The following is a 72,089-nucleotide window of genomic DNA, read 5'->3' as shown; positions in this document are numbered from 1 at the left end:
TTTATTCCTTCCCCTCCTCTGGCCAGTCCCATTTTTCTAACCTGATTGGAAGCTTACTAAGGGAAATAAAGCCCACTACCTTTACACACCCACACCATGCTTAGTTTCCAAGGACTGCTCCAAGAGTATAGTGCTAAGAGCACAGCTTCCGGAGTTATGCAGACACACTTTCACACCCTGGCTCTGCTGCTCTCGAGCTATTTAATCTGGGCGTAACCTGGCTTCACTATGCCTTGCTTTCTTCATCTATAAACCCTATTTTACAGGATGGTTGAGAGGATTAACTAAGTAAATACATGTCTAGTGCTTATGGTCCTAGCTAAGAAAAAAACCCTCGAGACTTTCAGATAATCTGAATACACACTTGTTGTCTTGAGTCTGATCTAAAGGGAAGCCTTCAGTGGTGGTGCAAGAGGATACTGTAAATTAAATCTTCCATTCTAAAAAGAGATATGGTAGCTGAACACACACCTATACCCTCAGGGCTAATCTGGCCATTGTCCTTTTTACTTGAAGAGGTTGTTGTCATAGATCCTATTTTCTGAGGCTCATTTCAGACCAACTGGAAAAAAAATAAATGATGTTAGGATTTAACCCAGGCTTAAACAGGAAGGCTGGCCAGACCCGGGGCCACCTGGTAAGTCGAGGGGGTGGGAGATCTGGCTCAGTCAACAGCTGTTCTAGGCACTCAGATGCTAGAACATCCTGGGTGCTCTCTGCTGCAGGCCTGGACTCGAGTCCTGTAGTTGTTTTTTGCAGTTGTTTCAGCCATTCCCCTGGGCTCCTTGCCCTCAAGGTTGTGGGTAGAGAAAAATCCAGGCCAGATTTTACCAGAGCCTTTTTCTCTCCTGGGTCAGAACAGGATTTTCTCGCAGTTTGATCCATTTTTCATTTAAAAATTGATATTCAACTTAACACAACGAAATCTCACTCCCCAGAGAATTAGAAAAATAAGCCACCCAAATCCTATTCAATAGGGTAAATATTGGGATAAGATAAACATCTGAGCTGCCTTAAAAAGACCATTGTATTCAAGCAAACTGCCATTTCCTTACCTTAAGGAAGGCTCTGAATTCAGAAAGCCTGAAGCTCTGAGGAGAGGACACAGCTATGGTAAAAGAAGGTTATTATTATAGTCACCTTTAGCCAGAGCGAACTAGTGACAGGTTCCAATTGGTTTACTCATCTATTTAGGAACCCTGCAGGGTTCAAATCTTTATCCCTATTTCACAAAGGCCCATCTCTCACTCCCTTTTCACCAAGACTTTGTGGCTGCCTCCTGCCCATGCCCAGTGGATGGACCAGGTCAAAGGAGCTGACACCATCTTCATTCAATTGCCTTGACTTGTGTTAGGGCAAAGAAAATGATATCCTAAAGTATGGCACTTGGGCATGCTAAGTACTTTGAACTGAAGGAAATAGGAAAGCTTCAGAAGCAAGGACTCTCTGACCTTCTCCTGCCCTCCTATCTCTTACCCCTCTTTGTTTTCCCTGCCAAAGTGAGTCATAGAAATCAGAATCCCTCTTCCCTAAAGTGGCTCATAGAAACTAGAACCACTTTCTCCAAAAGCAAGCCATAAAAACCTAGAAAGGCCACCCTCTCTCTCCTCCCTTGAAGACCCTCATTTCAGAGGTTCCTGACTTATACGCCAGGGGAGGGACTGTTACAGAGAAAATCCAAGAAGAATCTGGACAGGCCCTGCTGGGTCACCGGCTTCATGACCATTAGATCGCACCCTTTTGTTCAATCACATTTCTATATGACTGTCCATTTTTCATGAAACCTAAACATAAAAACAGAGTTTTCCCTAGATTTTGGGGTCTGCATTTCTGAAGGTTCCCATGTCACATAACGTGTGATTAAATACATTTGTTATGCTTTTCTTTGTCAGCCTATCTTTTGTTATGGTGGTGACCCTTAAGATGAGTGAGAAATCACACCTTTCTCCCCTACGCTTTGCAGCATGACCTTAGGCTCACAGTTCCTCCTTTAGCTTCATTCTCTGCATCTCTGTCTTTGTATTTGCTACCTTCTTTCTGGGATGATAAACTGGTCAACGGTAACAGTGCTGGCTGCATTTCACTGAGTAACTTCCAACATGGTTCTAAACCTTTTATATATATATATATATATATATATATATATATATATTTTGAGATGGAGTCTTGCTCTGTCGCCCAGGCTGGAGTACAGTGGCGCGATCTTGGCTCACTGCAACCTCCGCCTCCCGGGTTCAAGCGATCTCCTGCCTCAGCCTCCTGAGCAGCTGGGAGTACAGGTGTGTGCCACCACACCCAGCTAATTTTTGTACTTTTAGTAGAGAGGGCATTTTACCATATTGGCCAGGCTAGTCTCGAACTCCTGACCTCGTGATCCACCTGCCTCGGCCTCCCAAAGTGCTGGGATTACAAGCGTGAGTCACCACACCCGGCCTATATATAGTTTAATCCTATAAATTTGTTACTATTAGGTTGGTGCAAGAGTAATTGCAGTTTTTCATATTTAAAATAATAGCAAAGACCACAACTAATTTTGCACCAACCTAATACTGTTAACTACATTTTTACAGAGGCATAAGAAGTCCAGTAACTTACGTAACATACCAACTTTAAATCCAGTGTTTTTCATCAAAATCGAAGGCAGATAACAGACAGAAAGGGCTGGAGAGCAGTCTTGACTTTTTTAAGCCAAGGACTATATCCATGAACCCTCCTGCTGATGTTTTCCCAAAGGGCCTGTCCAGCTGGTGTTGATCAGTCCTTTGCTCCAGGCTGAAGGGTGAAAGTCTGGAACAAAGGACTTTGAAAGACTTGAGATGTTAAAAAAGGCCATTTGATCTCAGAAAGTCACTAGAATTCCAGAAATTTTCTTAGGGTGCAAAGAGTTGTCAAAAGAGAAAGAGGAAAGGGAAAGGGGGGGGAGGGTAGAGGAAAGGAAAGGGGAAAATGGAAAGGGGAAAGGAAAAAGGAAAGGAGAAAGGGAGGGAGGTAAGGAGAGAGGAAGGGAGGAAGGAAGGAAAGAAAAAGTCTTCTATTGGTTCTGGATAACATGAAGGTACTTCATGGAACCACCTGGGTGTTCAGAAACGCCAGCCAAAGGCATGGTCCCAAAGGGGCCATTGGGAAGAGGGCGCTTCTCTATGGAAAGTGAACTAAAGTACAGGGTAAGGAGGTGGAGAGAGAGGTCACAGTTTGATATTCTTGTTTTGGGGGTTGGGTGGTGGACTTTGTTTGCACTAGCTGTTGTGTTTTTTAAAGTGTCTCCTGAAGCTTGTGTTTTCAGATGACTATCTCCTGAGCAGTCAAGCAAATGGACAAACACATTAAGGCAAAAACAAACATTTACATAGGCAGGGAAGTCGTTTCTCCCAAGTACCCTAGTTCACAGGACCATATCCATTTAGGAATTAAAACAAGCCGACTTTTTTTTTTCTGAGGAGAGTGGATTCTTTCCAGAATTCCCATACTCTAGAAAGCAGGAGAGGAACAAACTTTAATGACAGTGTCCTTTCCTCCCTCCCCACAAATGACCCAATTCTCATGGGTAATGCACTTTTTACTGTTTGCAGCCTCATCATGATCCAGCAAATGAACCCCAACAATTAGCCTCTTCATTTCCATTAGACCATGTCCTTGAACTCCAGAAAGCTGCTATGGGAGCCAACCATATATATATATATTTTTTTTTTTTAATTAATCTAGCTGGACTCTGACCCATCATTAAAACTAGAAGATTAATCATTCCTTCCTTCTTCTTTTAAACCCATGCAACCCATGTAGACTGAAAATGACAGAAAGTTCAAGCTGATAGGCTTCTTAGGGATCACCCAGTACAGTGTTTTTGAAATGAACCATTAGGGGGTCAGAAAGTCAATATAATGAGTTATAACCAGCATTTTTTAAAAATAAGACAACACAGAGAATTTCATGTAGTACAAGTAAGTGTGGCTTCAGGAAACTTATGTTTCAATTATGTATATGGTTCTGAGAGTGGCAATGTAAAATTGTGGGCACTTCTTACTATGGGTCCTGGTCTAAAAAGTTTGAAAATGCTAGCTCCCTGGTCTTCCAGATGGGAAAAGTGAAGCCCCAAGAGAGGCAGTGACTTACCCAAGGTTCTGTTACAAATCAGCCCTTCTCCCCCCACTTCCTGGCATGCCAACACCCCTGGTTCCCTCCCATCGGTTAGTACACAAATCAGCATGCATCCAGTCCTGCCTGGTGTTGGGTCCATCAGCATTTAGCTCCTTTCAGACAGCAGACCCACTAGAAGGCCCAATGATACCCCACCATTTTGTCACCCCACAGCACGGAGCACAGTGCAATGCACCTGGCAGATGTTGAATGTCCACCTGGTGAATCACTGAGGTGAGCAGAAGTGGTCTCAGGAAGAAGAAAAGCTAAAAAAAAAAAAAAAAAAAAAAAAAGAAGAAAGAAAAAGAAAAGAAAAGAAAAAGAAAGAAAAAAAAAATGCCCAGAGTGAGAAAAGCTTTATAGAAAGGGCTGCCATGTTTTTGAGCTCCCAAATGCTAATGGCAATGACAACAATGGTTCCAAAGATGGCCGTCTACCAGCTTTTTATGTTCCCCCAGAAGCTGGGCTGAGTTCTATGTATGCAATGCTTCTTTCAGTCTGCACAACAAGCTGGTGGAACGCTACTGTCCCACGGCCTACTGAAGTTTAGAAACAAGGTCATTTAGCTAACCAGGATTCAATACCAAGTGCTATGGTTTGGTTGTGGTTTGCCCCCAGCAAAGCTCATGTTGAAATATATTTGCCAATGTGACAGTGTTGAGAAGTGGCGGACCTTTCAAAGGCATTTGGGTCATGAGGGATCTGCCCTAATGAAGGAATTAATGCAGTCTCAAGGAGTCGGGGAATGAGTGAGTTCTTGCTCTCTTGGGAATAGACTTGTTACCACACAAGTGGGTTGATATAAAGCAAGGCTACCTCTCCTGTTTCATCTCTTTGCCTGTACCCATTTTCCTTTCCACTTTTTACCTATGAGGAACACAAGACCTTCACCAAATGGACTGCCCAGTCTTGAACATCCCAGCCTCTAGAATCATGAGCCAAATACACTTCTTTTCTTTATGAATTACCAGTCTCGGGTATTCTGTGGCAACACAAAATGGACTAAGACGGGAAATCCCAAGCAATCAGGCATCAGACTCAATGCTTTTAACCATTCCAACCCACACCTCCTCCTGACGAACCCCTCACAGAATGTTAACTGTTGCAACAATGATTAAGCACCTAATGAATCTGTTGAAAGACTGAATGAGCAGATGAAGGCAGAAGGGACGCACTCTGCCTTGCTAAGAAGCTGAAGGCTGAACAGAGAACTGCTATGGGAGAGCAGGTCTAGCCTGGAAGAACAAGCTAGCACATGATAAACATTCTTCAAAAGCAGGGCAGACGCTCCTGAAACAGACAGAATCCAAAGGATTCCCATCCTTCCTTCCATCCTCCTATTGTCACCCTTTGGGCCTCCAGTGCTGACAAAACCAAAGGCTACAGCCACGTCCTCAGTCTAGTGGCCTGGAGTGTGGGTTTGTAACCCAGTAAAGAAGTCTCATGAGGCTGTTCCCTAAGCCAAAACCTTTCCAAAATTCCATTTAGAAAAATGACTTTATATGAGGTTGAGCTGGGGAAGAGAAAGCTAACTCAGCTTTTCATCAGCTAAGACTCCTGGGGCTGTCAAAGGCGGAGTGTCAAATTAAAACATACTGCAAAAATAAAGAAGAAACAGAAAGCCTGTCTCTGAGAGAGAGAACGTTTTCTTCTTATTCTTCACTGTCAAGGAGGCAAAGCTGGTTTGGTTATTCTTTTTTACTCCCCTTGAGAAATTCTCAATATGATTGGCAAGAAATCAGGAATAACAAGATAAAGTGGTGATGTAAATGCCAGTGGAAACAGTAGATCCTTTGTGATGACCTTGTCTAAGAAGTCTCAAAGTGGGAAGAAAAGCTGGGATCCGGGCTTTGATGCAGAGCCCTTGCATGTAAAATTTACAGTATCCTTCCTATCGGAAATGCTTAAATACTTTCCCTACAGGTATTTACAATCTGTCTCAACATTTGGCTGACTCCTGGCAATTTTCTGCTTTCATTCACATTAACTCCTTAAAGGAAAACTCCAGGGAAGCATTTTGAGTAGCACATTGAATTAAAACAAAGGATAAATTACCAAAGAAACATTGAAGGGTCTAGAATGCAATCATCATCTAAAAAAAAATCATTATTCTTCACAAATACAAAACAATGGCAAGACATTGACAGGGACCTAGAAAGCTGAGAAAACTAGTCCAGGCAAAACTGCATTTGAAACCACAATACTCCTCTCTTTAAAACTTCCAAAGCTCTGACATTCCATTGTCCTGTCTCCATTCCAATTTAGAACCTCTTTAATAATCACAATAGACACAATCCTTCCTGTGTCTGGCTTAATCTCTCCAATTGCAGTTTGAGTTTCCCGTGTCTGTGCTCAATAGAAAGAGAAACACTATTTACTTGCATCATAAAATTTCCCAAGGTTCTGGGATGCTTGCCTGGAAGCAATCTCAAGACTCCTGTTTTATATTGTGAATTTTATTCCCTATACCAATATCCCATGTCTGTTTTCACAGGAAAGCATAGTTTTCAGCTATCATCGAGTTAAATGGACACACTAAGAAAATACACTGTGTTTATGTAGTCACTGAATGTATCCCCCAGCACACTGGCCCATGTCCCCCATGAAGAAGCCCAGCTCTGGATGAAGTCTCCATCCATTTGAATGCTTTCAGCTGCAAGTAACAGAATATCTCATTTACACTAATCTAAACAGTGAAGAAAATGTGTTGCTGCACATCAAAAATTCTGGAGATGAGTGGTGCAGGGTTTTTCAGTGCATCAAAAATGATGCCAAGGACCAGGCACTTGGCAGCTTTCCATTCTGCCAACTTCCTTGTGCCACGCATCCTCCCACAGGAACAAGATGGTCACTGTGGTTTAGGCATTCTGTATCAATGCAATAACATCTGGTTGAAGAAATTGGATGCTTCCTTTCATGAACCACACTTCAAAGGGGGAAGAAAACCTTTCCCAAAGTCCTCAAGGAAACTTTCCTTTAAAGTCCACTGGCCAGAATTAGAACACATACCATGCCTTAGTTGCAAGGGAGGCTAGAAAAATGGAAAATCTGATACTTTTAACTTCTAAAGAGGTGAACTCTGCCACCAAGAAGTGGATGGGATAGGGACCTCACAGCCTGCTGCTAGGCAGGCGACCGGAAGGATCTTCCACAAAGCCCCTCCGTCCCACAGGCTCAGTCCTTGTGACAGGGAGGAGGGAGAGCTAGATACAACCACTTTGAACGAGCAAGACTCTCGAGGGACCCAAGCAAGTAGCCCTAGGGACAGTGGCTTATTTGTGTAAAATTCTTTCACCTTCTTTTTCCGTCTCTTCTCTTTTTCGTTGTTTTAAATAAAAGTTATTGTGTATATTTGAGGTTATAGCACGATGTTATGGGACACATATTGACAGTAAAATGGGTACTACAATGAAGACATTTTACTTGTTACTTTTTTATGACAAGAGCAGCCCAAACCTACCTGTTTAATAAAAATTCCTAACACAGGCCGGGCACAGTGAGTCACGCCTGAAATCCCAGCATTTTGGGAGGCTGAGGCAGGTGGATCACCTGAGGTCAGGAGCTCAAGACCAGCCTGGCCAACACGGTGAAACCCCGTCTCTCCTAAAAATAAAAAATTAGCCGAGCCCCAGCTACTTGGGAGGCTGAGACAGGAGAATCACTTGAACCCGGGAGGAGGAGGTTTCAGTGAGCCGAGATCAACGCGCCACTGCACTCCAGCCTGGGCAACAGAGCAAGACTCAGTCTCGGGAAAAAAAAAAAGAAAATCCTAACACAATACAATTTTATTAACATTAGTTCTCTACTATCTCTACTATGCATCTGCTATTTTACATCCTTTGACTCGCACCTCCTCATTTCCTGTCTCCCTCTTTCAGTCCTTTCCTGCACACTACTTCTGTCTCCCCGTGTCTCTTCTCTACCTGGCACTAGGACCATGAGGTACTCCTGGAACAACTAGGATCCCCTCTTCTGCCATTGGATCGGGGCCCAGCTTCAATGGCACAGCCCTTGCTTCACATCAAGGTCACCAACTCAAATGCCTCCAGGTGCATATTTCTGTGCACACTTAAAAATGTTTTCCTACTATGGAGAAACAAAACACGATCCAAAAATACACAACAAATGACTCTTAACCTCAGTGATGGGGACTGACAGGGAATGTAGCTAACTGAAAAGTCACTATCCCTTCTAATAGGGACAGTGAAGTTGCTCTCTAGAAATTCAGACACAGGAATGCCAGATAATCCTACTTTTCTTTTTTCTCTTTTTTTTTTTTTTTTTTTGAGATGGAGTTTCGCTCTCATCGCCCAGGCTGGAGTGTCATGGTGCAATCTCTGCTCATTGCAACCTCCGCCTCCCGGGTTCAAGTGATTCTCCTGCCTCAGCCTCCCAAGTAGCTGGAATTACAGGAATGTGCCATCAGGCCTGACTAATTTTTGTATTTTTAGTACAGACGGGGTTTCACCATGTTGGCCAGGCTGGTCTCAAACTCCTAACCTCAGGTGATCCACCCATTTCGGCCTCCCAAAGTGCTGGGATTACAGGTGTGAGCCACCGAGCCTTGCCGGATAATCCTATTTTTCTACAGAAGTTATAATTCTTGATTTTTTTTTCCAAAAAAAAAGTTTAAATGTTGGCTCAGTTTTTTTTAATGTGTAAGTCAAACACAATGTGCACCGCTCTGCTTCAAAGTATCCCCCACCATGTCCCCGTCAAAGCGTATGCCTCTCCCTAGTGGACTTGCTAGGTCTAGCAGGGCCATCTCTTCACGTCATGGCTTTTCTTGACAACTCTCCCTCATCGTGACCTAGTTCTTCATCCTGGGATAATTTTAGTCCATATTATTATTTCTGGCCACCTGAGGCCTCTCAAAACTTTGACATCCTTATTGACATCACATCAGGCCTCTTGACCCTATAGTCCCTGGATCATGGCCTCATTTCACATTAGTATTTCTGGTCTGTTTTCCTGCTAAGCAGCCACCCAACCTCTCTTTCCTAATAGCATCTTTCCACTTTGTCACCATGGTGACAGCTCTTCACCGTCACCAAGACGTCTCTAGACTTGACCCCTCTGCCTTCCGTGTGTGCAGCTATTGGCAATGCAGATAGCAGGAGCACTCTCTTCTCTGTACTCCTGTAACCATCCTCCTGGTTTAAAGACCAGGCCCTAGTCCTGGACCCCCTTGCCTGGCTCTATGCTGTCTGGTCCTGATCCTGGGCTGGAGACATTGTTGGACGTCACTGACACTGTGGACTTGGCCCACTCTTAATTCATGGCTTCTCACTTCCACTGAGCCCTTGCCACCTCTTGCTAGTACTACCATCCCACAGTGGCTCCTCCAAATATTGGACCCTCTCCTAATCCCCAGGCCACCCAGAGTCTGCCACCGTCAGTGAACAATGAGGCTGAAGATGCAAGTGATGTGCAGAGGATTGTCTACTCACAGCCTGCATGTACACTCTGCAGTGTCCTATTTAATCGGCTCTTCAAATAAGACGTTATCATCCCCATGTATAGATATGGAAACTGACAGTCATTGGAAATACACTAATTGCTCACAATCAAATGGAAGTGTCTGAAGCAAGGAGTACATCAATGGTGACTGGTGCCAAAGCCTCACCTTTTCCTTCTTACCTGCTGAACTGGCTTGGCCAATGTCCTTCTCCCCTTTCTAGACTCTCTCTCTCTGTCCCCCACCCACATTCTTTCTCCCTTCCCCTGAATCTCAGAGGAAAATTGATTTCTCCTTTCTGGGGCTAACAGCCATACTATGCCCATCATTGCTTCATCTGTGTTCCCCTCCCATGTTCTCTTGGTTCTTGATTCTTCCATTTCTACCTCTCTACTCAACACTTCCCTGAGCCTCTTCCCACTGACTGCTTTCGCTCCACCCACGGTCAAGAACCGAGATCCCTGTGCTGGAAAACCTTCACATTCTCCTCTCTACTACCCATTTATGTTTCCTCTGCTTTCATCATCATCTACCAGGTAGTCCCTAAACCGATTCAAGCTAAGGTGTGAATGGATGATATCCCTTCTAAAAACTACATTTGTTCTATGAAAGCCTTTGGAACTTTACCTACAGAAAGAACAAGTTTAGGAGAAGAAAAGTTCAGGAACGTGAATTTAAGTTGGTTGATAACAGATTAAATGGATGGGGCCCTCACGTCTCTCGTATTATGGAGAGAGCGGGGGATCCCCGGCTGGATCTCACACACGAAGGACTCGTTCCAGTTTCTTTCCAGACATGCTGCAGACAATGATCCTCACAACCCATTTGAGGCAGGTATTATGGGCCCTGCCTTGCAGTTTAGGAAACTAAGGTCCAGAGAGATTAAGAATCTTGCCCAGAGTCACAAAGCGAAGTAGTAACAGAAACTGCGATTTAAACCAAGCCGCCTGATTCCACAGGCCCAATCTTTTCATAAAGCGACACAATGTCATTGGGAAGGTCAAGGTCCTAGGACTGTAAGTGCTAAACCAGACCCACAAGACAAAGCACTAAAACCCACACCCACCGCTTCTGAGTTCTACAAGTCACCGCTAGCCCCCTGCCTCCCCACACTACCCTCAGGACACAAATGGCTGACGTTAAAGGGCATAGTGGAGCTCGTGGTCTCCTTGGATTTCCATCTCATTCCCAGATGCAAACCCTTCCAGGTAGTACCTCAATCTTTAATTACCAGAAGCTGGAAAGACCCAGGAGGCAGTGGCCCGAGAAGGCCATGGCTAGTGTGATTCAATCTGGGAGAAGACAGAGGCCTTACAGGTTGTGCAGGCCATAGAGACCCAGGTGAAATGTTTGTTCTGAGGTATTAGTAGGACATATTTTAACACGGGCCTAGCTTCTTAAAAATCCTACCTGTCCAAGGGCTGACAAGTGACCCCAGGGTTCATTTAGCCCCTGTGCTGATTAGGATTATCTGGCATTGGTCCAAAATGCACTGAGGGACCATTTTTTTAATGACCAGGTAGCAATTTAGCAGAACCAGCTTTTGCAGAACCTGAAAAACACAGAAAGTCAAAAATGTTCTTAGCATCAGTACTTATGTTTTCATACTAAAAGCAGAAGCAGATCAGACAAGATGTTAGAGCAAGGTTCCTATTGCGAGTCTCTACAGATAACATCTTCGGATAAGACTAAGAAACCCAGGACGCAATCACTGAAATAATTGTTGCTACAAAGCCCCGGGGCTGTTAAGAAAAGAAGAAGGAAGAAAAGACTCTCGGCTGTACCAGCAAACTTTCAAGGCTCGCCTGCTGCAGGGTCTTCCAGCCGCAGATTCAGAGCTCCTTGCACAATGAGCTTTGTGTGAAGCTCATTGTTAAACAGGGCAGCTACTCCAGCAAGGGAACCACTGTCGGAATTCCAGCTTCCAGTGAAAGGGTTATCAGCAGCTATTGTTTTAATATTTCTCAATTTGCGCTGTTTAGGGGAGGAAACGGTCCTCTCCTTTATGGCACCAATTCATTAAAACATATTGTCCTCCTTCCCCGGGATCCGGAATAATTTGCCATTTATGAAATGTCCTCTCTTCCTCCAATCTGTGCAAATACTAAGTTATACATTTGAAGTTCGTGACCCCTTTTTCCTCTTTATGTTCCCAGCTCTCCCTCTCCCACAATTTGCTGAGTTGTAGGGCAGGAAAAACCCCTGTGAAGCACCGTCTGGGAGGATCCAGGCATGCCTATCTTCCCCTCCCAAACAAACGGAGTCTCACTGTTAGAATAAAGAACAGCCCATCCTGCACCACCCCCTTCCCCCGCTTCCACAATCCTGCTCTTCTCTATCGCCTTATTAAGGAAACAATGAGGCGAACACACCAGGATATTCTGGCGCGGACAGTGATCTCTAGCAATAAATTACTTCCTCACTTACTGGCTTTTATGGGTCAGGGAAACCATATGGCCCATGCAGCTAACTGTAGGTCAAACCCAGCAAATACGATGTTCATACATCTCACCCCGATCATATTAAAAGACTGTGGGGGAGTGCCCAATACTAAAGTTTTTCAGCCCCCCACACCCCAAATGCATGCAATTGACTCTCAGTGACCAAGCTTCTTCCCTTCCTCGCTTAGTTGTCATCCCTATTGTCCCCACTTCTCAGCGCTTGGCTTGTCCTATCTGGTTCTCCCTCTACCAGCATCTTTCAGGCACAGCCTGCTGCAGGGAATATTCCTTATGGATTTGTTGCCCTGACTGAGGTACTTCTCCACATCTTTATCTTGCCTTCTCCTCATCTTGGTGACAGGAATGGCACAGCATATGTTTCCTCTTGCACAAACTTACCAAATTAGGCAGGGAGAGCCTGGCCCAGTTTACTTAGCCCCCACTCCCGCTCTTTCACTGTGGGGGCCTCAGGGCCACCCCTTTGTGACACAACATTGACTAGGACGTTGCTTCTCAGACCACTGCTACTTTGAGGGTTCTGAAGCTGTGCTTCTCAAACTGGGGTTACAGATCCTCAGTCAGCAGCAGCAAGAGGCAGGAGGGATCGGGAGGTGCATGAAGCCGCAGGATAAATCAGCCATTTCTAAGGAAGTGTCAGTTGGAAGAAGAGGAATAGAAGAAATGTAACCAGTAGGTAAATTAAAACATCTTTGGCCAGGCATGGTGGCTCAAGCCTGTAATCCCAGCACTTTGGGAAGCCGAGGTGGGCGGATCACTGAGGTCAGGAGTTCGAGACCAGCCTGACCAACATGGTGAAACCACATCTCTACTAAAAATACAAAATTAGCAGGACGTGGTGGCACATGCCTGTAATCCCAGCTACTTGGGAGGCTGAGGCAGGAGAATAGCTTGAACTCAGGAGGCTGAGGTTGCAATGAGCGAAGATCACCCCATTGCACTCCAGCCTGGGCAACAAGAGCAAAACTCTGTCTCAAAGGAAAAAAAAAAAAAAATCTTCACGGTCAGGTGCAGTGGCTCACACCTGTGATTCCCAGCACTTTGGGAGGCCAAAGCAGGAGGATCCTTTGAGCCCAGGGATTTGAGAATAGCCTGGGCAACATAGTGAGACTTCATCTCTACTAAAAATAAAAAGTAAAAATTGAAAATATTAACCAGGCATGGTGGTGCACACCTGTCGTCCCAGCTACTGGGGTGGCTGGGGTGGGGGGATCGCTTAAGCCTGGGAGACGGAGGTTGCAGTGAGCCGTGCACTCCAGCCTGTGTGACAGAGCAAGACCCTGTCTCAAAAAATAAATAAAATAAAAACATCTTTGTGTTAAAATAGGTCTGAATTTACCATAGACTGGAATGCAAAAATTTGTGTAAGTTTACACAAACCAATTTTTCATTTGTAGAAGGCCACAGTAGGTCATTACTCTCCCCCAACTCCCACCTTCGAGATGAGTTTCCCTCTTCTGTTCCCAGAAGTACGTTGATGGAAAGTGTGAGTACTGGGCTAGGCGGTGATTCTCCATGCTATTTACAAAGATAATAACAGTTATTACTATTTCCTCTGAGGTGATTTTTCTCAAGCAATGTTATTATCACATTTTAGGGGATAAATTAATAATAATAATTAAGAACACGCTATGTGCCTTTTCAAGGAAGGGATTATTACTCCATTTTACATTTTACAGATGAGTAAATTGAGACTCAAGAAAAGTTAAGTAATTTCCCTAAAGTCTTTAGTCAGTAAGTGGAAGAAGCAGAATATGAACTATTTCTATCTGATCCCCAAGACTACTTTTTGTTGCAGTAGGGAAAACACACACACACACATACACACACACACACAGAGTCAAAAATAAAAAATAAAAATAAATAAAAGGAGTCTTGGATATCCGGAAAGTAAACTGCAATCTAGGTTGGGCATGGTGGCTCACACCTATAATCCCAGCACTTTGGGAAGCTGATATAGAGGACTGCTTGAGCCTAAGACGTCGAGGTTGCAGTGAACTATGATCACACCACTGCACTCCAGCCTGACAGAAAGAGTCTCTCTAAAAAATATAAAAACTATAATCTACTACTTATTGGGCACCTACCACGCCCATTATTATTATGAATTATTGTAAACTCTTGGTAGATCGCATTTAATCACAACCACCTTGGGAAGAATGTACTCATATTATAGCCACTTTACTGATAAGAAAACTAAGTCAGAGTTACATTTCACAAGGAAAGGAACCATATCGGTCTTGTTCACTGTTTTATTGTTGCCTTGCCCTAGCATGCAGTAGGCAATAATTCAGCAAATCATTTGTATGTTATAATCACATAATATCTAATTTAATATCAATAAGGCCAATGTGGGACAGGTCCACCATAATGAATCTTGTTGATAATTTCACCCCTAGTATCTAACATAGTTTTGGCACATAGTATACATTAGTTGAATAAACTAATCTTATATTTGCATAGTATTTAATTCACTATTAATACATTTACTATGTGGTGTTAACCTGCTTAGTATTAGGCATATGTATAAGTTGATATATTACTCAGGACTCTTTGGGTTGCAAATTACAGAAATTAAGCTTAAACTAGCTCAAGATAAAAGAAAAAAAGGATGAAGGAAGGAAAGAAGGAAGAAATTGGCGCACATGACTAGAAAGTCCAGAGGTAGACTGCCAGTAGGGCTGTATCCCAGGGCTCCACCAATAACATCAAGACCATTTAAATGCAGTTTTAAGTTCAACTTTTCTTTTTTTTTTTTTTTTTTGAGATGGAGTCTCGCTCTGTAGCCCAGGCTGGAGTGCTGTTTCACAATCTTGGCTCACTGCAACCTCTGCCTCCTGGATTCAAGGGATTCTTCTGTCTCAGCCTCCTGAGTAGCGGGGACTACAGATACACCACCACGCCCTGCTAATTTTGTATTTTTTTAGTAGAGACAGGATTTCACCATATTGGCCAGGCTGGTCTCGAACTCCTGACTACATGATCTGCCCGCCTCGGCCTCCCAAAGTGCTGGGATTACAGGCGTGAGCCACCACGCCCGGCCCTCAACTTTTCTTTCATGGACTCTTAGGTAGTTGCAAGCTGCTCTAGGTTATCGTCCTTACAACTAATGTAGAGAAATGAGGGCACCTCTTTCTGTTTAGTTCTTGCGCAGCTCCCAGGAAGAACTCAGATTATACCAGCTAGAGTCACCTGTTCATCCCTGAACTTATCGCTGAGGCTAGGGGAACAGTGCTCTGATTAGAGGCTATTAGCCTTTCTTTGGAAAGAAGATCAGTCACATTTCTTCCCAAACTGCATGGAACTACGTGGAATGGGCTCCCTCTCAAAAAAGCAGATTTGGTTATTAGATGAAGTGAGGAAGAGAAACCGTGTTGGGCAAAAGCTCTAGCTACCACAATTCACTGGCAAGTAAAGGCTTCACTTTCCTTCACGAGTTCTGAGGCTCCAGGGCTGAAACTTCCGAGCCTGCAGATTCCTTCCCCCTAGTCTTTTCCTCCTTCAGTCAGTGCTGGGGCTCTGGGATGCAACCCTGAGGAGTAAAGCACTTTCCTTCCAGCAAGTTCCATTGTAGTCCCCACCCATCCCAGGCCCACCCCCACAGACGGGGCTGAGCTGTTCTGTTGGTGTGCAATGTGGCCGTGTCATGCAATTGTGCAGCAGGAGACAGGGACCCATCCTTCCAGCCTGAGGCCATGCCCTCCAACCCATGGACTCATCTCTCCCTCTCACATGGGCTCTCCATCCCCCCTATTCTCACGCTGGATGTGTGTTGCTTCCTACTCAGATGCCATTTTTCAGCCGCTTATAACAGGCCTTTCCCTGTCACATGCTTAGTGTAAATCTAAGTATGCTAAGCTCATCAATCATGGTTCCACAGTGGAAATGAGAGATGGCCTCAATTCTCACTCATCATCAGGAAACTGGTAACCTGTGTGGAGAAGTCAGGTCCATTTATGAGAGGCTATGATCTGTAACAGACTAAATGACACATCTCCAGGTGCTCCTGCAGGGTGGACGGGGTGGGGGGATGGGCAGAGCCATTGAGTCCAGGTCAACACTGGGTCCTCTTCCCCACACATGGATTCTGACAACCACAATAACGCTGGGCACCTCAACTGCACAACTTTTAAATAGGACAAAGAGGTCTCAATTTTACATTCAGTGATAGGAGACCCTCCAAAAATACTTCCAAATCTCTGATAAAGAACCTGGTACATTGCTTATCAGAGTTTACAGTCATGACCTAAAATGCTCAAAAGGTTGATATAGTGCATGCCATCCAGGGGCTGCAAACTGGTGGTCTCCCGTTTGGGAGACATGCATGGTTGGGTTCTGGTAGTGCTTACAAATAAGGAAATTTCATCTTTAAAAAATCCAGAGTTCTCACTTATCTTGAAATGCAAAACATCTACCCAACCAGGGATGCAGTTCAGCATGGCAACCCTGAGCTGAGGCTGAAGCCGAGGCTGTTCCCCTTAGGCAGGTGTAAACTCACCAGTTCTCCACAGTCCCCACCCCTCCCTGTTGTCTTCCACTTACATTACCCACTGCCTCCTCACAGGCATTAGCATCTGCAGCTCCTGACTGCCCAGGCCTTTCATTTCACAGAGGAATCAAAAAAGGTCCAAAGGGGTAGAAAGACTTGCCCCATTCAGAATGATATTCTATCTGTTCGTTGTTTTTGGTTTAGGGGAAAGGGGCTTCATATATGCTAACTTTTCTTCTTTTTAAAAATTATCATACAATAAATTATCATACAATAAAATTGACCTGCGTGGGTATATAGTTTTATGAATTTTAAAACATATATAGATTCAGGTAGTCATCACCACAATCAGGACACAGAACATCCAACACCAAAAAGGCTGTCCCTAGCTGCCCCTTTAGAGTCACTCCTTCCTACCCTCCCTAACCCCTGGCAACCACTGATCTGCTCTCCATCATGAGAGGTTCATCTTGCAAGCCTGCACTTGTAGATTTCTGTAGTCCTGTCAGGATGGATTTCTTCATTTGAAGTTCAGAGAGTTTTTTTTTTTTTTTCAGAGGTGGAACACTGGGGAGCCAGAGATGGCTCAAACTGGCTCGTGAGAGGTGATTGTTAAAGTTTCAGAAATTGTACCAGCTGGTTTTTAAACACAGCTGGTTATTAAACACAGCCATTAATAAATAAAAGCCATAAATACTCAAAAGTCCTCACTTGCTCCTTGTTACTGCATTTTGCTATTGTTTAAGTTTGTGAGGTTATTTGATCTGCCGTGTGTATGGGGGAAGTACTATATAAGGATGTGCAAGTGCATATCTCTTCCCAGCTTCGAGCTCAGTGACCTCATGTTGGTGACAATAAATCCATCATGACAGGACCATTTACACCACAGAAATCTGCAAGTGCTGGAGGGCCCCTCCCTCCCTGCCTCTTCCTTCCCTCCTTCCTTCTTTCGTTCCTTCCTTCCTTCCTTCCTTCCTTCCTTCCTTCCTTCCTTCCTTCCTTCCTTCCTTCCTCCCTCCCTTCCTTCCTTCTTTTTACCAGTCATCAAACATTTACTAGCATGCCACCAATGGGGAAAGTTAGAGCATAGGTCCTCCCATCAGAAGAGGCCCAACCACTGTCCTCATTTGGGCCATTGCCTCCCGCCAGCTTGTCTTATGGATTCAGGTTGGGTCAAAGCATATCTCCTTTTTGAGAGAAAGTGGGTGGCTAGACAAAGTGAAAACCTGACATACCACACTTGACCTAAAAGCTGCCAGAAGCAGTGTGGTACAGTGGGAACTGCCCTGAGCTGGCACGAAGATGCCAGGGTATTGCCCCGCCTTCTCCACAGAGGCTGTCTCCCTACAGGGACATGGAGCATGATTTTTTTTTTCCTATCTCCCCATCTTTTCCCTCAACATAAACCCTAGGAAGCCCTCTGTGGAGGCCAAAGCAACTCCATCTTGGATGCTAATCCGCCATGTTAACTTCTGATTAACCCCAATTTGGGGAAGGCCTCTAAGATTTCCAGTTTATCTATAGTTCCTTGTGTAGGATTGTTACTTCCCATAAGTCCTACCCTTAGGTCAAAACAACCCTGATGTTATGATACTCACCATAAACCCGGCCCTTAAGCAATTGTCCTACGCATTCTTTCCCTATGATATTTGAGCCTTGGGTCTAGGGGATAATGGCACAGAGATCCACTATCTTGTCTTGGCACCGCCACCAGAGGCAACACATGGCTTCTGTTCCTAAGTCCCTGTTAAATGTGTCTTTCTGAGAAACTGCATTTGTCTGCCTTTTTCTTCAGCCTCTCAGCTTCCTCAGACTTTAGGGGTAGGTTTGTATAGGCCTGCCTACCGCAGAGCACCCTCCTACTCGAACCCCACTTCTCATGGCTGGCCTCCTCCATGAAAGGAGGGGACTAGGTGGAACCAGTGTCCAGGTGGTGATCAACAGAACTCTGGGTTCAAAAACTCACCTCCAGGGATCACTAGGTAGAGACAGCAGGGATGAGGGGAGAGGGGCAGGGAGCTCTGGACCCCCCACCTCCTACTTCAACTAAAGCCGCTTCACTTGTGTGCTTCACTTTAATGTTTTATAGATGAGAAATCAAGGCAAGATTTCCTTTGAAAAAAGGTTCCTGTTGCTAAAATAAAAACTTGTTGAACACTGCTGGAAGAATCCCACATTTGGAAGATAGCAAAAGCCTCCTGACAGCTCTCCCGGCTTCGGGTCCTGCCTACTTCTTCCCACCTTGCTCCCTGTGGCTCCCACCCCCGGACACACAGCAGTTACAGCGTTAAAATGCAAATCAGATCATGGCACTTTTCTCCTCCACACTCTCCAATAGCTTTCTGTAGCAGTCAGAAGGAAATCTGAAGTCTTCAACATGTCCTATAAAGTTCTGCAGGGCCTGGTCCCCGGCCCCTGTCTAACCTCACGGTCACTCTGTCTGACCTCCTTCTTCCCTCCACGCTGATCACAGCTGACCTCTGTTGTTCCTCACAGGCTCAAGCAAATTCCCACCCATTCCTCTGAGTGTCCACATGGCTTGCTCCCTCAAAGATCTATCCAAACGTCACCATTAGCAATCCCCCCAGCCCAAAATCCTCCTATCAAAACTAGTATCTTTCTCGCTTGAGCCCAGAAGGTGGAGGCTTCAGTGAGCTATGATCACGCCACCGCACTCCAGCCTGGGCCACAGAGCGAGACCCTGTCTCTTAAAAGAAAAAAAAAGAAAGAGAAAGAAAACTAATATCTTTCTCTATAACTCTCTCTCCCCCTTCACCTAAAATGTGAGTGTTTTGTGATTTAAAAACTAAGCCATATTCAACATGGATGAACCTGAGGGATATTAAGTGAAATGTTCAGGCACAGAAAGATAAATACGGCATGTTCTCATTCGTATGCGGGAGCTTTTAAACAATGAGCTCATAGAAATAGAGCTCCAATAATTGTGATTATTAGAGGCTCTGAAGGATAGAGGGGAGGGAAGATAGGAAGAGGCTGGTTGAGGGATACAGTATTACAGCCAGACTGGAGGAATGAGTTCTAGTATTCTATACACTGCAGGATGACCATGACTAACAACAATTTAGTGTACATTTGCAAAGAACTAGAAGAGAGGATTTTAAATGTTCACAGCACAAAGAAATGATCAATGTTGCAGGTGATAGATGTGCTATTTACCTTGATTTGATCATTACACATTATGTACATGTATCGAAATATCACTCTGTATCCCACAAATATATACAATTATTACATGTCAACTAAAAATAGAAAGAAAAAGAGCAATGTTCCTAATAGGAAATATATTATTAAAATACATGACGATATGGTGCTTTTTAAAAAGTAAGCTGTGTTCGTTTTAGAAATGTAGACAATTTTAGAAATTAAAATTTAAAAATGAAAATAATCTGTTACCACAAACCCAGAGATAAACGACTAACATTTTGCTATATTTCTTTCTTTTTTATTATTTTTTAATAAAATTTTTATTTTGTAGAGACAGGGCAGCTATGCTGCCCAGGCTGGTCTCCAATTTTGGGGCTCAGCAATTCCCCTGCCTCAGCCTCCCAAAGTGCTGGGATTACAGGTATGAGTCACTGCACCCAACCTGTATTTCTTTCTAGTGGTTTCCTTTCCCTTGATTTTGGTCTTATTCTTTTTTAGTGTTAATCATGCAGAGCTTACACAATCAACTATATCTACAAAGTTTATTATGAGTAGCAGCAATCTCCTTACCCCTTCCATTTTTCCTATCCAGAGCCAACTACCTTCAATGACTTTTTTTTTTTTTAATTTTCGTGGGTACACAGTAGGTATATTTCTGTGGGGTACCGAAGATGTTTTGATAACAGGCACACAATGCATAATAATCTCATCATGGAAAATGGGGTATTTATCCCCTCAGATATTTATCCTTTGTGTTACAAACAATTCAACTATACTCTTTAAGTTATTTTAAAATGTACAATTACATTAATATTGACTATATTACCCCTGTTGTGCTATCGTCTACGAGGTCTTATTCATTCTTTCTTATTCATTTTTTACCCATTAACCATCTCCACCTCCTCCCTATCCCCCTACTGCCCTTCCCAGCCTCTGGTAACCATCCTTCTACTCTCTATCCATGAGTTCAATTGTTTTGATTTTTAGATCCCACAAATAAGTGAGAACATGTGATGTTTGTCTGTGCCTGGCTTATTTCACTTAGCTTAATGACCTCCAATTCTATCCATGTTGCTGAAAAGACAGGATGTCATTCCTTTTATGGCTGAATAGTACTCCATTGTGTATATATACCACATTTTCTTCATTCATTCATCTGTTGATAGACACTTAGGTTGCTTCCAAATCTTGGCAACTGTGAACAATGCTGCAGTGAACATGGGTGTGTGGATATCTCCTCGATATACTGATTTTCTTTCTTTTGGGAATACATCCAGCAGTGGGATTGCTGGCTCATATGGTAGCTCTATTTTTAGTTTTAGCTTTGTTTTAGTTTGGTTTGGGTTTTGATTTTGTTTGTTTGTTTGTTTTTTATTTGTTTGTTTTTGAGACAGGGTCTTGTTCTGTTGCCCAGACTGGAGTGCAATGGCATGATCTCCGCTTACTGTAACCTCCACTTTCCAGGCTCAAGGGATCCTCCCACTTCAGCCTCTCGAACAACTGGGACTTACAGGTGCATGCCATCATGCCCAGCTAATTTTTTGTATTTTTTGTAGAGACAGAGATTTCTGCATATTGTCCAGGTTCATCTTGAACTCCTGGACTCAACCGATCCGGTCACCTCGGCCTCCCAAAGTGCTGGGATTACAAGTGTGAGTCACCATGTCCAACCTATTTTTAGTTTTTTGAGGAACCTCCAAACTGTTCTCCATAGTGTTTGTAATTTACATTCCCACCAACAGTGGACAACGGTTCCCTTTCCTTCACATCCTCAGCAGCAGTTGTTATTGCCCACCTTTTGGATAAAAGTCATTTTAACTGGGGTGAGATAACATCTCATTATAGTTTTGATTTGCATTTCTCTGATGAATAATGATGCTGAGCACCTTTTCATATGCCTGTTTGCCATTACCTTCAATGACTTTAACTGATACTCTTCTTGTTGTTATTATTGCCTCCAAGTCTCTAAACAGGAGAAAAAAACTATAACGTTTAGGAATTATCTACTGATTTCTCAGTATGGAAACTGAGGGCTTTGATTCTCTTTCTTCTCTCTGCCCCTATCACACATGCACACACTTTTCATTCCTCTGTCCTCCTCATATATAATATTTTTGAATAAGTTAACATTCAGTGTTACATAATTATGACTACGCAAAGGCAGTCAATGAACCATATAGAATCCCATTATTACTTTTCCTTTCCAATTATTTCTGTTTTGCCTGGAGTTACTAATTTTACTGTTTCCTATTTGCTCAGAGTTCATTGTTCATATCAGCAATGAAACCAAATTTCACCATTTCCCCAAATCTTCTCAATATTTATTATACTTATTACATCCCCCATCATTTCAATTTCTTGCAGTGCTCTCCCAACTACACCTTCTGACACGGTGCAATCTAGAATGGCCACCCAATATGTCTGGTACATTGCTGACATCCTGGAATCTCTCTTCACCATCATCCTAAGGCTATTCTGTTTCCTGACTCTAGCATATTTATTTTTCTTGGTTTACTACAAGTATAAGCTCCAATAGCTTCCTGAGAAAGGCTGCATGGAAGACACATTTTTTGAGACATTGCACATCTGAAAATACTTTTCTTCTATGCTTACAGCTGATTTATAATTTGGCTGGAAGTTAGGCCTGAAAACATTTTCCTTCACAGTTTCAAAGGCATTACTCCATTGAATTTCTGCTCCCAAAGTTTCTATTGAGGACTGAAACCATTCTAATTAATGATCCTTTGTAAGTGGCATATTTCTGCCCTTTGCAAGGTTTTAAGCTCTTTCTTTAGTTCCATGTTCTGAAAGTACATTATGATATGAGCATAGGACTATTTTCACCCATTGTGTAATTATGATGAGTACATGGTGCCTGCTTTTCAGTCTGGAAACTCATATTTTTCCATTCTGGGAATTTTTCTTGCATTCTTTATTTGACCATCCCTTTCTCTTTTGTTCTCTTTTCTCTTTCTGAAATCTCTATTATTTAGACTTCCTGGACTGTTCCTCTCATTTTCTCATCTTTTCTCTCCTATGTTTCCATCTCTTTGTCTTTTCACTCTACTTTGGGGAAAGCTTCTTCAACTTTCCAATTCCTCTACTGAGTTTTTCACTTTTGCTGTTATAGTTTTAATTTCCAACTGCTCCTTTTAGTCCTCTGAATATTACTTTTTTTTAGCATCCAGTACTTATTTCATTGTTGCAATATCTCTTTTTTTTAATCTCTCTGGACATTTAATGATAATTTTCTCTCTCCCTCTCTCTTATAAATTTTCTTCTCCTTACATAATCTGTTTCTTCCAAGTTGCTTTTTTTTTTTTTCTGTTTATTTGGTTTTTGTTTTGTCTTTCCTGTTAGAACCTTTGTGCAGATGTCTAGTAATCCTTGGCCATCTGCTCATCTGAGGAACAGGGAACTAAAATGCTGATTGGTGATTGGTAGCTCTGAATGCCCAGGTGGGACTTCTTGAGAGAAGAGTTTCACTATATGACATGGTCACACCGCACCACTTGGTTGGAAAACCCCAATATTCATATCTTTGGATCTTTCTCTCTTGAGATGGTCAGACTCTTCAGAGAGACTTCTCCAACCTCCTGCTGAAGGTTCCAGGCCTGGATGCCATCTTTCCTGGGGCATCCAGTCTGCATACACTCAATCCCCTTGTTTGTGTTCAGTCCTCCATTCTCAGCTGGGCCGGATGCCATCTCCAAAGAATAAAGCTCCACTCTCTGCAGGGGTGCAGGGAAAGAAGAGACTGTCTGGAGAGCTGACTGCTTCCTCAACAAACTCTCAACTGATCCTCTTTATTTCCTTCTCCCTTCACACACACACGCACACACACTCCACTCCAGATTCACCTGATGTCACCAATTCCTGTACTTCGGAATGTTTTCTCTTCTGCCCACTTAAGATGTAGTTTTCTCAAGTTTGCCTTCCTGCTCCCACCATTGTTACTGTTGACTTCTCTCCCCTTTGCCTCATCCATGAGTATTGCCTTTAAAAAGTACCTTTATTGGCATTCTGTGAGGTGTCAGAAAGAGCAAAAGTAGATGTGTGTTTTCACTCTGACATCTGCGTCCTGCAGTCCATATTCTATGTCTATTTAATGTCTGTCTTGCCTTTCTAGAATATGAGCTCCAGAAAGGCAGAGACTTTGGTCACTTCCATATCCTCAGCACCGAGAAGGGTGCTCCCGGCACACAGTAGAGCTCAGTAGTTGTTGAAAAATAAATGAATAAATGTCAGAAGGAAAGAAATTTCCTCCAGTCTACTTTTATTTTGTGATTTATTTAATCTTCAGTTCTCAAGTTCATTATGACTTTTTTTCTTCTCAGCTATGTCGCTTTCACCCAAAAGACTTCCCACTTCACTGTTTTCCAACCTCTATTTTTTCTTGGCAGCTTTTTCTTTTTCTTGGCTGGCTCTTAACTGTTCCTCTCTCTTTCTGCTACCTGGCATTGTCTTCAGTCTTGTTTTCCATGAGGGTGGTTGATTTTTCACCCAGTAAAGCACACCCCTACATTTGTAGGCACTAGGGGAACACAAGATCCTAGATCCTCTGGAAAAATTTAACTTAACTCCTTTTTAAAAATCAAGATTTAGATCAAAGACTCTAAATCAAGCTAGGCGGAAAAAAAAAATGAAAAGGACAACCAAATTACCAGAGTGCCTGGAGCAGGTGGGTTAATAAGACGAGATCTGGGAAAAGGGAATTTGAGGGATTATTGGAAGGGAAAGAGAACTAAGCTTCCAGACAAAGAAAAGTCAAATTAATACAGTGCTCACATTCACCCTTATCCTTCCATGCCTGTTAGTAAAAAACAGGGCTAAAATGGAAAAAAAGAAAATTGTTCACTTTTTTCTTTCATTAAGAAAATATTTATTGAATTTTCTCGAATGTTCCAGCAGCAGGTGAACAAATCATATCTTTTCCAATGATAGAGCCTAGTGGGAGATTCAGACCATAAACCAGAAAACAAACAAAATAAATATTTACAAACAGTAGCAGGTGCTAGGAGGGCAGGAAGTAGGATCCAGTAACAGAAAATAATGGAGGGGATTCTGTAGATGGGGATGGGCAGTGATGGCTCCTCTGAGAAAATATGATAAACATATCTTTTTGGATGCATTCCCAATATTTATTTCCCACTTCTTCTGCCAAAAGTACTGTACATCCTCTGGGAGTTAAACCCTCCCCAAAGCCTCCATGTTGTTTGGTCATACACAATTCCATCATCAGCTCTGGGGGAGGGGGAGTATCCTGATTGGCTTAAGCAAATTTAGCGCCGCCCCTGGAGTGTCCCGCTCCTAAAGGGATTGGTTTAGCTGTGGCATGTGATGCAGTTTAGGCCAATGAGCGAGAATGAATCCCTGGACTTCAGCAGGAACTGCCAGAAGGATCTCTCTTTTTCTCTGGAGATTATGGGGTCCTTCAAGGCATAAATGAAGCCTGTCTTGAGGCCAAAACTTGTTTCAGGACTTCCTAGATATATGAGTCGGTGGATTCCCTTTATTATTTGGGGTATTTCAAGTGGGAGTTTCTTATTTGCCATCAAAACAAAATCATCGCAACCGCCGAAGGAATGGCTCTTTTTTTGGTGTTTTTTTTTGTTTGTTTGTTTGTTTGTTTGTTTTTTGGTGACAGAGTCTCGCTCTGTCACCCAGGCTGGAGTGCAGTGGCGCGATCTCCGCTCACTGCAACCTCCGCCTCCCGGTTCAAGCTATTCTCCTGCCTCAGCCTCCCGAGTAGCTGGGACTACAGGCGCCCACCACCGCGCCCGGCTAATTTTTTGTATTTTTAGTAGAGACGGGGTGTCACTGTGTTCGCCAGGATGGTCTAGATCTCCTGACCTCGTGATCCGCCCGCCTCGGCCTCCCAAAGTGCTGGGATTACCGGCGTGAGCCACCGCGCCCGGCCAGGAATGGCATTTAAGCTAAAAACTGAGAAACAGCTAACCAGGACAGAAGAGGAAGTAGGAGTATTCCAGGCGCAGGAACCAGCCCTGAGAAAGCCTGGGGGGAGAAAAATCTTAGTGTGTCGGGGAACTAAGAAGAGGCCCCGGTGTGGGAACCACAGCAAGCGAGAGAGAGCTGTGACCAGATTGGCAGGCAGGGACCAGCGCATGCCTTGTGGGTCATGGGCAGGAATTTGGATGTTTGGATTTTATTCTAAGGAAATAGGAAGCCCCACTCTGATTCGTGTGTTCAGAATGATGTGCTTGCTGAGTGAAGAATGGATTGGATAAAGGTAAGAATGGAAGAGGGATAACACAAGGGGGGCTCTGTGGTTATCCAGGCAAGAGAAGAAGACAGTTGATTGAGCTAGGGTAGGGTAGTGAAATGGAACATAACAAGAAACTGGATAGTTTTGTGTTCATTTATTTGTTCATTCATTTATTCAGCCACAGGTATGAAGAGTTTAGGTACCATCGTATAAAACTGAGAACCTAAAGATGAAAGTACACTTTCCCTACGCACAAGGTGATTTCCGTTTAGAGGAAAAGTGCCAGGCGAAAAAATATAACAAAACAAAAAAAGTGCTGTGATGGAGATAACGACAAGATGCAGTAGGGACGTGGAGAATGAACCACTAAGTTGGCCTGGGAAAATCAGCTATGGCTTCTTAGAAATAGAGACTAGAGGCCAGGCGCAGTGCCTCACACCTGTAATCGCAGCAGTTTGGGAGGTCAAGGCAGGCAGATCACTTGAGGTCAGGAATTTGAGACCAGCCTGGCCAGCACAGTGAAACTCCGTCTCTACTAAAAATACAAAAGTTAGCCTGGCGTCGTGGCATGAACGTGTAATCCCTTGTACTCAGGAGGCTGAAGCAGGAGAATCGCTTGAACCTGGAAGGTGGAGGTTGCAGTGAGCTGAGATTGCGCCACTGCACTCCAACCCAGGCGTCAGAGCGAGACGAAAGAAAGGGAAGAAAGGGAAGAAAGGGAAGAAAGGGAGAAAGGGAAAGAAAGAAAGAAAGAAAGAAAGAAAGAAAGAAAGAAAGAAAGAAAGAAAGAAAGAAAGAAAGAAAGAAAGAAAGAAAGAAAGAAAGAAAGAAAGAAAGAAAGAAAGAGAGAGAAAGAGAGAGAGGGAGGGAGGGAAGAAAAGAAAAGAAAAGAAAAAAGAGGAGAGGAGAGGAGAGGAGAGGAGAGGAGAGGAGAGGAAAGGAAAGGAAAGGAAAGGAAAGGAAAGGAAAGGAAAGGAAAGGAAAGGAAAGGAAAGGAAAGGAAAGGAAAGGAAAGGAGAAGAGAAGAGAGACTTGGGTTTGTAAGTCTGTCCAGGGACAAGTAGTCAAATATTTCCAGAACTGTAGTTGCAAGGAAGGGCCATGGCAGAAACATAGTCCTCACCAAACATTCCCTGGCACTTCCCAGCCTCTTGCAGTTAGATGATAAACTCTGCCTGATAAAATTGGGCATTCTTTTCAGGATAAGCACAGAAGAGTTCATTCCCTACTTGAGCGCTATCTTCTTGTCTCTTCCTCCTCCATGGCAAGGAGGAAATCTGGTGAAAATGGAAAAATCGTGTGGTCAAAGCAGGCTGGATCTCTGAGTCACTACATAAAGAATAGTTCCTCTGGAAAGTCAGCCAGACTTGCAGTGGACTTTTTACAAATATGAAATAAATCTTTGTTGTGTTAGGCCACTGAGATATTGGACCTGTTTGTTGGTATATCATAAACCAGCCTGGCTAATATATAGAGTGATGAAGATAAGACTCAACAGGAGGGTAAGAGTCAGAACACAAAAATGACTTGACTGTCACATGTCCAGGTAGAAGACTGAACTTTATCCTATAGGGATTTAAAAGTCACCAAAGAGTAGAAAAGAAAGTGACATTATCAGGCCATTCCGGCAGTAGTGGGAGGGAGGGAAAGAAAGAGGGAGGGAAGGAAAGAAGGAGAGAGGGGAGGAAGGAGGGCGGGAAGGAAGGAAGGAGAGGGAGGGAAAGGAGGAAGTTATGACTTCCTTAAACGCCTGTCTCCTTTGTTCTTAACCACTATGGATTCAACCACTGTCAATGACAAGAGAACCAGAAAGATAATCTGAAGGAGAAAGTTTACTGGAGTCGTGGCAAAATGGAAAAGATTGGCCCATGAGTCAGAGAAGCCAGGAGGCCAGATCTCGTCCCTCTGACTTGGAGAAGTTCGTTGTATCTCTCTGGACTTCAGTTTCCTCATCTGTAAAATGAGATCATTAGATTTTAAGATCTCCAAGGTCTCTTTCTATTTTAATGTTCTTCAACTCTCAAAAAGAAAACAGAGGAACGAGGAAGAGAAAGAAGTAGGCAAGGAGTCCAGATAGGACCAACAAAGGGAAAAAGGAAGAAGGGGAAGTGGAAAAAGCCAGGGTGTGATTGCTCCAAATGAGATCCTTGAATGCTTAGATTACCCCCAGCAACACATCAGTTCATCTAGGCCAACCATTCATTTACAGGGTGTGTATTTTGTCTCAGATAACATATGTCACTGTTTTCATTTACTGAATTTGTATCTTTAGTAGTTAATGTTGTGATTTTCTCTAATTTACTAAGCTGTATCAGTGGATCAAAAGTGATGATGATGAAAAGCGTAACATAGATATTATAACTCAAGACGATAACATCTGACTGTAAAGAGAGAACAGGTTCAAGGACCAACAAAGAGCTGTGAAGCAGTATTTGCTGGGAGAAGTAAGAACATGACTGTGATTATCTTATACAAGCTAACAAAAATGTAAGACTGTAAGTCAAGAATAGGAAGTATGACCAGAAAACTCTGAAAATCGGGTTGTATCAGACGGTAATATGTTTGCCCCTATGCCTCCAGGGTGGCATCTGTTATAAAATATTTTTCAATAACAGCAAGAAGCCACAAAAGCTTCAGTGTCATTTTCCAACAAAGTATAGTGACTTCTCTGATGGAACGATAAAGTTTTACCGGAACAAGTGCAAGCATTACAAGTGCTTCCCAATACAAAATTGAAGAATTTTGTAGCTAAAAGTAATGGAAAACACAACACTACAGAGGCATCGTAAAGTAGGTATTATTTATCAGTGAAAATCTATGCTGTAAGAGAAGATTATTTTCATTTGGTCAACACTTATCTCGTGAGCCATGATGTAAAGTGGGAAAGTACATTGGCATCCGTTTTGGTGAAGTTCTGCATTAAGGAAGTCATTCCCTGCATTAAGGAAGTCATTGGTCAGTTATTGGATGTAGACTGTCCCTTAGTCAAGGAAGTTTATCACTCAAGGCAATCCCCTAAAAAGACGGAAAGCCACCTTTCCAGCAGCATTCCCAGCAGCAAGAGGAATTTGTCCTTCAGTCCTAATGGAAGATCTGAAAGTGCATCACATATCCAGTCCACTCTGCCCCTTGCATTGCTCGGATTCCACTCCTCTAGGATTCCTAGAGAAAACTTAGGAAAGGAAGGTTAATGAGATGAGATAGCCCCTGTCACTATAGCTCATCTCTGGACTGCAACTAACACTCATCATTTCTCACCTCTTACAGCCCCTTTTAGATTCCCCTCACCCTCAGCCCAGCTCATCTGTTGTTCGCGCGCTGGCTCACCTGGTGGCATGACCCAGACCCTCATAGGAATCTGAGTCCCTGGTCACCATGCTCTTCCCCCATCCAGGGTAGTTGAACTTGTCCATCTACTGTCTGAGGTGGGCAAGGGGGTTCAAAGAGGTATCCAAGTGGATCACCTGGGTGCCACATTCCTCCTTGCCTTCATTGTGTAGAAGTAGCCCTACCTCTCTCTGATGATCAGAGTCAACTACCCCTGCCAAGATGGTGACTTCTCTTCTCGTCTGCTGATTTCTTGGCTCAAGGAACCCTGCAGTGTGCAGGCAGCAGTCAAAGTTTATAGTACAATGGAACTCTTGACTCATACCCTGGCAGAAGTATTCATGATCCCCTTTGGGAGCCAAGATCTCTCAATCGTAAGTCCCAGAGTTCTGGGGATGAGAAGCACAAATTTATGTGCTATTGTGCCCATGCACAACTCCTGTCTCCCTCCCAGCCTCCATCCCTACCACAATGGCTGCTTTATTCATGAGCAGCCATTGGGGCAGTTGATGACCGAGGCTGGCTGATATTAACTGGCCAAATCATTTTGTCTATGTGGTTGTTTAGTGCCTCTGCCATGGTGGATGCTCTCTAGTAGGCTTTAACATGAAAACCAAAAATATTCCCCCTTCTTTCTCACTCCCATAATGTCCATCTACATGTGTCTACCCCAGACTTTCTTGTTCCTGATAGTCCAGTCTTTCTCCTCCCAGGTCCCTGAATAGCCAGCCAAGCCATTCACCACTGATGTTGAGTCAGTATATATTCTAACCTCTAAATCACCTCTCCTTCCACATAAAGGTGTACCACTCAAAGCTTTGCCCATTGGGAGCACATCCCTTCACTACTTCTTTCAAGGCCACCCCAAGAAGGGCTGTTGTGCAACCACCATGATTTTCAGCTTAAACACACGTACCAAGTCAAGCCATTCAGAAACCAAGCTCAGGGTTTTTTCCTCTTCCACCAGCTGGTCATAAAGGATCCATTTGCAATCACAGAAGCTGAGGGAGGGACACTGGTGCAGTCATAGTGGGTGACATGGGACTCTGAGTGCCCTGACTCTACAGCTGTTTTGTGTCCTCTGGTCCTATTCATGCTTAGCCCTGGATGAACCACTTTCATGTTACTATGTGCTGTTCTTGGGCCTTCCCAACCTTATGAACCTGGCAGAATTCAGCCTATTTGGGGCAATTCTGGCTTCATAATCACTTGGTGTATCATGTATTAAGTATACAGTCTTTAGTAGAGCCCACAAGCTGTTTTTCTTTTTTTTTTTTTTTTTGAGACGGAGTCTTGCTGTGTCGCCCAGGCTGGAGTGCAGTGGCCGGATCTCAGCTCATTGCAAGCTCCGCCTCCCGGGTTTTTACGCCATTCTCCTGCCTCAGCCTCCTGAGTAGCTGGGACTACAGGCGCCCACCACCTCGCCCGGCTAGTTTTTTGTATTTTTTAGTAGAGACGGGGTTTCACCGTGTTAGCCAGGATGGTCTCGAACTCCTGACGTCGTGACCCGCCCGTCTCGGCCTCCCAAAGTGCTGGGATTACAGGCTTGAGCCACCGCGCCCGGCCTCCTTGCTCTAGAAATCTATCGGTCTATACTATAATTCTCCTATTGGGTCTGCCATAAACTCTACAAGGCATTTTTTCCTACCACTGATACCTCCAATACTGTAGAGTCTTCCTGGTCATACAGTATAAACCAAGCCTGTACCTGCTGCAGAGCCCTTTTCTGCTCTGGGCAATAGTCAAAACTGGCCTCTTTCCATGTTACGAGCTACATGGACTAGATCAGCACTCCCAGATACCGAATATGCTGCTTCCGCAACCAGAAGTAGCCTACCAAGAGTTGTGTATTGTGCTTCACTCTTTGTGGTGAAGGTACATGAGGCACTCATTTGTCCTTTTACTTTTGAGGGAATATCCCAGCAGGTCCCAGAACAGGAGCCCCTAAATATGTTACTGATGTGATAGATCCCTGAATTTTGTAGGGTTTATCTCCCCCCCTCTGGAGTACATGTGTCTTACCAAGGTATCCATAGTACTGAACATTTTTTGCTCATCCAATCTGATTAACATGATTTCACTGATATAATGGACCAAAGTGATATTCTTTGGGATGGTCAGTTAGTTCAGACTATCATATGACAGAGGACAGGGGAATTAACACAGCGCTGGGACAAAACTGAAAATGGATACTCTTGTCCTTTCCAAGTCAGAGCACTCTTTTCCAATAGGGTTGGATCTTTTTTTCCAATAGGGTTGGAAAGGAAAGCACTAGCCAGACCAGTGACCACATATCAGATATCTAAGGCCATGGTATTCTGCTCAAAGAAGAAGTTGCAATTGGGGCTACTATTTGGTTAAGTTTGCAGTGGTCTGCTATCATCTTTCAGGATCCATCTGCTGTCTTCAGGTGTCAGATTAGTGTATTAAATGTAGATGTGATGGAGACTCCTACCCTGCATCTTTAAGAGTGGTGCTAATATCTGCCATTCCCCCCAGTCCTAGAGTACAATATTATTTTTACTTTGCTAACTTGCCAGTAAGATAGGAAAAACCCACTTTGATGGCTTCCACTTGACCTTGCCCACTACTTTTGCTTGACCTCTTACCCCACAGGCCAATTTCCCCATTGTGGGGGTTGTGCCAACTACCAAGTATATTTACTCCAGTTATACTTCCAGGAACCAGGGAAATGACCACCAGATGGGTCTGCAGATCCAATGAACCCATAGTGAACCAGGCCTGAGCCAGGACTTTATTCATTACTTTCCCTCCCTACACCCCCACTCTAAGAGGGGGCCTATGATGATGATTTAGGTCTTCAGTGTCCTAAAGTCTCTCACCCTGAGCCCAGAAGTTCTCAAAAATGTTTGGGTCTTCCCCTTCCCACAACATAAAGTTTCAGAATATACAGTCATATATTCCTTTGGGGAAGGACTGGGAGACTCATTTATGACCAGACTTACAATGGTGTCTCAGGATACTTCCTCCTGGGGACATGAACTCTCCTTCAGTCAATGGGTTCCTGGTCGAAAGACTAATTCAGGTCCAAAAATTGGGCAAGGGATCATGAATTTTACTGTGGCAACATCTCTTAGTCTCCTGGTCATCCTCCCATGATTTCTCTTAAGCAATACTTTCATTGACTGACCACCTATATTGCCCTTATGGACACTGAGTTCTATTAACTATCTTCATAACCATCTACAGGTCAGGCCCTCTTGGATGCCATTTGACATAGGAATGCCATTTGACCTTATTGTTCATTACAATAGTTGTACCTACCTGGCTTCTGACAGGTAATGCTGCCACCTGGCCTCTTATGGTTTTGGGTTCCTATGATCCCCGTTGTTATCTGTGAGCTCAGTTCTGTAACAGCGTCTCTCTATTGTCAGGCCTGGGATACCCGGGAGCCACACCACTGAGCTTTTTAGCAATGCTGGTGCCCCCCTCTCCAGCACATTCCTTATTGGAGTGGTCAATGATGTGTCTTCCCGGGCCTTCTGTAGAACATAGTCATCTTGTAGATTTTTCACCCTTATAGTATATCCTCTCTCACGTGCTTACTTCACTGAGCCTCTTAATTCCTTCTTCCACCATCTGCCACAAAAATTTTGTCATTTTGGCCTCAATTAGTGTTGACCACCACATTTTCATGCTTCCAGGAGCCATCCTACCAATATGTTTGTACCATTCCCTGGGAGTTCTTCCCAGAGTGTTAAACCCTTTATCCCAGGGGAGAACTCCCATATCGATAAACTCTCTTTTATCAAATGTATGATCTGCCCTCGTCAGTCCCACATCCTCAGAATCCAGTCATCTCCTGGGTCTTGCTGGTACAAGTTGGCTAGGTCCTGCAGTTCTTTGGGGGGCATAGCCCCTTCCCTCTCTGGGAAGGCCCAGCAAGTCCTCAGCTTATGTTATGATTTAGCCCTAATCATTGACCTAGTGGACAAAAGAAAGGAGAGGGGAGATCCTACCAGGAAGGAGCACATGTCCTGCAGGGAGAAGCCTCGATATCTTTAAACCAGAAGGGAACACCATTCTTGATAGAGAGATATGGGCCACTTCTTCAGGTTCACAAGGTTCAGGTGAATCTCAGGATTCAAGATTTTTGGATGCACCAACCCAGATGTCCCTATCCTGTATCTCAAAGGCTATTCTTTCCCAACTAAGGCCATAACTTTGTAATAGTAGAGCAGCCTCGGTTGAGACTTTAGCCTTCCTTGGAGCTCAGCAACTCTTCTACTTAAATCCTGAGCCTGATCCTTGGCTCTTTCTCCTCCTGAAGGAGATAAAAGCCTCTTCATATGCTACCAAAGAGACTGTCTGGATTTTACACTTAGATTTTAATTGCCAGTTAGTCATGCTCAGCTTTTCCTTATCTTTTTTCAGAGCAGAGTTTAATTACAGCCACCAAATTCCACTGTCCTTAAAGTTCCCATTTCTGCCATATTTCTCAAAAGCCTAAACATTTCATGAGCTATCACATTCCTTTCCATGTTTGTGCCATCCCAGTTCACTACTGTCAAAAGTTTTTTTGTGTGTTTTTGTGAGGTTTCTTGAGACAGGGTCTCATTCTGTTGTCCAGGCTGGAGTGCAGCGGCACGGTCACTGCTCACTGCAGTCTTGACCTCCCAAACTAAAGTGATCCTTCTGCCTCAGCTCCCCGAGTGGCTGGGACTACAGGCACGTGCCACCATGCCTGGCTAATTTTTGTATTTTTTGTAGGGATGAGGTATTTCCATGTTGCCTAGGCTGGTCTGGAACCCCAGGGCTCAAGTGATCCTCCGGCCTCAGCCTCCAAAAGTGCTGGGATTACAGGCATGAGCCACCATGCCTGGCCGGCAAAAGTTTTAATAGCTATACTGCCACATTGAGCCCGGGGTTCTCTGTGCTGCACCTACCACCAATGATGGGAGCCTCATTACCACCAGCCAGCTCATGACCTAGACCTAAAACCCCATTCCAGTGAGTGCTTGATCCTATCTTTTCTGGAGCCAGCTATCACACATTGGGTTCCCCAACATGCAGGATGTGTTTTAGGGGTTATTGGATTAACACCTATGGAAAGGAGGAAAAGGAAGCAGGATTGGTCAGAGGGAAAATTTAAGCTGTGATCAGGTCCTAAGCCAGCCCCATGGGGAGGATGAGTGGGGATGACCCTTCAGAGGTGCTCTGAGTCGGGCTGAGGGGCTGGGCCTCTCTACTGCACGGGGATCGATCAGCCCCTGGAAGGAGGTGTGACCGTGGCTGAGGTCCTTTTCTTCAGCCCAGGCATCCCCGGAGAGCATTGACAGCTGAGAGCTGTCTTCCAGCAGCATGTCCAGCAACTTGGGGGTGGGGGAGAATACATTTTTAATTCCTAGAGGGGAATCCAGACAGTGAACATCACAGTACCCACTACCACAAAGGAAATGGTGACAACTGGGAACATGAGGAAATTGCAGTCACTGATAGATAGTGACATATTTTGGCTATTCACAAGGAAGGAGGTTTTGAAATGAAAGATGAGATAAAAAATAATTTCTTCACGGTCATTTCTATGGTTTCACGTGACTTGCTATAAGGGCATATCTCACTGATATAGTCAGTATCTTGAACACCCTGAACCTGCATGGCCATGAAAAGGATAAGATAAAGGGATTTTTAAAAGGCTGAACTATGGTGTAAACAGCTCAAAAATACAAAACAACAAATTGATTTGTTCCAGCATTTAATGGCTTTTCACACTTGTTGGAGAGGAAAACCTATTATGTATTATTTTATGTATTTAAAAACACACCTAAATGTGGCAATAAAACATAAAAATATACTTTCAGAGCCAAATGGAAACCAAGAATAGACTAGGAATCCATTTGCTGTTATCTCCTGATGTGCAGCATTCAGTCGTCCCCCATTTATGTGATAAGCTCATCCTCTGGGCACCTGACAAAGCATGGAACGTGGTCTTTAGAGAGAGCCCTTGCCATAAGTTCTGGATCTGTGTGAGACTAAACTATCCAGAACCAAATATATGTGCCTTTCATCAAATCTTCCTAATTGCAAAATATGATTTTCTAATTTAGTAAAAATAGGAAAAGAAATTAAAATATAAAAAAGATGAAAAGAAACAGTAAGCATAGAAACTGACCTAGTGCAGACCCTGATCAATGAGTCAAGTGAATGACACAAACAGATTATGGATGTCTCCATGAGAGATTGCCAGCAATATTGTCCATCCCATTGCAACAGAACAATTATCACTTAATTTTTAATGTATTTTTCTCTTATGACAGATACAATTTGTAATCAATTTGTTATAATTTACCTAAACCAGTGGAGAGGGCTCTGGCACCACCATACACACACAAACACATCCACACACTTGCACACACACACCCCTCTACACAACAACTAGGGCAAATATGCTTTTACCTCTAGTCTTTATTGAGGTTTCCCTATAGGATATGTGTTTTCAACTGAAAAAATATTTAGGTTCTGTTGTTAAAATCAAGATCGAAGACAACACCACTAAATTATCTGGAGCTCTATTGTTAGGCTATAAATTTATCTAATTATTCTGTCCATTTCCATGACATTATCCTGTATTATTGTCTCTGTAGTTCTTTACTGCCACTCTCACGTCTGCATATTTACTTGTTTATTTCATGCCTCCCCCACTAAAAGATAAGCTCATTGAGTACAAGAACTGTGTTTCTTTATCACTGCATCTCCATCACCTAGAACAATGTTAGGCACATGGTTCTTATTTACTAAATATTTGTTGAATAACTGGATGAATGAAGCCTTTATTTATCCATCTATCCATCTATTTATTTATCCATCATGTACCTATTCATCCATCCTGTGAGAAAGCCTTCATAGCAGTGAGCTCGTTTTATTATCTACTTAGTTTTGTTATCTGAATATGGTTTACAGATTAAATAAATACAGCATGTGAAATAATATTCTAAAAAAGTCCTAAGGTGAAAGTCCATAGGCCCAACAAACTGGTAACTCAAGGAGTCATCTTCCACCTCCATTTCCCCGATCCTCCCAAGTAGTGATGACAGTAGGACAGCCAGCAGAAGAAAGAAAGTGGACCTGAAGCAGGCATTGCTGGGAACTTATTTGGTCAAACCTATTATGCTTTATGCTGCCTTCCTATTTTAATACCTCCTCCCAAATACCTTGTTAACTCAGCCGAAATCACCCCTTTGTAGAATACAGTACATACCACATGCTCAATAATAACTTCTTTGTTCTGCCCTCCCCCTACCCAGTACAGTTCCATTTATTATCTAACCTTACTCAGGCGTTTTCAACAATCTTTTCATGTTCCTCCACACACATTTTCTAAAAAGCCAGCTGTGCAATTTAGACCATCCCTGGAGATTATTGACCAGGTCGAGTTTGCATTTATGTGCACATAACTGAAGCTGACATGGCCCTTACCAGAATTAATGGCTCTTGGAACAAGTTGCCTTCACAGCACTTTACAAACAGCTTCATAATGCTTCTGAAAGCAAGGCAGGTTTTAATTAATGGCATTAATAAGTAAGTAATCAGAAGTGAAAAAAAGTGTCTGGACCAATAGGAGCAAAGAGTGGAAGGTGAACTTGGAGTTTGTGCAGGTTCAAAGTTTCCACCTGTCTTTGGAGTGATGCTGGGGAGTGTTTTGTTAGCACTGACCAGGAATTACTTAATGCTGTCAAACTTGGTTTGTATGCACACGATATCATTTTGAAACACCCGGTGCTTCCTTCCTCCCACCCTCTCTCTTTAGTTTCTCCTCTTATTTAATTATGGTTGCTCTATTTTATAAGCAAGGCAGCTGTCTGAGTGGGGAAGAGGTGCAGCATTCACATTCATGGTTTCCAGTTTGCTAAATGTAAGCCTGCCTAATCCTTTCGTATCATTGGATTACTCTCCTCAAGCAAATTTTCCCAGCTTTCATCATGAGAATGGGCTCCCTGCCAAGAAAGCACTCATCCCAGCTCAGGTCCACCTGGCCCTTCCTGATTGTAGACTCGTCAATTCGAGGCCATTAAAAGGCTTTCAGACTATGTGCACAATCATTTCTGCAAGTCACATACAAAGTCTTTGTTTCATAGAATCCTAACCTGTATGCAGGATTCTGTTCTGGATTATTTTTAAAAAGAGAGACAGAACGCCTTTGATCATTTGGTCAATTTTCTTTTAATATCATCTAGTTATGCAAAATAAATTTATGGTTTATTTAAATGTAAAGTTTGAACAATAACCCAAGGTCAGATCAGAGGATTTAGGGAAGACCATACACCTATTAGAACTAATGCCCCTCGACAGGAGGCTGCATTTGAAAGGCAGGCAAAAAAGCCATCCCGAAATTCCTACAAACTTCATAAACTACATCAATTAAAGTTTTAGCCGATTACAAAAAAAAAAAAAAAATGTTCATGATTATTTGCTGCCTAATTCTCTCCACAAGCCAAAAGAAGGGGACCTTCTTGGATTTCAAAAGGAAAGGATTCTTTGTGACTGCAAAACAGAACAAGGCATTTGATTCACACACACACACCCCCCTCTGTCAATCACATCTAATATTCTGAGTATGTGTAAACTCTCTGGTGGAACCAGGACAATAGCACCTTGCCATTCGGTCGCTGATTTTGATCCCACCTCAGCTAAACTTTAACAACTGTAAGCAAGCAATGGGAGCGGGGTGGGAGACAGTGTTGAAAGAGCCCCTTTCAGACTCAGGTACCCAGACTCCAGGGATTTACGGACCTAAGGGTCACATTCATTGCACGGACAGACACCCCAAATTTCACCTTGAACGCTACGTCTGTTTAAAGTATTATGAAAACAAAAGGTTCTTCTGTACCTTTTCTACTTTTACACAAAGCCTCCCGGAGCCTGAGTGAATGAAGCATTTGCTATGTTGAATGTGCACTCAGGAGAAATACACGGGGTGGCTTTCCATCACACTATTTTATTGATCTACTCTAACCTAGCATATCAAAAGTGTCAAGATAGAAGAATGCATTTTTGGTGGCTCAGGGCCTCCCTTTCTTCACACCCTCTAGCCTTCACATTGCTTCCCAGAGCCATCACAGCCAAGGGAGGAGGCAGGGGGCACCCTTACCATGTGCCCCCACCCACATAAGAGATAATGTGGGGGGAAGAGCTCTGCCAGCCTTACCTTCACTACTCCTTTTCCTCCAGTCTTCCAGAAGATGGGGCAGGAAGATCTTACAACCCACCCTCCAAAGGTAGCACCTCAAAATAATAAAACAGAAAAAAAAAAAAAAAAAAGATGGCACCTTTAGTTTAAATAAAGTAGTCCAGGCCAGGTGCTGTGGTTCACACCTATAATCCTAGCACTTTGGAAGGCCGAGGTGAGTGGATGATTGCTTGACCTCAGGAGTTTGAGAGCAGCCTGGCCAACATGGTGAAACCCTGTCTCTACAAAAAAACACAAAAATTAACCAGGCGTGGTGGCTTGCACCTGTAGTCCCGACCACCTGGGGAGCTAAGGTGGGAAGATCGCGTGAACCCAGGAGGTGGAGATTGCAGTGAGCCAAGATCATGCCACTGCACTCCAGCCTGGGTGACAGAGTGAAATCCTGTCTCAATAAATAAGTAAAAATAAAGTAGTCCAGAAGAGCATGGAACTTTAAGGAGAAGAGTTAGAAAATGCCATGCTATTTGGGGGCTGACAATATATCCTCTTTTAAAAACAAGTTCCTTTGAGACAAGGGACCATATATTTTTATGAAGAGAAAAGGGTGACATCTAACAAATGGTCTACGCTGATAAGAAGCTCAACTAGAACTCAGCTTTCATTCATAGAGGTCTGTTTGGCTTGAAATGCGCCGATACTCCCAAGTTTCACTTTGCATTTCCGGGTTCATCAAACCCTCAGATTCAGTATTGAAAGTCAAAGTGAAACCCCCCATGAAGAAAACCACGCTGATTTTACCTGCTTTAATGTCAATATTTTGACAAATTCTGACAATAAATCAGACCATCGCACTCCACACTCACCTGTTGGGGCAGACTGTCTCTGACTTAGGATGGCTTGACTTATGACTTTATGATAATGAAAAGGCAATATGCATTCAGAAGAAACCATACTTGGAATTTTGAATGTTAATCTTTTCCTGGGCTGGCAATATGCAATATGAGACTCTCTCATGATGCTGGGCAACAGCAGTGAGCCACAGCTCCCAGTCAACCAGGCAATCAACAGCGTCAGTGACCGATACTCTATAGTGGACCAAGTGGTCAGTGGTTTTTTTTTTTTTTTTTGGATATTGTGTTTTGTGTTTTCAAATACCGTCATGTCTACAAAACGCCAATCTGTGTCTCCTGCTTCCAGTGAGAAGAAAAGGAAGGCAGTTACTCTTGAGATGAAACTGAAGAGAATTTCCCAGCATGAAGGCAGCAAGCCAGGAGTGGTCATCAACCATCTTATCCTTTAAATGCATTTTTGACTTCCATTATTTTCAGCGTACTTGGGTTTTCATCAGGATGTAACCCCATTGTAAGTTGAGGAGAATCTATATATAAAATACTTCCATTAAGTGTCAGCAAATTTGACTCGTCTCAAAAAATGTCCACCAATGAGAAGATTTTAAATAAAATCAAAAGCCTTCATGCTTATCTAAAAATGTTTTTAAGGAACCCTCATTGAAGGTCTCAATTGAGCCAAATAATTAATGGTTAAGAGAGGGAGAATTAGGCATTTGTCAATATTAACTATTGTGGATGCTTTCTGAAAACTTAAATGCCCTGAGTCCCTCAAAACAAAGACCCAAAGTAACTATGCGCATTTCTGCATTAGTACACATACAATAACACTGTCAAAAAAGGAGAGAAACTGGCCCAAAGAGTGAGGACAGACAGGAGGGAAGAAAAATGTTGGAAAAGCCTGGGCAACATGGGGAGACCCCATCTCTAAAAAAGAAAAAATTTTTTTAATCAGCTAGGTGTGGCAGTGTGCGCCTGTGGTGCCAGCTACTTGGAAGGCTGAGGTGGAAGCATCGCTTGGCCCCGGAGGTTGAGGCTGCAATTAGCTATGATCATGCCATGGCACTCCAACCTGGGCAACAGAGCAAGACCCTGTCTCAAGAAAAAAAAAAAAAAGAAAAATGTTGGGGGGGGAAAGTTCCCAGGATGGGTTTCTTTTAATCCTTTATTGGAACAGGTAGAATTTTCACCTGTTACTGGAATAGGTATGACTTAAAATGTTCATCTGGTTAGTAATGTTCAAATTAGACCTGGGTCAAAATTGCCCTGTCCAACTTGCCTGGGGCTGAATTTGGTTAGTTCAGTTTACTGGGGGGCCATCTTCATCGCACCTGGACATCATCCTTTGGTGCTCTTCTGTCACCCTGAGGGACAGAGGTTAGCCTAGGTTCCATGAGCCTCAGCATTGCTGAGAGCCAAAGAGAAGAACTAGGAAGAAAGCCAAGATGCTGGGAATGTACAAACAGCAGAGCAGGAGTGGCCAAGTTAAGGACCAAGGTCTTGGTCACAAAGCCAGGGCTGCGTGAGGTGGGAACGAGTCAGTCAAGAAGGTTGGGGCAAAGAAGGGGGAAGTTGTGGGGGAGGTGGGACAGTTCCTAGAAGACTGTCTGAACTACCCGCTGTTATCAGCGTGAGGATGGCACCCTAGTCTTGCTGGTGAGTGGTTCTGGGACTCAGAATGCAGCAACCCAGAGTATGGCACTTGGGCACACTGAGTACTTGGAACTAAAGGAGATTGGAAGGCCTCAGAAGCAAAGTCTTTCTGACCTTCTCCTGCCCTCCTGTCTTCCACCTCTCGTCATTTCTCCCCCAAAGCAAGTCATACAAACCAGAATTCTCCTTCCCCAAGGCAGATCATAGAAAATAGAACCCCTCTCCCTTAAAGCAAGCTGTAAAACCAGAAGGATCACTCTCTCCCTTCTCCCTTGAAGACCTTCATTCCAGAGGGGTCCTGTCCCCATACCTGGGAGGAGGGAATGCTGCACAGAGAGGCCAAGAAGAATTTGAACAGACAGCCTCCCTGGATTTCCCACCCCCCCAGTCTATCACCATTACACCGTACCCTTTCTCCAATCACATTTCTACACGGTTGTCCATTCTTCATTAAACCTAAGCAAAAAAACAGCTTTCTCTGGGTCTTTGAGTCTTCATTTTTGAAGACTTTCATGTCATACAAACTTTGATTAATATAGTTGCTATGTTTTTCTCTTGTTGACCTGTCTTTTGTTATAGCAGTGTTGGCTGTAATCCTTATGTTGAGAAGGAAAGGGGTTATACCTTACCACCCCTACAGAAGTTATGCTGCTCATGATAGAATGCAACTCATTTAAAGCTTGAACTCAAAACTTGACAACCTTAAGGCCTTTCTGTGGCAATGAGAGCATTTGAATGCATTGCAATTCTCTTTTTTAGAAAGAAATGATAACCCTGGGCTTTAGTTTGCTGTCTTCACTGATACGCTTCAAAAAGTGGGAATTCCATGAAGGTGAGGATGAGAAGAAACAGGCAGCTTGCTTCCCCCACTATACAGACCCGCCCTATTTGTCATCAGCCACCTGGTGGTGATCTCCTGCTGGGCAGTGGCTTCTAGCTCTCTGTCCTCCGGTGTGATTTGAAATGTCTCCCAGTGCCTGGCACTCGGTAGACAGTCAATAAAAGTGCTCAATTCAATGACTAAGTAGAGGAATCATCATATGATTTGATACTTTCAATCTCAGAGTTTTCAGATGTCTTTGAAACATTTGTCCCCAGAGTCAGTTATGTCCAGGAAGCTCCCTGAGTGCTGCCTTAGGCTCAATTTGCCCCCTCCAGAATGAAAGCAGCTGTTTCTTTTCTGGAAACATACAAGGAAGTGTCTTAGGGGCACCCATCTTCCCGCCTTTCTGCCTCTGTAACAGTCATCTCTCCTTACCTCAAAAAATATGGCATGCGTGTTTTCAAGCTGCAAAGAAACCGTTGAAAATTAAACCACAGAACAGCATTTTAATGAGAACAGATTACCTAACACCCCACTGTGGTTTCAGATGGCCTTGTGCCAACCTTCCAAACTGTTGCCAGAAGCTCAGAGTTACCAAAAAAAAAGCGGTGGGTTGGGGGGGGAGTTGTGGGGAGAGGGGAAAGAGTGATTAGCATCCCCTCAGTAAGGGTAGCTTTCTTAGATGGTTTCCAGAAAGATCTCTCTAGAAGGTCATAGGTTATTGGTGCCTGCAGTTGAAGAAAAGTTTCTTCCTGTTTTGAAAAATTTAAGAGAGACAAAAAGGGGGAGGCACCCTTGAGTTAGTACATGATGTCCTGAACTAGGTGTTTTCAGTGCCAAAGTTCTGCTCTAAGTGTCTGTACCCACTGTCTAGCTCATCAACTTGCCTTCTGCGCATGCATATGCTATTTCTGTAGCTAGGTTACAAGACCGCAGGTGTAGATGCTGCCGGGTGGAAGCTCTGCATACCCACAGAGCAAAGCCCGAGCAAGCACTGTTCCTCCCTGGCTGGTAGCTTGCGCTGGGGGCTCCTGGTAGTGGGCACAGAGGCGCTAGGGCTCATTCCTCAGGGACTTTCTTTCCTTAATGTCCAACGAACCCAGCACTTAATGTATTCAGGGCTACGGTTTCATTTCCACATTGGGGTTCCAGATTTAACCCCTGAACTGACTTCTACAGTTGTCTTCCCACCAGTTCAGCAACAACCAGATGGCCTGCGAGGCCACAGGAAAAAGTAGATGACAGAGCAGGAAGATGCTGGAGTGGAATCCCTTCACTCCACTGATGAGGAAATCAGGCCCAGGGGAAGTTTAGAGATTCACCCAAAATCACACACCCACTCAGCAGTGGAGACAAAAATACAACCACTATGCCTGTGGCATTGCCCTAACCGTATGGCTTCCCATTCCTTTCAGTAACACGGCTGCTTTTACCTCTTGCACACAAAGCGACAGACACATGACAGGCCCTCCTTAAATGCTACTTTCCTTCCTTGCAAACTATTCCATACTGTGCTAAAACTTGAGAAGGATAAGTGGAAAATACCACACTCTCTGGCCCTCAGAGTTGCAGCACCTTAAAGGTAACAAACAGCATGCCCACACTGGGCATAGAAACAATACGAGCTGATGCAAAGCAGAGTGCCAGCAGATGCCGGGTAACATGAGTGCAAGGAAAAGCAAAACCCCTCACTTTACCCCCTTCACCTGGTTAACTCCTATTTACTTGTTTTGTCTTAGTTTTGAGGTCATCTCTTTCAGAAAGCCTTCCACGTTTGGTTTAGGTTGGACTGTAAGTGCAGGTGCACTTGTCTGGGTCCTCGTGAGCTCCATGAGGACAGGTTCCTGGTAGGCCTTGTGCACTGTCTTTATCCCTATGTCTAGTGCCTGGGACAGAGTGCTCAGCAAGCATTTGGGGAAAGAAGGAACTGAATATCCATCAGGAAGCTTTTAACCAGGACATGGGATGGAAAATGGGCTCTAAGATGAAAAAGATTTCTGTCAATGCAGAAGGTGGTGCAGAAATGAGTGGATAATAACCCCCATAGAAAAATCACTCCTGGCCCAGGCATGGTGGCTCATACCTGTAATCCCAGCACTTTGGGAGGCCACCAAGATGGGAAGATGACTTGAGCCCGGGAGTTCGAGACACCCTGGGCAACATCTCGAGATCTCTTCTCCAAAAAATCAAAAGTTAGACGAGCATGGTGGCCTGTGTCTGTAGTCCTAACTACTTGAGAGACTAAGGTGGGAGGATCACTTAACTCAGGAGGCAGAGGCTGCAGTGAGCCATGATTATGCCTCTGCATTCCAGCCTAGACAACAGAGCAACACCCTATCTCAAAAAAGAAAAGAAAGAAAAGAAAAATCACTGCTGCAATCTGTGTGAAGAGAGGTCAGGAAGGAGACCACCATGGATATAGAAATGACCTTTGATAAAAAGGAGCCGGAAGGTAATATTTGGTAAATCAAGTGAGGCCAGACTCTGGGAGGTCAGGAAAGCAAAGAGGATGATGGCAACCAGAAGGATGATGGTTTAAAAAAAAAATTAGGAGAGAAAAATCCAAGCCACTAGAAAGCTGCACATAGCAAACCACTCAGTTCGATGTTAGAATCTGACTTTGGTGAGTGTTTTCCTATCCTTGAAAAGAGTGCTTTCGGGCTTCCCATTGGTAGCTGGGTCCCCCCACACACACCCCCGCCCCCTCAACTTTGAAGTGTTGACTCTCTTTCTCAACACCTGAAATGACAGGCTGAGTTTCACCTTGGGAAAATGCAAAATAGTCAGCTGCAATGAAGAAAAAATGATTTGCAACCTCAGTCACAGATTTCTTTGAAACACTGTTGTAAAGGGAATTCTGAAAGGACCACTGACTCATTTCAGACAGCGAGCCAGGCTGAATGTTTAATGTGGTAAGTCAGTGACCAAGGAAACCACTTCTCTTTTGGAGCTGTTCATTCTGACTGTTCTTATCTGGGTGCCTTTACCAAACAAACAAGTATCATCTCTCACTCGGGGACACCTGGTAGGCATTTGCAAAAAGAAAGGAGTTCCAAGAAGAACTAAAATTATCAACAGCAGAGACAGCTCAGTTGCTGCTATCTACGGGTTCACCCACAGGGATATCATAATCAAGAAGCAAAGCGATCAATTTGGGAAGTGAGGGGAAAAGGAACAAAGATTCATAAAGGACAACGGGATTGGAGGTATAAAATACGTCCTGCTCCCCCTACCCAAAATGGAAAGCGCCACTTGGTAGGTGGCCATGTGCTGCATAAAACACAGCAGACAGTTAATGTCAACTCAAACCATTCTAGCAAGACATTAACGTAGAGGAAACACCAGGACGCTGAGAGGTTGGAAGAAAGAAGAGGTATATTCCTATGGACAGGTAGCCGCGAGGTCATCCTAGTCTGTTGCTGGTACATTCTACTTCAGCCTAGAGCTGACAGGGTAGAAAAGTATGACTCATCTCTAAGATCCCTGGACAGACTCATGATAGTTTTGCTGCTCCCCAGGGAAGATCACCTGGTGGTCATAGGTTTAAAGACCTTACCAGGCTGGCCCGTGGGCCGAGATGCCATTGTGGAGGACAGCAAGGCCACTTAGGTAAGAATACACCAGATGACTGGCCTCGCTGTAGAGGCCATCCGTCTCTTGGAAGCCATCTGGAAGTAGATTTGAAGTTCTAAGTGGCATCTCAAACAGCCTGAGTTCCAGTGATCATTAAGATCCCTGTGACCAAAAGAAGAATCTCTCCTGATCACATGTGCACTCCTCAGGGACCAGGCCAGAGACATGGGGGCTGGGCTACTGCCTTGTAAGCAGCCCTTTGTTACCCCCTCACACTGGAGCCGCTGTAAGAAATGGGTGGATGCTGGCTGAGTGCAGTGGCTCACACCTGCAGTCACAGCACTTTGGGAGACTGAGGTGGGAGGACTGCTTGAGGCCAGGAGTTCAAGACCAGCCTGGGCAATAGAGTAAAACCCCATCTCTACAATAACAACAACTAAAATTAACTGGGCATGGTGGCACACACCTGTAGTCCCAGCTACTTAGGAGGATGAGACAGGACGGTTGCTTGATCCCAGGAGTTCAAGGCTGCAATAAGCCACACTCACCCTACTGCACTCTAGCCTAAGTGACAGAGTAAGATCCAAGAAAATAAAAAGAGAGAGAGAGAGAAAAGAAAAGAAGAAAAGAAAAGAGAAAAGAAAGAGAAAAGAAAAGGTGGCTGCCATCTCCCTGCTCACCATCAGCTTCTGGGGGAACCCACTGAGGCACCCATCTGCTATGGGTACGAGAGAGAACATCAAGCATCTGGTTTTCCTGATCCTAATGTCTCTTCATATTAAGAATGAGGTGAGCTTCCGATGCTCTTGTCCTGCTCCTTCTCCTTTAGTCTCTACATGAGCTTTTATCTTCTAGAGAGGGGCACCCCCACCCCAGGACTGGTATCGAGCAGGTGTACCACCAATGTTGATATTGACGACTAGACTCACAGCAGGAGGTAGGCACTATTATTATCTCCACTTCACAGATGAAGAAACTGAGGCCCTAATTCATCAAGTAACTTGCCAAAGCCCCTCTGCTAGTGAGCCCAGGTCTCTTAGGATGAAGGGAGGAACTGAGTGTGTCAGAAACTCTTAAACAGCAGTGCCCCTGCCCTGATTCCAGCAGCGTCAGTCTCCTGCTGCTGGGCTCCCGCCTATTTGTGTTTGCAGTCTCACTTGTGGGTTCGAGGTCATAACTGTCTGTCGCTCCTCAAGTGCTCGTCACACCCACTGTTCCCTGGTTTCATTTGTACATTGGGGTTCCAACCGTCAGTCCCCAGCCAGCACACAGGTTTCACTTCCCTGAACCCTAATTCACTCATTTTTGAAATAGGGATCTATCTACCAGAGTGGGTGTGAGAAATAAGAAACGGGGTGTAAATATAAAGCCTGCAGGAGCCCCACCATGACGCTGTTCACGCCTTAGTGAGCACTTCACAAACAAAAAGCACCGTGATGAGGTATTTGTGTCCTTTCATAACAATCTTCTCACTCAACTCTGGCTGACATCAGAATCACCTCGAGCATTATTTGAAAAGACAAATGCTCAAAGCCCCGCCCCAACCCTGCCAAATCAGGAACAACCGAGGTGGAGGCTCTGGAATCTGAATTTACTTTGTAGTAAACAGGGCTACCTGTTACGCAGGGACTAGGGCTAAGCTAATGTTCATCCCACAGGGAGGTTCCATAAAGGATTCCTACCCAGAGTGGGAGGTAGGTTTAGAGAACCTGAAAGCTCCTACCCAAATAACAACCCCCTTACGTGGTTGGTTCTTGGTTGATAGCTCCCTGCTGAAAGCACTGTAGTGATCAGTGTACAGAGAAATATTTTTTCCATCCTATTCCACACTGGTCATGTCCCAAGCTCCATTCTCTGGCAGCCTAAGTAGAGGTAGATAGGCTCTGGGCACCAGACAAAAACTATATTCCCTCTAGGGCTGCCTTTCCTCTGCGGAACATGAAGATCACTTTTAACAACCACAAAGTTTCATGAACCACCAGATGAAAGCCGATCGTGCTGGTAGTGTGGTAATGTCTGTTGACGAACAAGATTCGTTTTTGGCTTTTTTTTTTTTTCTTTTTCTTTTGAGACAGGGTCTCACTCTCTCACCCAGGCTGGAGTGCAGTGGTGCTATCTTGATTCACTGCAACCTCCGTCTCCTAGGTTCAAGCGATTCTCGTGCCTCAGTCTCCTGAGTAACTGGGATTACAGGCGCCTGCCACACGCCCAGCTATTTTTTGTATTTTTAGTAGAGATGGGGTTTCACCATGTTGGTCAGGCTGGTCTCAAACTCCTGACCTCAGGTGATCCACCCACCTCAGTCTCTCAAAGTGCTGGGATTACAGGCGTGAGCCACTGTGCCCAGCCTGAACAACATTCTTAAACACACTAACACACACACACACACACACACACACACACACACACAAAACTCCTATGAATTCAAGACACTTCCAAACCAATTCCATATTTTATGAATCACAATAGCATCCACATGCATTTCAAAAATTGTAGCACATTATATATTCAATCTACAGGAAGATTTGGCACTTGGGGGTGTTTAGACCCTTCGCAATAACTTCCCTTGGGGTCCACTGCCCACAGATTGAGAACCAGCCTGCACCACCCGACAGAGTCAAAGCCAGTCCACCTTACCCCAACATTCCCCTTTCCAGTAAATCACTCAGAAACCCCACTGTGGAAGAGCAATGTTTGAGATGAGCCACTGGTAAGTAACCGAAGGACCAGCAACATGATCTGAGGCCAAGAAGGAAAGAGAAAATGGGTCTGAAAACAAACAAATGGATGAGAAGGAGAAAGCTGAGGTGTAGAGGCCAAGCAGAAATCTATTTGGATAGCTCAGGTAGAAAGTTCTAAAAGTCTGGGCTGGCCACACAGTGGTGGTAATTGCAAGGCTGCTAATGGATAGAAGAGATCTTGGAGAACCAGCATATGGTGACTCACTGATGTGAGAAAGAAGGAGGAGGTGAAGGAAGCCTGGAACTTCAGCTAAGATGTGAAGAATGGAGCCACAGTCTGAGAACCTAGATATAATAACAAGTTATATTTAGGGTCAGCCTGGAACTGCACTCTGAGAACCAAAGTTGGACACTCGAAAGTAGACCAGGACACTCGGCAAAGCAATGGTTATAAGGGACCAAAGGTTTGGAAGCAAAAGGTGCCTATTTTCCTTAAGAACAACTGTGGCAAAAGTTACAGATAAAGACATAAGTCTAGAGCAAGTTACTTTCAATGTTCTGCTAAAAATTATATTTGCAGTTAAGGAGTCCTGAAAGTATTTAAACTTCGGGCGCCTTGGTGTGACATTCCAACAATGTGCCCAACCAGGAAGCAGGTGGGGTGATGTAGTGGCAATGTGGCCTGCTGTAAAGCTCAGCTGCAGAGTCCATCTGTCCTGCAAAACTTTCCCAGGGCACACTGGGTTGGAACAACTTGTTTCTCATCTGAACTACTGAGCCCCAACCCTGCTTATTCTGATTCTATTGGTCTGATGGTGGACGCCATCAACTCCTTATTTTCTGTGTAATTCATCTTTAACCATAAAATTTACACATGATTGTACTGGAACTATTATATACATCACAGACATTGATTTGAACTCTTATTTGAGCTCCTTGTGACACCTACTTCTTTCCTTCTGCCTTTCCTCCCATAGAAAAAAGTCCCCAGCACTAACTGATACCCATATACTGATTTCTTTGATCTAACAAGTGTCCTTCCCCCTAAAATCCAGATTTGGCCTTACCCAGGTAGCGACCTTAGAAATGTAAGGAAAGGATCTCAAAGTCTGCATTTTTTTTTTTTTGTCTGCCAAGTTTTGCCACCTCTGATCGTTGTTGTTTGAGATGTGAAAGGAGATGAAGTCACTTCAATGACATCAGTAACAGGATATCATCATGCTACACAAAAGCCCACAAGTCAGATGCAGGTGGTGGCTGAGAAACCAACATACAAACTTTGAAAAATACAAGGGTAAGCCTTCAGACTTTCTCTAAACAGCATCCCCTCCCCTCCGAAATAGTCTCTTCCCTTGACCTCCATTCTTCATATCTTTGCTGAAATTCCAGTCTCCCTTCACCTCCCCCTTCTTTCTCAGCACCACATCAACAAGTCAGCAGATGCTGGTTCTCCAAGATCTCTTCCACCCATTAGCAGCCTTGCAATTGCCACCATGTGTGGCTAGCCCAGACCTTTACAACCTTCCACCCGAGCTATCCAGATAGATTTCTGTCTGGTCTCTCCACCTTAGCTTTCTCGTTCCAATCCATTTGACACTACATTTATAGGTTAATTATTCTAAAGTCAAGCTCTGAGCATATGATTCCCCAACCCCAAATCTTCACAGTTTTCCTGTTACTTGATAGAATAAAGTCCAGACCTCTCAGCCCTGCCTATAAAACCATCTATGCTCTGGCCTAATGTACCCCTGCAGACAGAACTCCAGCCTGTATTGTAGTCAAACTACCTGATCCCTGTTTGCAGCTCCAACCTTTCATTCATGCCTTCTCACTTGAGTCAGGCTGTCCTCCTTCCTGCTCAATACTTTCTAATCCATACCTACCCATTCTTCACGTGCCTCTCCTATGTGAAAGGCCTCCTCTTTCCCTGCTGGGCCTTGTTTGTACTTCACTTGCACTGCCCATCCTGCTCTGGCTTATATCACAGTTTTTTATGTCCCTATTTTATCTCCCATACTGGACTTAGGTGTCTTGAGGCTAAGGACTGTATGCTATTCATCTAATGTCTTTCCCGGAGCTTAGCAGAACTCTGCACATTATAGGCACTCAAAATAGTTTGTGGAAAGAAGGAAGGGAAGGAAGGGAGGAAAAGAAGGAAAGATAGGAAGATGGAAGGAAGGAGGAGAATGAAGAGACCTCAGAAATAGAAGAGAAGGAAATCAAAAGGGGTTAGAGGGAGCAGGAAGAGAAGCCACTGTAGGAGAAGGCAGGTCATGAAGATACACGGAAAAAATAAAATGCGATGGGACAGATCCTGGGCCGTGTGAGAGTATGGGTAGCAGATTTGCAAGGGAGAAGAACCGAGGAAACTTGCTGGCATCGTGAGAACACTCAACACCAGCCTTGGTTTTCTTCAGTGGCAGACTCAATCACCTTACCTCCCCCACCTTTCACAGCAGAGCTGGGGTCTTTAGGCTGAAAATTGGTTCCTGTACTTTACGAAACCAGAACGGGTAGATGCTCACCTTCATCTTATACTTAATCTAGATTTAATTAAAATATTTCATCTTTATGATAATTAACTCTTTTTTTTTTTTTAAGACAGAGTCTCATTCTGCTCATTCTGTTACCCAGGCTGGAGTGCAGTGGTGCAGTCTCCACTCACTGCAACCTCTGCCTCCTGAGTTCAAGCAATTCTTGTGCCTCAGCCTCCAGAGTAGCTGGAATTACAGGCACATGTCACCATGACTGTCTAATTTTTGTATTTTTAGTAGAGATGGGGTTTCCCCATGTTGGCCAGGCTGGTCTCAAACTACTGACCTCAAGTGATCCGCCTGCCTTGGCCTCTCAAAGTGCTGGGATTACAGGTGTGAGCGACTGCACCCTGCCTGATAATTAACTTTTAATTAATGTTATTCTAGTTTACAAAATAGCCTTATAGATTACCCTAGACAGCTCTCGCAGCATTCCTGCTACATACATAGTTAATGGGATTCCCTGATAGCTGCCTCGTGGCGTGTGGTGAGCTCCTCGTCTTACACCGCTGGCTCATTTGCTGCTCACTCACATCTCCATTACTCCCTTAACACCAAGTCACGCCCAGAGAGATCCATCTATTACAGTTTCCGGAGCGCAGCCTGCTGCTTTACACGTCCAAGTCTTTGCCCAGATGGTTCCCTGGGTGGAAATTTTTTTTTTTTTTTTTTGAGTCCTTCAACCTCTTCACCTCCAGAAGCCAGGTTTTCTGGGGAGAGAACCAGAGTAGCATCACCCAAAGGACTCTTTGGGGTCCTCCCCTGGGGGGTGGGGGATCCATCACCAGGTAGCCTAAGCCTGGCATGCTGGGGCTGCCTCAGCTTCTATGGAAACTCTGGAAGATGATCCAGGATCAGGGAGATTCTAGGACCTGTGCTACTGCCTCAGGCCGGTGAAAAGACAGATGTATCTGCCCCCAGCGCACCCCACCCCAGCAACATACAGAAGGGAGAGTTTGCACAGTAAAAACCCACTTCCCTCGTTAGCTTGCTAGCTAGGCAAAGCAGAGGAGAGCTGTTTATACTTACAACAAAGTGGGACAGCAGGAGGGTGGGAGAGAAATTTCAGACCTCGTATTGGCTGAGTTTTGCTTATTTCTGATTCTTAGGGATGCTTCACACTCCCCCGTTTTCAGTTCTTTCTTCTGCAGAATTAATTCAAGACAGTCTGTTCTGTTCTCGGGGGGCACAAAGGTATGGGCCCGGAGACTGTAGACAACAGGTCAGAAAACCAGAGCATTCTAAGATTCTCCCTGATTGCAGGTGGGGAAAAAACAGATTTTCAAGAAGAAAATGAAGCATACAGTCTGAAAAAATATAGATCAAACAATATACTTTTTCACCTTTGGAAAACAACTTCATGTTTTCACAATACAAACGACTAAAAGTAAGTAGAGTTCAACAAACCTCTCTTGATTGTTGGAGAATGGTTGGAAGAAATATCTTCTGTAGATTTGTGCCTCCAAGAAAGAGGCTGACAAAGTCTCCTGGGACCTGCTAGAAAGCAGGATCAATTAAATGTTTAGGTTTAGCATAAACAGGCACAGGAGGGCTTTGCCTTCTGGGACCAGGGAGCCCCTCTCACTTTCTGGGCCAGTCAGGTGACCTGCAGCACCTGAACTCCTAGGTAGAAGCCTAAAGAGAAATCCACGGCAGCGCCTGAGTAGGATTTCCACTTTCTAGAATTGAGGGTAGGGAATAGCAGCAGGCAAATGACAGAGAAGAGAGAAGGCAAAACAAAACATTCAGCAGCACAAGAGAACTGGGCTTTCTGGGGTGGGCGGTTGTGATCTCGTGTGCGTGCTCTCGTGTGCACACGTGTGTGAGAAAAGTTGGCAGGGGAGGCTTTGGTTGAAGAAGGGAGGGCGGTTCTTTTTTTAGCCTGGAAAATTGCCACACTGAGACAAAAACCTTAGCACACCCCAGATGGGTGAAAGGCAATAGGAAAAAAAAAAAAAGCCCCCTCAGAAAAGTAACCAGCTGCCTGAACCCTAACCCTGAAGTGAAAATCTACCTGGCCAAGAACAAAAATCCTATTCAGTCTGGAGAAGGCTAATCTAAACCTGCATGGGGGCGATACTCGCCAATGGAGCTAGAATGCCTGCCATTTATCACCCAAGATAAAGCTCTCAGCAATCCCCTCATGCAAATGGAACCCTGTTTGTGGAAAGGATTAATCCAAGTTGTTCCACGCTGTTCAAAGTGTCTCTGTGGAGTTCGTTCTGTCTCCCCTGCCCCAAACAAGCAATAAATTATCCACACGTGAGCCGATTTCCCAACCAAAAAGAGACAATGTGGGCAGAGGCGGACTTTTGATGCCCACTCCTCGCAAGGGGTTACCCCACCTGGGCTCAAAATAGCAAGCAGGCCACGGAGGGCGCCCCTGGGCACACGGGACAGGAGCAAACACAGCCAGGAGATTATGCTGCAGCTGGTTAACCACAAGGATCAACGAGCGGACAAACTAGGAAGAAACCCAAAGCACTCTACTTCGGTATTTTTAAATGACGCTGAAAGCAATTTCATGGCTTCCATTTAAAAAGAAGCTGCTCAGACACAGAACAAACCCAATTTACAAAGATTCCAGGCAACAGCCTGAGCTTGTGATTGGAGGGGGTTACAGGGGTGAGCAGACGATCCGGCAAGGCCATCTCCAGGCAGCCATTGGCACTTGTTAAAAAGAAGCCCATTTAGGCACACATCTTCAGACAAATTTTCAAGTATTCATTTTAACCCGCTGTTGCCTAACACAAAACCAAGCAAAGATGGGGTTAATTGCCTTCTTTATTAACCTGCTTCCAGAGCTGCTACTTCCCCACATTCTCTCGCCAAGGCAAGTATGTCTGAAAGTCTCAGGAGGCCTTAAAAAGTCCTGCACTAAATCTTCTGAGTCACTTAATCCCCAGCTCTTCTATGTTTGGAGATAATTTCCTTTATGAAAAGAAACTCTAACCTGGCCAGATCCCCCTCTCAGACTTGCTAACGGAACAAAGAAACCTCTCATTAGACTCATCCCTGTGGCTGCCGAAATAAGTGTCTCGGAAAGCACAGCTTTTGCTTTAGCCTCAGGATGGTTTTGGCTGCCGTGGTCCTTGGCTTCCTTTCATGGCATCCTCCAGTCAAGCTCTAGCTAAGTTAGACTTAGAGACTTAGAAAACGGGAGAGACAGGTGCCTAGCCAAAAAAAAAAAAAAAAAAAAAAAAAGACTGCCTAGTGATCAGGTTTGCCCAGCAGTGGGATCTGCTCCCTTTCCAAAGGGTGGACTGCCCATGCCAGGAGTGTCCAGAGACAGAACCACCTGCTGAAAAGGAGCTCCTTCCAATGCATGGAAGATAATGAGACCAAATGGCATTGAGGACCCCTTTCAACCCTGAATCTGAGACTGCAAACACAGGAAGGGCTTTCAAGGCACGTTTGAGAAATTCTTCATGACTTCTCTTTCCTTCCCGCATTGCATAGATCTCTCTTCCGACCACAATTAAAACTAAGAACACTTCACACTTTATTTAAGACTCCATTTCCCTTTACCTCATTTCAGGGGGCAATGGTGGAGAAAGCTATTTGTCTGGTTAAGCAAAGCCCTCTACCAACAAGAAAGACATTTCAGCAGCAGAGAGAGGAACCTATATTAGTAATAGGTTATGTTTATTAAGCACTTACTATGTGCCCCACACTGTACTAAAGTCTTTACATAGATATCATATTAATCTTCCCAATAATCCAAAAAGTAGAATGTTATTGTTAGTGGGATATTACAACAAATGATACTACAACAAATGCCACTGTCTGAGCAGACTTCAATGCTGTGCTCTGAATCACAAAGCTACTCTGTCTGGCTTGCAATCCTCCTTTCTGCTGTTGTTCCCACTGTTTAAAGAGAAGAAGGAAGAATGTTCTTCTCCCTGAAGGACATTGTCCTACAATAACTGAAAGAAAAGGCAGACCCAGCACTCATACATCAGGACAGTGAAGAAGGCATAGGACCTGGGGATGGGAAAAGGGTTGAGGAAGGTAAGAGTCACACAAAGCTTGTCGATTCTCTTCAGGGTCCCCGACATTAACCTGAGAGCAGTTACGTGCCACAAGGGAGGACTGACCCGGAAATTCCAAATGACTAATTTCAGTCTCAGAGAGACTAACTATGACAAAGAGACCACCCCAAAAGGATTCTTCAGCCAGTTCTTGTCATGTGTGTCTGTTCCATCCTCCCAAGTCTCCTGGCTGCCTAACCCCATGCTTTCTTTTTTCTTCTTCTGTTTTCTTTTTTGAAACAGGGTGACACTCTGGCACACAGGCTGGAGTACAGTGGTGCGATCTCAATTCACTGCAGCCTCTGCCTCCCAAGCTCAAGTGATCTTCCTGCCTCAGCCTCCTGAGTAGCTGGGACTACAGGCATGCACCACCACACCCAGCTAATTTTTTTGTACTTTTTTGTAGAGACAGGGTTTCACCACGTTGCCCATGCTGGTCTCGAACTCCTGAGCTCAAGTGATCCGATCGGCCTTCCTCGGCCTCCCAAAGTGCTGGGATTACAGGTGTGAGCCACAATACCTGGTCTCATACTTCCTTTTGATGGTTATCATCAACACCTTAGGTCAGTGTAAACTGGAAGACTGGAAGCTAGTAGAGCTTTTGTGTTGTTTGTTTGTTTGTTTGTTTGTTTTGAACCAACATTTTTAAGTTGAGAGATTTCATATTTAAAAACCAAGACTTTCAATTTCTCTTTAAAAAATGGTGAATGGTATGGCCCAAATTCCCTCAAAGGGCAATGGAGGGTAGTAGTTGCTGCTTTAGGACAGGGCATGCACCCTTTGGTTCTCCACAGTCTCCACCAGTCCCTATTGCCTCACTCATTTACAATACCTGCAGGTTTTTAGATGTCGTCACTCGTGTCTTAGACCTACAAGTAGCTCTAAGATCATTCCCAAGTTTTTTTTTTAAGGAGACTATTTCTCAAGGGGCATGTAATTCTAACAGAAGGTTACAAATCTCAAAGACACAGCTTTGATAGCTGACAGATAGCTTTAGATTTAGAAAACTCAAGCAAAACATTGTATGGATTCCCCTACACACACATACACACACACACAAACACACACACACACACACACACACACAAAGTAATTCCCACCCTGTTCTTTTGCTAGTATAATATTCTTGGAAGAATGACCTCAGAAAGATCTCAAAGCCCATCTGAATGGGCGATCAGATCACCACATTTCTGGGAGCACCAAGGCTCTGCTATGGGATGCCCAGTTCTCTTTATAAAACTTGACAGTCCACAGGGCTCTAGGCGCTTCCTCTTTTTATACAGCAGTCTGAGGTCACCACCAATAAATTACCGGTTTAAGGGAAACAATGACAAGCCTTTTCCCTGGAGGACAGGGTTCACTCTCTCGATGATTTCCTAAAGTAGTGCCCTCCTTCCCAGTTTGACACCATAATTTTTGAGGCAACAGCACTGAGTCTGTTTGTTACTGTTCTTTACACCCATAAAGCCACACAAGCACCTGCCAGAGGAGCACAGCAAACTTTGTGAACAATCATCCTCCTGGCAGTGGAACTAGTGGAGTAATGATCATTGTACTGTTAATTAAGTGGCTGTTTTGTTTAAATGACTTACCAGGATGGCTCTAAATTGCCTACCTTTGTGTACTAGTCTAGTTTATTCTCTTTGTGTAGGAAATTTGTTGACCAGTCTTGACTGTTATAAAGCGCTGACGGAAATCACTAATCATCCCGTTTTAGTGAAGGCCGACCTTTTCAACATTCAAGATATAACTTAAATCTAGAGTAAAAATGGCTCTCCCCCAAAAAGCAGTAATAATTCCCTAAATTGGCAAAGAGCTGTAGGATGGAAGGTTTGGGTTTGCTTTCAAAGTCACTTTTCATCTGTAGGTGTTGGGGACACAAGGATTTAGGGAAGGAGGAGAGGACAGGGTGTAGTTAGGCAAGGGACAATTTCTTCCACCTAACACCAGCTTGGAAATAGTTGACATTTGATACCATTGTCTCTTTGAGATTTGTAACCCTGTGTTAGAATTACACGCTCATTGAGAAATAGTCTCCGTTTTTTTGTTTATTTGTTTTTTAATCACTTGGAAAAACATTAACTTTCTCGAAGTATCCCTTACTACTATCAAGGAACTTTGTACTTTTTTCCTCTTTCAGAAACAAAAGTGATCAATTTTTTTTTTTAAGAGACAGGAGAGGGGCTGGCAAAGGAACTGGAAGACCCCGTGTATTCTGAAGGCCTTTAATGCCTGCTGCCATCCACCTCCTCCTGGCACCTCCTCCTTTCTCTAGCCTCCTGCCATCCACCACTGGGAAAGGTGTGTTCCTAAGCTTTCTGCCTAGCTAAAATGGAGCCAATTTAGGGACAGAGTACAGCTTTTCATTACACACACACAGATACACACACACTAACACACAAATCAACCAGCTGCAGAGCGAGCAACAGGAGGTGGCAGGATGCTTGCCACTGTGTCATTGGATTTGTAAGCATCCCCTCCAAACTGTGGCCAAGGCTAGTTATTCCCTGGGCTAAAGCCAACCTGAGAAGTTGGGGACCCTGCCAAATCCCTGACAGCCCCTAAACCTGACTCTGTTGCCAGAGCCACACAGGAAAGTCATTCATTCTTTAAAGAAAGGTTCAGTAAAAGATTAAGGAGCCCAGTATTTGTTCAGCAGTGGGCTAGCTGGATAGAGGATATCTGGGCATTCACTTTAAGGAACCTAAAATATTGGGGGGATAGGAGTATGACATACACTCACTTAAAAGTTGAGTAACATCACAAGGGATGCCACTCAAAGCAGTATGACCTGGGCTTCAGAGCCAGACAGACTGGGTGCAGATCCTCATTCCGGGGTCACAGGCCAGTTCCTCATCTCTCCAGACCCTAATTTCTTTACCAGGTAATAAAGGTAATGGCACCTGCCTTGTAGAGTTATTGAGGGGATTATATGAGGTCAGTTACACATAACAAGTGCTCAATAAATGTTTGAATTTTGTTTGTTTTTTAAAGAACATCATAGAATAGTTGAGAATTAGGTTTAGGTAGCCCAGTGGCAAAAGAAGTTTAAGATTAGCCCATTGGAAAACAAGCCTTCCTTGAAAAGAGGAAAGAATTATTGTGAAAAAAAGTCTCACATCTAGTAGATACTTTAGAAGTGGAAACATACGTGAAGGGAGGCCTTCTTATCCCTCTTGGTCATAAAATTTGTTGGCTTTTTTATGAATATGAAAATGATTATTGTCTATTACAGAAAATCTGGAAAGCATAGAAAAACCCCAGGAAGAAAGCAAAAATCAAATATAATTCTGCACCAAGGAAAACTCCTACAAACATTTTGGTTTTCCTTCCCATATTTTCCAAATGCATATTTTAACATAACTGAGATCACACTACATACACAATTCTGAATCCTGCTTTTTGCCCTTAATGTTTCAGAAATATTTTCCCATGTCACTAAAAATTCTTCACAAATAACATTCGCAATGTCCACATGGAATTTCAGATGTGGATGAACCAAAATCTTGTCATCTATTCCACTAACAGTGGTTATTTAGGGATGTTCAGACATTTCACTATTTTTTAAAAAAATGCTTCCACAAATACCTTTGTGGCATAAGTTTCTATGAGTGGAATTACTGTTCTAAAGTTTCTGCTGAATACAAAATGCTTTCCAGTGAGGCTGTCCCAAGCCACATTCCCACCAGTGACAAGAGAGAGACAGCTGGTCTTTTCAAATACGGAGACCAAATATTATCTTTGAAAAAAAAAATGGATTTTTGCCTAATTTGGTAGTCACCAAATAGCATCTCATTGTTCTTTTAATTATCTGCTTCCTTTTAGTAGAGATCCCTAAAAAGATCTGAAAGGAGTCTTCAGATAAAGGAAGGAGCTTTCTTTTGTCTGCCAACAATCAACAAAAATATTTATTATGCAAACCATTTTGCTCCGAGTTTTATCCTCTTTCCCTTTTTGGACAGATTTGGGAGATTTAACCTTTCAGGTTTTAGATATCGTGCAGGGAGGAGTTTTGAGGTACGGTGCAGCTTACGGTCCAGGATAAAACATACCGATTCTGCCACTACCAGGCTTTGTGAAAAGCAAGTCATGAAAATGTTCTGAAATTCCAGACCTTCAGTAGGTAGGATCTACCGTGTCTATGAAAATATGAAGATCCTGAAGTTTTATTAAAGATTTGAAAAAAGTAAAAGTGTTTTTATGGTTTTATTTTCATTTTTATTTCTTACCGTTATCGTTTATTGTAAAGGATATTATAAAGGATACAGATGAAAAGAGAGATACATAATGTAAGGCCTGTGAGAAGGGGCGTGGAGCTTCCGAAACCTCTTCCAGCCACCACCCTCCAAGAACCTGGAGTTTCTTTTTTTTTTTTAATTCCACAAATGTAATATTAGAATTGATTTTATCTGGTCATTAGTGTGTGTCCTAACTTGTTCGTTTCTGAGAGTTCCATCTCCCAGCCCGGATATCATCTTTCCTGTATCGGTGAAAGTGCAGAGTAGATGAGAACCTTCAACCCCCAACATTAGGGAGGGGTCCCAGACAAAGGGGGAAAGTCATGCTCTCTAGAGAAAAGGTTCCCTGCCTCCGAACTACCTCTGGAACACTCCAGACTGAAATGTTTCCTCTTTTGATCAGAAAAAAGGGGTCGTGCGTAGGGTGCAGTCTGGGCAATTCCTCTCCTAGGGACCGTTTCGGGGTGGGGGCCTCTGAGATCCGTGTCGCGGCGCAAGCACCTCGGTCCCAGCTCTCTCCGCAGCGGCCACTCCGCCTGCGGGCGCAGTTTCTCCGCCCTGCGCCACACTCGCTCCCCGGCCCCACCCAGTCTCCGCGGCGGCGGGAAGTGGCGCGAGGTGGAAAGCACTGTCTGCGCGCCCACTGCAAACCTCAGCCAGTCTGGGATCGCTTTAAACGCTGACCCCCACCCCCACTCCGCCCCGCCCAGTTCTTCAACCTAATTTCTGATTCGTGCCAAAGCTAGTCCTCCGCTCAAAATCGTGGAAGACGCCGAGTATGGGGACCGAAGACCTGGGTTCAAGCCGGGCTTGGCATCCCTGCACATCCCTGGCGTTTCATCTCTCCGGGCTTATTTGCTGGTTCCTCCGCCTGCGGGCCTTGTCTGGTTCACGCTGGATCCCCAACGCCTAGAACAGTGCGTGGCACGCAGTTCGTCCTTCTATAAATATCTGACTAAACGCATCTCTGTGATGGCAATACCCACACGGTGTTGTGAGAATGAATGAGTGATTCTGTGCAAGATCCTCGTGATCTGTTACAAAAAGTACTGGTCGCTAAATTACTCTTATAATAAAGCATAGTTATAGAATAATAAAGCACTATTCACGAATTGGTTACCACTATTATGAAATTACTGAGCAATGCACAGCTACGTCTGATCACAGTCTCCAGAATTATGCCAAATCCTACCTTCTTCTGAAAGTATCTCCTAATTATCTGCACCTGACCCTTGTGATGCTGTGAATGTGCACGTATAGTTACATCCTCCGAAAGAAGGATCTTTACTCCTTTTTTCTTCTGAATAGGCTGCCTGTGCTGAAAGCGCGGGGAATGGCGTCGGAAGCTTGGCCCTACTTCCAACATTGCCGCCTACTGGTTGGGTTACTCCGGCAAGTCACTTCCCCTCCCTGGGCCTCAGTGTCTCTACTGTAGCATTCCCAAGTCTGGAATTCCATCCACTTTAGCAAGGATGGACGCGCCACAGAGAGACGCGTCCCTAGCCCGCGCTTCCCACCTGTCTTGAGGCGCATCCAGCTTTTCTCAAACTTAGCAAACGCCTCTGGGAGGTCCTGTCCCGCTCCAGACTCACTACCGACCACCCGCGAACAGCAGGGTCCCCTGGGCTTCCCAAGCCGCGAACCCCTCCGCCCCGCCCGTGCGCCCTCCTTCCTCGCGTCTGGCGCCCTCCTTCCTCGCGTCTTTCGCTCTCCCCTACCCCGCCTTCTCCCTCCGCGCCCCAGCGGCGCATGCGCGGCGCTCGGAGCGTGTTTTTATAAAAGTCTGGCCGCGGCCAGAAACTTCAGTTTGTTGGCTGCGGCAGCAGGTAGCAAAGTGACCCCAAGGGCCTGAGTGCTCCAGTAGCCACCGCGTCTGGAGAACGAGCGGTTACCATGGAAGGGATCAGTGTAAGTCCAGTTTCAACGTGCTTTGTCATAAATGTACAAACGTTTGAACTTAGAGCGCAGCCCCTCTCCGAGCGGGCAGAAGCGGCCGGGACATTGGAGCTCCAAAAAAGGGTCACGGAAAGGAGTTTTCTTGACCATGGCTATGTGGTGCGCGGGGGTGGGGGGGAGCAGGATTGGAATCTTTTTCTCTGTGAGTGGAGGAGAAACGACTGGAAAGAGCGTTCCAGTGGCTGCATGTGTCACCCCCTTGAGTCCCGCGGCGCGCGGCGGCTTGCATGCTGTTTGCAAACATAAGAACATTCTGTGCACAAGTGCAGAAAAGGCGTGCGCGCTACCTCGGGACTCAGACCACCGGTCTCTTCCTTGGGGAAGCGGGGATTTCTTGGAGCGAGTTACATTTTCTGAATTTAGAGGCAGAGGGCAGCGTGCCTGGGCGGAGTTCCCAGAAGAAGATTGCGCCCGCTTTAACTTCGGGGATAAGCGCCTGGTGACTGTTCTTGACGCTGGGTGCGTGTTTGTGAAACTCTGCGCGGCCCACGGAGCTGTGCCAGTGTCCCGGCACAGTAGGCGGAGGGCGGGAAAGGCGGGTGGACCCACCGCGCGGATCCTCTGAGGGGATCGAGTGGTGGCAGCAGCTAGGAGTTGATCGGCCCGCGCGCTTTGGGTTTGAGGGGGGAATCTTTCCGCCGGCCAAAGCGCGCTTCTTCCCCACGGCCGCGCATGTGTCCGGCAGTTCGAGAGTTTGGGATCGTGCAGAGGTCAGAGGAGTGGTTTGACCTCCCCTTTGACACCGCGCAGCTGCCAGCCCCGAGACACGCGCTCCGGGTACAGGAGCGGGTATGGGGGTGGGGGGGCGGGGGAGGTTAGGACCGCACCTGGGCTGCCCGGTCGCCGCCGCGAAGACGGGCAGGTGCAAGTGGGGAAACCGTTTGGCTCTCTTCGAGTCCAGTTGCGATGTTTAACTGTCGGTGATTTCCAGAAGCCTTTTGAAACCCTCTTGCTAGGGAGTTTTTGGTTTCCTGCAGCGGCGCGCAATTCAAAGACGCTCGCGGCGGAGCCGCCCAGTCTCTCCCCAGCACCCTGTGGGACAGAGCCTGGCGTGTCGCCCAGCGGAGCCCCTGCAGCGCTGCTTGCGGCCGGTCGGTGTGGGCGTGGTGGGCAGCCGCGGCGGACCGGGGCTGGACAACCCGGCTCCCCGCGTGCCCACTGCCTGGAGGCTTCCAGCTGCCCGCCTCCGGCCGGGTTAACTGGATCAGTGGCGGGGTAATGGGAGGCCACCCGGGAGAGTGAGGAAATGAAACTTGGGGCGAGGACTACGGGTGCAGACCCCGTTACCTTCTCCACCCAGGAAAATGCCGTGTTCCCTAACGTCCCAAACGCACCAAGTGATAAACACGAGGATGGCAAAAGAGACCCACGCCCCGGAGGAGCGGCCGCTTGGGGGAGGAGGTGCCGTTTGTTCATTTTCTGACACTCCCGCCCAATATACTCCAAGCACCAAAGGGCCTTCGTTTTAAGACCGCATTCTCTTTACCCACTACATGTTGCTGGAAGCGCAGAATGATTTGTGTTTAGGCGGGCGTGGGAAAATTGAGTTTTTGCGCCGTAGGAGAATGAGTCTTTGCAACGCCCCCGCCCTCCCCCCGTGCTCCTCCCTCCCCTCTTCCCTCCCTTGGCGAAAAACTTCATACAAAAAGTTAATCACAGCCCCTCCTCGCAGCACCCACCCCACCCCCCACGCCGCCTGGGAGTGGCCTCTTTGTGTGTGTGTGTGTGTGTGTGTGTGTGTGTGTGTGTGTGTGTGTGTTTTCCTCCTAAGGAAGGTTTTTTCCTCCCTCTAGTGGGCGGGGCAGAGGAGTTAGCCAAGATGTGACTTTGAAACCCTCAGCATCGCAGCGCCCTTTTGTTCTAAACAAAGAATTTTGTAATTGGTTCTACTAAAGAAGAATATAATGAAGTCACTATGGGAAAAGATGGGGAGGAGAGTTGTAGGATTCTACATTAATTCTCTTGTGCCCTTAGTCCAGTACTTCAGAATTTCCTGAAGAAAGCAAGCCTGAATTGGTTTTTTAAATTGCTTTGAATTTTTTTTTAACTTGGATAATGCTTGCTGAATTGGAAGTGAATGTCCATTCTTTTGCCTCTTTTGCAGATATACACTTCAGATAACTACACCGAGGAAATGGGCTCAGGGGACTATGACTCCATAAAGGAACCCTGCTTCCGTGAAGAAAATGCTCATTTCAATAGGATCTTCCTGCCCACCATCTACTCCATCATCTTCTTGACTGGCATTGTTGGCAATGGATTGGTCATCTTGGTCATGGGTTACCAGAAGAAACTGAGAAGCATGACGGACAAGTACAGGCTACACCTTTCAGTGGCTGACCTTCTCTTTGTCATCACGCTTCCCTTCTGGGCAGTTGATGCCGTGGCAAACTGGTACTTTGGGAACTTCCTGTGCAAGGCAGTCCATGTCATCTACACAGTCAACCTCTACAGCAGTGTCCTCATCCTGGCCTTCATCAGTCTGGACCGCTACCTGGCCATTGTCCACGCCACCAACAGTCAGAAGCCAAGGAAGCTGTTGGCTGAAAAGGTGGTCTATGTTGGAGTCTGGATCCCTGCCCTCCTGCTGACTATTCCCGACTTCATCTTTGCCAGCGTCAGTGAGGCAGATGACAGATATATCTGTGACCGCTTCTACCCCAATGACTTGTGGGTGGTTGTGTTCCAGTTTCAGCACATCATGGTTGGCCTTATCCTGCCTGGTATCGTCATCCTGTCCTGCTATTGCATTATCATCTCCAAGCTGTCACACTCCAAGGGCCACCAGAAGCGCAAAGCCCTCAAGACCACGGTCATCCTCATCCTGGCTTTCTTCGCCTGCTGGCTGCCTTATTACATTGGGATCAGCATCGACTCCTTCATCCTCCTGGAAATCATCAAGCAAGGGTGTGAGTTTGAGAACACTGTGCACAAGTGGATTTCCATCACCGAGGCCCTAGCTTTCTTCCACTGTTGTCTGAACCCCATCCTCTATGCTTTCCTTGGAGCCAAATTTAAAACCTCTGCCCAGCACGCACTCACCTCTGTGAGCAGAGGGTCCAGCCTCAAGATCCTCTCCAAAGGAAAGCGAGGGGGACACTCGTCTGTTTCCACTGAGTCTGAGTCTTCAAGTTTTCACTCCAGCTAACACAGATGTGAAAGACTTTTTTTATACGATAAAGAACTCTTTTTTTAAGTTACACATTTTTCAGATATAAAAGACTGACCAATATTGTACAGTTTTTATTGCTTGTTGGATTTTTGTCTTGTGTTTCTTTAGTTTTTGTGAGGTTTAATTGACTTATTTATATAAATATTTTTTTTTGTTTCATATTGATGTGTGTCTAGGCAGGACCTGTGGCCAAGTTCTTCGTTGCTGTATGTCTGGTGGTAGGACTATAGAAAAGGGAACTGAACATTCCAGTGCGTGTAGTGAATCACGTAAAGCTAGAAATGATCCCCAGCTGTTTATGCATAAATAATCTCTCCATTCCCGTGGAACATCTCTTTCTTCCTGTTCTTAAGACGTTTGGCTACACCATGTGATTTTTCTGTAGAAGATGGCACTTATAGCCAAAGCCCAAAGTGACATAGAAATGCTGGTTTTTCAGTTTTCAGGAGTGGGTTGATTTCAGCACCTACAGTGTACAGTCTTGTATTAAGTTGTTAATAAAAGTACATGTTAAACTTACTTAGTGTTATGTTCTGATTTCTGTTGACATTCTTTTGGCTGGCAGAAGACAAAAATAATAATAGATACGTTTATGGTAGGCAAAGCACTATCCTAAGTATTTCATTGTAATATTTTACTTACCCCCTATCACAACTCTGTGATAGATTCTGCTTCTGTTAGTAATTACATCTTACAGAAGAGGAAACGGAGGCACAGAAAGCCTAAGTAACAAAGGCATGTGGTAAGTAGCAAAGCCTGTATTTGAAACTGGGTAACATGACTTAACGAATCTGAAGCCTTAACCACTTTAAATTCACATGAAAGTTTAGAAATGGCCAGCCAGCACCCATTTGTATGCAAGATCATCTTTCAGAAGGATAAGCATGTATAAAGAAGAAAAGGTTTGCAATCATGTTTGGATTTTACTCCACCATCCACTTGTGAAACCCAGGTCTGTGCAATGCCAGGCAGTGTGTGCTTTGCTCATCCAGTCTTAGTGTAGATAACCATCACTCCCTTTTCACAGACAAGAGAACTGAGATTCAGAGACTCCATACATGGCACTTTCAAGGGGGCAGAGTCAAGAACTAATTCTGTTTAAATTGTTCCAGCTCTTGCTTTTAACTATTACCCACTATTGTCCTTCAGAACACCTGGGCATAAGTCAACTGAACTGCTAATAAAGAAATCCAAAAGTGAATGTTTTCTTCACAAAATTAACCATGACCAAAATACTCCTCTTGTAATATCTTCTATGCAAATCTCAACACTTTTATTCTTAAACTATTGCAACACCTAGCACCTCCTCAAGGACTCAGCCGAGCAGCTACAAGTTAATACTGTTATTTATTAGAGTCAGAAGGAAGGTCTACTGAAGCAAGCTCCTTGTTGCTCACATTTTGCACAAGATTTTGGAGACTTATGTAACCACCCGTTGCTATTTACATGACCATTGTGCAAACCCCAGGCTCTTGAGTAAATTTCAGCTTCAGTTTCCATTTAAAGATAATTTCTAAACTAGCCATACCTACCTCACATTGGAACACAAACAGGGTACTCCAGGCATACACTCAGATAATAAGTAGGTTATAATTAGGGCAATATTTGGTCTACTTTTAGTAATTGTTTCTGGCACAGAAAATCCATTTTGGAGGAAAAATTGCAATGCCTTATCTTTCTGAGGCAAATCACATTTGTTCAAGGCAAATTATAGATCCTGTGAAGGGAAATAACTTAATTACTTAAAATAGAATCCAATTTGGCTGTACATTTTTGCTGCCGTCTATGGATCTGGGGTAATTCAAAGTGGTATTCGTATTCCACTTGAGGACACAATTAGATTTCAGATAGGAAATTATCTTGAGGTTTCTTGGTTTTCCCTGGGAAGCCTAATTGGATCACCCTTCATTTAAGCATAGTTTTACATGCACTCTCTCAAAGGCTTAGACTTAAAGCCACGACCATTGAGACAGACTTCACTTGAACCCTCTCTATAAATATTTATTCTCCGGGAGACAATAGAAGAAATTCTTGGAAGGCATGCTTTTTCTTTCTCATCTTGGCTTGAAACCTCCTTACCCCAGATTCCTCTCCTTTACCGTGGAGTCACAACAAAAGGAACTGAGCCAAAACAAAATTCCCAGTGTCACCAGTTTTAACGGGTATTTCATTCTCCCTTGGAACAAAGGCGGGATTTTTCAAAAAGAAAAACAAGCCTTGGCTCTCTCCCTGCCCCAAAAGTGTGCCCCCACCCCCATCATTCTCCGTCCCAACCCTGCCGTGTTAGAGCGTCTCCAAAGAGCTCCCTGCGTCGTGGTGTGTCTGACAATGTGGGGAAACCCAGTCTGCGGGCCAGCCCTTGCATGAAGTAGCTGGCTGTTCCCTCTCTTCATCTCTTATGAATGGGGTCCTTGAAGGTCAGTCATGTAGATTCAGTTGTATAATGGAAGCTAAAATATTTAAATTGTATGCAAGCTGCCAATAACGGCATACATCTGACATCTAACTTATTAGTAACATTAAGCCTGTAACTAGCGGGGGGAAGTGGATGTTTTTTCTTGCAAAGAAAGCCTTTGTTTTCCTAAAATGACACTTGAAAATTTATCTCCCCCACTGTAGGTTTCCCAGTCCCCTTTTAGAGTTATGCTTAAATTAAAATAATGATTCTGGATACTCTTTTGGGGAGATACCCTACAGGTTTTATTTTAATAATTGAACTAAATGTTTATGACTTTCTCCTAGATATTGTCAAATATTAAATAAAGGCTCCATAAACAATTGAGCTGTCATTATTCCAAGAAAATACCCATTTAGGAGGGGCAAGGATCCCTGGAGACAAAATTTAGATTACTTTGGAAAATAATCAAGGCATCCCCCGACACCTAGAAATGCAGAAACGCAACCTTGCAGCCTGGCATCATAGGCATTTGCTCCACGCACGTTGAGGAAGTCTCACCCATGGCTGCCAGTGTGACTTAGTCAGTCAGTGCTGGAGAGACCCACAAGCAGCCAGACAGATAGCATTCCCATGGACACAGCTTCAGAGGGAGGCTGGTGCCTTAGGGGCCAATAAAATAGTTGAAATGAATTCTTTAAACACAATGGTCATCAACTGGGGGCAATTTGCCCACCAGGGAACATTTGGTAAGGTATGGAAACATTTGGGGTCATCATACTGAGGAAGTAGGGGACACGGGGAGGAGTAGTAGATGAGGTGCTAGTGGCATCTAGTGGGGAGGGGCCAGGGATGCTGCTAGACATCCTACAACACACGGGACAGCCCCTACAACAAAATGATCTGGCCCAAAATGTCAGTAATTCCCAAAATTGAGAATCCCTATTTTAAGGTGATAATAATCAGAATAAGGATACAGCCAACCGGTACAATTCTCTGAAATAGCATGAATCCATAAAAAGCTTGGTATTTGCTATGGGCTGAATGTTTGTGTCCTCTCAAAATTCTCATGTTGAAATCCTAACCCTCAAGGTGATGGTATTGGGAGATAGGGTCTTTGGGAGATGATTAGGTCATAAGCGTGCAGCCCTCACAATTTGTAGTGCCTTTATAAAAGAGATCCCAGAAATCTAGCTAGCCCTTCTGTCGTATAAAGAAACAGCTAGAAAGTGCCGTCTATGAACCAGAAAGTGGGCCTTCACCAGACACAAAATTTGCTGGTGTCTTGATCTTGGACTTCCAAGCCTTCAGAACTGTGAGAAATAAGTTTCTGTTATTTACATGCCACACAGTCTATGGTATTTCATTATAGTAGCTGGAACCGACTGAGACAGTATCACTGGATAGGGTTCCAGGGTGAGTCTCACTTCCATGCACTCTACTCATTCCCACCTTACTGAATCCCCACAATTCTCTTCTACATTTATTTCAGTGTTACTTTGTCACTGTGACATCTTTCTCTTTGCCTGTTTTCTTCTCTCACTGGAGTATCAGCTTCTCAAGGGCAGGGACTCTGTCATTTCTTCTCTATTCCCCGATGAGCTGCCACGTGCAGTGCTAGGAAGCCATCCTACAAAGGAAGATAAATGGTAAAATGCTGGGGATTCTAATTCTCTTCAAATATCTATCTCTCTAAAGCCCACGATGTTTACTCATTTAATCCTCACCACTGCCTGTGACTCAATTTGGAACACTTCCCATTTTTCTCCTTTTATTTAAAAAATGAGTGATGAGGTACCAGCCTATTGTTCCATTGTCTGAAACTGGCTTGGATTAATTTAAATCAATTTTATCAAGTCCAACAATTAAAATCTTCTAAAACCTTCAGGAAATCCTTCTTTCAACTGAGAATGCCAGCTGACTGCAGGCTGAGTTGAGGGATCCCAATGTGAAGAAGTCACAGAAGGGACAGAGTTTTTCAAAATCAGACAAAGGTGCTCAACCAAACTATACCAGGTGCTGTGTGTTTATCTGGCAGAGCCAGTCCACTATTAAGTTGATTTACATATTACAGTTCAATTAACCAGAACCCAACTCATCAACACTCTTAATTAAAGGGAATTACTTCCTCGTATTTGACTCTGTCTGAAGAAAAGTATTGTATATTGAAATTCCAGGCACTCTCATACGTAAGATGCAAGAGTCCCAGCAATATTGCTAGCTCCATTTTCAGGCGAGGGCACAGGCAAAGTTTAACTACAAATAAAGGGGTTAATGTTCTTTCCACTACACACACTATAAATGTGAAAACAGGACAACCAATTTCTAGGAGATATCCTCACATTCTTAGTATATTCAGTCCAAACTTCCCTATCTTTTCTATTTCTAGATCGAGTCCTATGTGATAGCAATAACAGTTAACATTGACCTTGAGGGCTTACTGCACACCAAGGAGTTTTGATTATTTAATCTTCGTAACAGCTCTTCACAGTATTATTATTTGCCTATTCTACAGATGGGGAAACTGAAGCATAGAACAAAGCTTAAAATTGACCCAATTTCACATGTTTTATAAGTGGTAAAGCCTGGGTTTGAACCCAGGTCGTCTGACACCAGAGTGTGCCTTCCTAAGCACTACAGGAACTTTATTATTTGCCTTGATGTTAGCCAATATTCAGGAAAATAACTATGAGGTCAAAAACATCCTTTATGCTCTTCACTGCTCTTCACGGTTGAAGACTGGACACTCACCTGATTGTCCTTTTGGAAGTGACAAAGCAGACACTGATGTTCTAAAAAGATCTGCACTATTTGTGGTTGAAATAAAATGGGTTTCAAGTTAACTTGATACACTGTGACTGGCATATAGTAGGAGCTTCATAATATTTTGTGGAATAAGCAAATGAATCAACACCCATAAATTCCTATTCCTGGGAGCACACAAAATTCTCTAAGTTTTTTGTTGTTGTTGTTGTTTGTTTGTTTGTTTGTTTGTTTTTGTTTTTTGAGACAGGATCTCACTCTGACAGTCAGGCTGGAGTACAGTGGCGCAAACATGGCTCACTGCAGCCTCGACCTCCTCGGCTCAAGGAATTCTCCCACCTCAGCCTCCGGTGTAGTTGGGACCACAGGTGTGCACCACCAGGCTCGGGTTATTTTCTTGTTTGTTTTGTTTTGTTTTGTTTTGTTTTGTTTTGTAGAGATGGGCGTCTCAGCATCTTAACCAGACTGGTCTCAAACTCATGTACTCAAGTGATCCTCCCACCTCAGCCTCCCAAAACGCTGCAATTATAGGCATGAGCCACCACACCTGGCCCTAAGTATTCTGATTCACGTTCCTGTGTGTGACTTGACTTCCTGCCTTCATTCCTTCATTCTTTCACAGTCATTCACTTACTGAACCATTGACCGAACAAGACTCTGGACCAGGCAAGTATGAAAGCTGCTCACGGTACAGTGGAAGATGTAGTCCTTTGATGTTCTACATATGCTGGAAAATAACTAAAGACCTCTCAGACTTTCCAATGTCCAACATTTTAAGAAATCCGAGATTCCACCCACTCACCCAATTTTCCCATTATTTAATACCCCTCAGTCTTGCTCCCACTCATTCCCCATTTAAGGGGTATCATATCCCAGCCCACCTCACAAGCTCAGTGAGAGGCCCCCAGTCCTGATCTTCCTTCCTGCTTTACCAGCCCAAGAGAAGCTGTTCACGTCATGAAGATAAGAGCAAAAGTCCTGCCAAGCCATAGGATATGGGAAAAAGCCCTGGTGGTAGTTTTTTGGCCTTCTGTTCACAGAAGACAACTTGTTAGGCTCCCGGGATTGAAGAAGGAAATCAAGACCATCATCTTGGACCACATCCCACTTCCTTTGGCAAGCCTACTGTGTCTCTATCAGTCCAAGTGAGCCTTTCCATCCTAAATCCTTAGCACATGAAGTCTGAGACATGGGAAGATCCCACACATAAAAGGCTTTTGAAAAGTTAAAAGAAGCTATTGTAAATGGCATTATCTTCTTTTAAAATTTGTAAACACTGTTTTCTCAACTAGTTCAATGTCTTAAGCACCAAGACCTTTGCAGTCTAACCTAGTTAATTAATAGATTCTTGATTTGATTTGATAAAAAAACAATCAGATTCCACAAGGCTGTGCCAATGTAGGCTAAAATTATATAAGGTTAGCTCAGTTGTTTAGAACTTGAGGTTTCCAAAGCCAAAATCAAGGGTGCCAGTCCCCCTGGGGCCATTTTTAAAGTAATGCTGCACCTGAATGTAAGCTCTGTGAATATAAAGACTAGGTAGGTCTGTTTTGTTCATAGCCATATTTCCAGTGTCTAGAACATTGGTCACAAGCTTTTCTGTAAAGGGCCAGGTAGCAAATACTTTAGGCTCAGAGGGCCATGTAGTTTCCAGCACAACTACTCAACTCTGCCATGGTAACAAGAAAATGCGTTAAAAAGTGAGGGTGCCTGTTGTGTCCCAATAAAATTGTGACTGTGGACACTGAAATTTGAATTTCATGAAATTTTCACGTGTCATGAGATATTCTACTTTTGATTTTTTTTCAGTCACTGAAACATGTAAAAACCATTCTTTGCTTCTCCACTATTAAAAACAAAAAACAGGTGGCAGGCCAGATCTGACCTTCAGGCTGTGGTTTACCAACCCCCGGTCTAGAATATGCTTAAGTGATAGTAGAAATTTGATAAAAATGAACAAGTGAAACTCGAAATGTAGGAAAGTTTACTCTTTAAGCTTCAGGCACTGAAAGCCCCAGAGAACCAGTGACTTTATTCACATAAATATGATACCTACCACTTATAAGGCACCTTTACTATTGACAAAATGCTTTCACCGGTAACCCTCAATGTGGGTCTGGGTTCTGGTTTGCTATATTGCTTGGCAAAATCTTCCTTCTTTATTGGGTCTTTTACTTTAGAAAGAACTATCTGGGGTAAGAGAGTTGCTTTTTTTAATCCATCTTTGTGCAGCTGTGTTACTTTCATCTCCCAGAGTGGCAATAGTCATGGCATCTCCTTCTCTTATAACTCCCTGAAGCTAGAGCAGTGACGTCTCACTAATGAAAGTTGTTGAGGTGCGCTGACTAACCTTCATCTGGTGTGAGCCACATCAGCTGTGCTCCTTCAAAGTCATAATCACCAATCACAACTTTTGGCAGTGACTCCACAGACAGTCCGTAAATAGGACAAAAGAAAAAGCCGTAATCCATGGCAATGAATAGTGTTTCATGGCCACAAGCTGAGCCACAAAAGCCCAAGAAAAATCAATGGTGCAGAAAGCGTTTTTGGACCTGACCCCAGGTCTTGGAGGAAGGAGGATAATTCTGCTATTTCCTTTTAGCCTTCAGGTGCTTCGTGGGAATATCAAAATTAATCTCCAAGGGGCTGCTCTATTCTATCTCTTACCAGAAACATCTCCAAGCAAATTCATCACTTTGTAGAACACTCTTCCCAAGGTGAGAGGCCCAACTTCTGTTTCAGATGAAAACAACGTGAGAAGACGCTGAGGAAATTGCCAAGTGCTTTCTCTACAAATGTGGGTTTTCTGCTATATCTGGATTACGGCACAAAAGTGGCTGCTCCGTCCCCATGGTCCAGAGTAAAGGAGGACAAGCCGTTCGGGCTAAGGTGGCCCTGAAAAAAAATCCCTGGCCAGATGGAAACCCCGTGCGTATGGAGTGGAAAAGAAGAGAGATGTGTGGAAACAGTAAATAAAATCAGAAAGGACTCAAAGTACCCCTTCACAAAAGAGGAA

General features: G+C 44.3%; 1 protein-coding gene and 1 long non-coding RNA gene across 2 annotated transcripts; one reads left to right on the top strand and one right to left on the bottom strand.

The window, feature by feature from the left end:
* Window positions 1-50,130: 50,130 nt before the first annotated feature.
* On the bottom strand, window positions 50,131-52,282 carry LOC123567890 (uncharacterized). Its single transcript, XR_006691009.2, has 3 exons — window positions 51,926-52,282; window positions 51,548-51,771; window positions 50,131-51,228 (listed from the first exon to the last, which is right to left on the bottom strand). It is a non-coding gene; the product is annotated as an uncharacterized lncRNA (long non-coding RNA).
* An 8,309-nt stretch (window positions 52,283-60,591) lies between these two features.
* CXCR4 (C-X-C motif chemokine receptor 4) lies at window positions 60,592-64,434 on the top strand. The gene is made up of 2 exons (XM_045367016.2): window positions 60,592-60,695; window positions 62,848-64,434. Exons 1-2 carry the CDS (start codon window positions 60,681-60,683, stop codon window positions 63,889-63,891), a joined length of 1,059 nt encoding a protein of 352 aa, XP_045222951.1. The 5' UTR covers window positions 60,592-60,680; the 3' UTR covers window positions 63,892-64,434.
* Window positions 64,435-72,089: the final 7,655 nt, after the last annotated feature.

The sequence above is a fragment of the Macaca fascicularis genome, chromosome 12, assembly GCF_037993035.2.
Source record: "Macaca fascicularis isolate 582-1 chromosome 12, T2T-MFA8v1.1".
Lineage (NCBI taxonomy): Eukaryota > Metazoa > Chordata > Mammalia > Primates > Cercopithecidae > Macaca > Macaca fascicularis.
This window is presented reverse-complemented; position numbering and strand designations above follow the sequence as displayed.